Genomic DNA, 70,459 nt, shown 5'->3' with positions numbered 1-70,459 from the left:
GATGCTGATTCTGCGGTAGAACATAACATGAATCCTGGCTACGAAAGGGAGGGTTGGAGACGGTTTTATTTTTTATTGATATAGCCTTTTTTGTTTTTCCTGTTTAAAAGTGCTTTCAGTATCACATGGTTTTTATAAGATGCTACTCATTTGCTTGTTTGGGGAGAAACTGTACAGCTTCTATTGAAGGGACAGAGCCACAGTTCCCTTATAAGAATTTGGGTCTCTCTTGATTGTATGACTGCTTCCTGTATCCTTCACGGGCCAAGATCATCTTCCTGCAAATTGCTGGGGAGGGTGTTTACAGATTCCTTGCCTCCTGCTGGTTTAACGCTTTTATTCTGCAATACTAACTAATGTTGTGAAAATAACCCTTGGGTTTTATGCTTATTTTTTATTTTGTACAGTTTTGAATTCTGTAGAATGCCTATGGATGATGTACAAGGCCCGAAGTAACCAGACTCTTGTGTGTATGTAACTGCATGTTATATCAAGACAGTGAGAGTGGTTTTTTCAAATATCATTTACTATTTTCCCCAACTTCTCTTCCCCCCCCCCCGCCCCACTAGTGTTTAATTAAGAAAAAGGGGTGAAGAGGAAGGGCCTGGATTTCTCTCTTGTACCCACCCTCTTTCTCTAGCCCTGCTGTAAAGCTATTAAATATGTTGAACATTCCACATTCTGTTTCAGTATCTTGTGGGGAAAAACGTGGGGGAGACCAAAAAGAGCTCAGTTGTCAATTTTTATTTTTTAGCTTTTCCTTCACCATAAAATGGCTTTGATTCCCTCAACCATGCTATTATGGCACATGCATTCATCTTCATGAGCATTCTTCTGCTTCTTTTAGAAGAGCAACATTGCTATGGTACGAAATTAGCAGCCCTTTGGCTTCATGTAGCTTCTCAACGTTCAGTTTGAGCCCCTACCACTCTGAGACATGCTTCTCCAAATTCATAAGCCAAGTAATTTAAGATGAGCTTTGCCCAAATTAAAGGTGGGAACGAATGGAAACGTGAAGCATGACAACCCTAATTCTTACCTTTCCATCGTCAACACATACATGATTTGGGGAGATACTGTAATGTAGGGCCTTGGATGTATTGAGTGCAAGAATAGGAGTCTTCTCCTGTTCTTATTTCCACAGGTCAAAACTCCTGACCCTGTTCCTTTCCGGGAGAAAAATATTGTTCCTACAGCCCTCCAGAAGATTGGGAAGTTGAGTTTTGGCCCAGAGCCTTCAAATATTGCTGTCCTAGAGGATTAAATCTTCCCCTATGGAAAAGTGTTTTTTGTTTATCATACAAACAAACAAACAACATGTTGGTGGCTTCAGGCCAAAGGATTATCCTTTTCAGGGGCTTCCTTTCCTTCAGGAGAAATGGAAAATTTATTCTCTTCATTTGAGAGCTGGCATCATAGTATAGAAGGAAGAGGCAAAGAATATGATCCAGAGTCTCTTAATCATTTGGCTGCTCTCTTGCTTGAATCTTACATGGTTTATAAGACTGGCATAGAGATGCTGCTTATGGGTTTGTTATTTTACCTTGGTTAAATTGGCAACATTTGGGCACGGAGGAGAATTTAATGAGAAAAGTGAATGTTCTGGGTGATTGCTGACAGGTAAGCTTTTATAGGGAGGTCAGAAAGGTCTTTTGCAGATTGTGTTGTGGTTTTAGCTTTATTTTTTTTTAAATTTATTCCTGATTTCTATGTGAAGTGAAAAGTGAGGTGTTAAAAACTTTTTCACATAAGATCGAGGACTTAAAAAGGGGTTCTGGGGAAGAGGACTTTAGGCCTGTTTTGCTAGAGAGAAATTAAAAGGTATAAGCTAGCTTAGATGGTTTTGCACCTCTCCAGAAGTTAAAATGTAAAAGAAATGAAGTGTGCTAAATTAATAATGACAGCATGTCTTCCAGTTTTGGGTTGTTGTTTATAGCAGTATTTGAAAATGTCATCAGTGAAGGGAATGTTGAATTCGATAGGATTAAATTAGCTATGCGATGACAGATTTTGAGTATCAATGCATATTCTGTGAGAAAAAAAATTAGAAAAATATAGAAATTCTCTTGGAGATTCTCTTCTTAAAGTTTATACACCTATGTTAACCGTGGCACGACAAAACCGTGGTCCACTAAAGTGCGCCCGATTAAAGCGCGTACCTGATGTCAGCAGCGCGACAAATACGACCGCGGAGATTTTAAAAAGCGATTTTAAAGCAAGCCAATTCACGTAAAGGTAAGGGTTAGGGTTAGGTTTAGGTTTAGGTTTAGGGTTAGGTTAAGGGTTAGGGTTAGGGTTACGTTAAGCGTTAGGTTAAGGGTTAGGTTTAGGGTTAGGTTTGGGGGGGGTTAGGATAAGGTTTTCGCTTTAATTTTAAGTTTACCGCTCAGCGTGATGTTTTCGTCGCGCTGTGATGACGTCAGGTACGCGCTTTTGTCAAGCGCGCTTGAGTCTACCGCGGTTTTGTGGTGGAACCATCTTAACATTTACAGTATTATACAACACTTTTACTAAACAGGATACTGCAGTAGAAAAAAACCACAAAGTTGTTGTTGCTCAAAACAAAGAACTTAGGCTGGTGCATTTTTTTAAAGAAGAAATTGCTGATAGATTTGAATTTGACAAGTGAGTCCTATTGGAAATTCAGAGGGAGCTGTTAGGTTTACCCATGAAGAGAATTTGTAAGGTCTTCTATATACCTAATTATGTATACCAGATCAATGGCAATGCTAAAATCCATGCTATAGAAAAATGGTGCTTTTTTCCACCTAATGCAGCTGAATAGGCAGCAATTCAAGGCAGAAAATACCATGACCTTGGGCCTAAAACAGTATTATCAGCACTGTCACTCTTATTCATAGACTCCATTAAATTCTTAAATTCTTCATCTATAACACGGGAAACAGCAGAGAGTGGTTTCAGTCGGAGTCTTTCAAGTGTTCCGGCTGAAATTTCATAAACATTGGGTGCCATTTTTCAGATATTGAATTATGTGCCTCGTTGTGTGGCAAACTTCATTTGCTTTCATATATACAAAAATAGGCATTTGATTTAAAATCAGCCACTTTATTAGTAGTGGCTCTGGGCTCTGAGCTCTTTACGTATCCCAGTAGGATGAGAACAGTTTGAGGGAAGGAAGCCTTGCTGGTTTTGATTTATTGTGTGTACCATTAAACCATTTGGGGGGGTGGGATGAGGGAGGAGACATAAGTTTTTAATTTTTTTAAAATTGTATTTGGAATTAACTGTTGCTGTGTACTAAACCCTCTTGTTACAAGTCCTAATAAATAAATCCCCCCCCCCAAACTTGCACTGCCCTCTTGACAGTTGTCTTGAACTTTTTCGTGATTAATTTTTTTTTTGCTGTGGACTTAAGTTATTGCTAGATCTAAACCTCTTGGTTTCTGGCTTTTTATATATGCATCTCTTTTTAGTAGTATAAGAATTAAAATGAAGGCTCTCATAAATATTTTAAGTCTAAAAATTGTATGGTGTGTGTGCTTGTTAACGTTTATGTCCTTAAAGAGAGATTGGAAGAGGAAAAAAGTAGATGTATTGAACGGCCAACCTAGGGTGTGGTCAGTGTCCTTCTTTGAACATGGACAGGTTGATCAATTTGGTTCCACCACAAATGCGCGAACGACAAAAGCGCGCCTGACTAAACCGCGGTGACTAAACCGCGCCGATGAATGAGCGCAGAAGCGCGCCGACAATAGCGCGCTGACAGAAGCGCACTGTAACCCTAACCCTAAACCAAACCCTAAACCTAACCCTAAACCTTACCTTAAATCGTGCTTCTGTCGGCGCGCTTTTGTCGGCGCGCTGTTGTCGGCACGCTTTTGACATTGCGGTTTTAGCGCCGCGGTTTTGTCGGCGCGCTTTTGACGTTCGCGCATTTGTCGGGTCACGGATCAATTTGAATATCTGCATCAACAGTCCAATAACCTGAATCTCATCAGCTAAACTAGTTTTCCCATGCAATGTTGTACTAGCACAGTGTTTCCCAAACTTTTGACATATGTGTACCCCTTCTATAATTTTCGTAACGCTGAGTACCCCTCATAAAAAACGCCGAGTACCCCTCATAACTACATAAAAGAATGGTAGTTAATGATTTTCACGCTTTCATCCAGAACTTTCTGTAGACCAGCGGGCATCTTACGTGTTGCCAAAGCCTCTCTGTGTATGCAACAATGTGTGGATATGACATTTGGAGCAACATTTTGAATTCTTGCAACGAGTCCTTTATTAATTCCGGCCATACTTTTTGCTCCATCTGTGCTTATTCCAACACATCTATTCCCATCAATTTTGTTCTCTTGCATAAATGTATTCATAACATTAAAGATATCTTCTCCTGTTGTGATATTCCCACGTGATCCCCACCAAACTCCGGTGCAACGCGTACCCCCACCAAACTCTTCCCGTACCCCTGGGGGTACGCGTACCACACTTTGGGAAACACTGTACTAGCATATCGCCTCTACCTCTAATAGTTATACCCGTGACATTACTAGCCAAGGTGGCGCAGTGGTTAAATGCAGCACTGCAGGCTACTGCTAGATCAGCAGGTCAGCGGTTCAAATCTCACCGGCTCAGGGTTGACTCAGCCTTCCATCCTTCCGAGGTGGGTAAAATGAGGACCCAGATTGTTGGGGGCAATATGCTGACTCTCTGTAAACCGCTTAGAGAGGCCTGAAAGGCCTATGAAGCGGTATATAAGTCTACTGCTATTGCTATTACTGCTATTTAAAACTAGCCAATTCTCCAAATTGTGTTTTATTTTGATATCAGTTGTTTCTTTAGTATTCACAAGAAATGAACAGTGACAAATAGAATTTTATGCTCAAGAAGTAAAAGAACTTGGTGAAGTTTCATTGCCCCTATCTTGGGTAACTTTGTTTTGGAAATATTTAAATATAGGTGTATAAATATCAGGGTGTTACTAAAAGACCCCATTTACAAGACAGTGAAAACACATTTTGTCAAAATAGTTGCTTTCGCATTTTCGGTATGCTATATGTCCCTTATAAGGAGAGCTGAAAAAAAAACCGATAGTTTTGGCAAGGCTTTAAAACGTCTTGATAACTGTTTCAAGGCTTTTGAAAAAAGCCAAGATTTGGTGTGCTTAATCATCTGTGTAGTTTCCATGCCGCATTCTTTCACTGAGTTCTATTTTTCTAGTTTAATAACTATTGGGCAAACCAGAAATAGCAAAGGCAGGCAAAATATTAAAACACGATAGTCTCCCTCATGCGATTAGAAAGACGATGATAGTATTCCATTTTTAGAAATATATAATTAGAAATTCTAATTCAACACTGGTGAGAATCATAGATCCCTTGTCAAATAGAACATTGGAGGTAATTTAAGGTATTATCCTGGATAAAATGATTGAATGGAATACAGTTCAGGTGTGTAGTGATTGATGGCTAGAACCTGTAGAAATGCATTCCTTGCATTAAAAGGTTTCTATATAGCATTAACAAGTTACCTTAATGATGAAAGGGGTTAGATTATGTATTTCGCTATGTCTACATACAGAGAAAGCCCTTGAGTCTTCTGATTCAAAGTTCTAAATTGGGGTAACTGTTCCCATAAATTTTTTAAAAGAAAGATTACATTAAAATCCAGTGGAAACTGTAATGTATGAGCTTTATAATGATGTGTTTTATTACATATGGAGCAGTGGTGGGATTCAGCCGGCTCGCACCTATTCGGGAGAACCGGTTGGTAACTTTCTAAGCAGTTCGGAGAACCGATTGTTGGAAGAAATCTCATTTTGTTTTTTCCCACTTTACAGGGCTAATCCTGTAAGGAAGGCAGGAAGGGAACATTCTGGTGTTGTTTCTAGCCTCATCTTTATTGCCCTGCTTACAGAAACTGCCTCTCCGGTTAACCCTTATTACCATTGTAACAACTAAGGTGACGTGCCCATCAACCTGAGTGACATTGACTTGGCCACATCCACATGATCACATGACCACTGAGCCCCACCTACCCAGATGGTCATTAGGGCAGAGAACTGGTTGGTAAATTATTTGAATCCCACCACTGATATGGAGGTGGGAGGGTAAAATAAAATATATTTAACCTCTGATGTCCTTAAAGAACCCCTTTTCTCAAAAAAGAATAAGTACATGCCCATCCCCTCCCAAAATGCTGAAGGTTGGAAAAGAGATGTCCCTCCCTCTGCTGCAATCTTGGTGGTTATGTACACTTCATGGTGCTTTAGAGCCGAGGTGGCGCAGTGGTTAGGGTGCAGTACTGCAGGCCACTTCAGCTGACTGTTATCTGCAGTTCAGCGGTTCTAATCTCACCGGCTCAAGGTTGACTCAGCCTTCCATCCTTTCCGAGGTGGGTGAAATGAGGACCCAGACTGTGGGGGCGATATGCTGACTCTGTAAACCGCTTAGAGAGGGCTGAAAGCCCTATGAAGCGGTATATAAGTCTAACTGCTATTGCTACTTTAATTTAATTTACATACTGCCTTCATTAAACCCAGAACACTGTTCCGAGAACAGAACTGGAGCACTGCTTACAAGAAACTGAAGTCTGCACACATTTTAAGAAACATTCTGGGTCCTGGGTGTGTTGATCTCAACCTTGCTGAACTTCTATGAGAAGATCCAGTTGAACAGCCACAAGTAGGAGGGCAAAACTAGTTCAACAATTTCCTAAAAGTTGACTGCTGATATCCATGCACAAATTAGCCAATATAGTAGCAGCAGTGATGCTTTGCTTGTTGAAAAAGCCAAGGTGGCGCAGTGGTTAGAGTGCAGTACTGCAGGCCACTTCAGCTGACTGCTAACTGCAGTTCGGCGGTTCAAATCTCACCGGCTCATGGTTGACTCAGCCTTCCATCCTTCCGAGGTGGGTGAAATGAGGACCCGGACTGTGGGGGCAATAATGCTGACTTTATAAACCGCTTAGAGAGGGCTGAGCTGCGCTGGCTACCTGTTGATCTCCGGGTGCGCTTCAAGGTGCTACTTACCATTCACAAAGCCCTCCATGGTAGTGGATCTGACTATCTGAGACCGCCTTCTGCCAATTGCCTCCCTCCGTCCCATCAGATCGCATAGAGTAGGCCTCCTCCGAATTCCATCCGCCAGTCAGTGCCGACTGGCGACTACGCGGAGGAGAGCCTTCTCAGTTGCAGCTCCGACGCTTTGGAACGATCTCCCCGTGGAGATTCATACCCTCACCACCGTCCAGACCTTCCACACAGCCCTCAAGATCTGGCTATCCCGTCAGGCCTGGGGATAAGACCCGAACCTCGCCCCACCCGAATGCTGAATGAATGTTGTGTTTTATCGGTTTATTTTTTTATTCACATTTTTTCTTTCTTTCTTGTGTTTTGTCTTACACTCCCTTCCCATTGATTGTAAGCCGCCCTGAGTCCCCTCAGGGAAAAGGGCGGCCTATAAATGTCAATAAAACTACAAAACTACAAGAAAAAACTACAAAACTGAAAGCCCTATGAAGCGGTATATAAGTCTAACTGCTATTGCTATTGCTGGATACTTACGGCAAATAATGCTACGACCTCTGACTGTTCAGCTTTCTGTCCCGACCTCCTTCTCTGTTATAGAAACGTTAAATTTGGATATGGTAGAACACATTACTAATTTCCCATCTATCTGATGAACAAATCTTAACATTTTTTATTTAGAGTTTTTATCTTCATATAAAAGAATGTGAATTTCTTGAATACTGGTGGGCAGTTTTGCCAGGTAGATAGATGCCTTTTAGAGCAGAGGCAAATTATCCCTTGAAACAACCTCAGACAAATTTAACTATATCTTTATTGACTTGTGCATATTCCATTGTATAATGATTTCTTAGTACTTTCCATGAATGCATTTTTTTTATTTCTTTACCCATGCTTTAAAAAAGTATATTTATACATATTTATAGAATATTTATATAGAAAGAACTCTTTCTCAACCGTAAGTTCTTGCTTGCAATGAGCTTTCATTCTTAAAACGAAACGATATGGGGAGGCAGTCTCATTCAGAAAGAATGTGCAATTTTTTTTTTCCTGTAAAGCGGTAAACATACGAATATATTTACAGCACATAGCACACATGGGCTACACAGACAAAATCATTGATTTAACGTTGGTGGTTTACATGTGCATAATCAAGATACAAGAACCGCCACCATTGACTCCGTCCAACGGCTGCAAAACAAACCAAATGTTCTGTCCCACAATTTACAATCCTAAAATTTACAATTACAAAATAGGAAAAGCAGGGATAAGCAGACAAGTATTGACCTCACCCATTTTCTGATGACAAAATACAAATATTTGGGAAGGGGGGGGGGACTATGTTGCAACAGTCACAAATAGGTACCTTAGAATGATGCACCCACGTTGAAGCATGGCACGACAAAACCGCGCCCGACTAAAGCGCGCCCGATTAAACCGCGTCGCTGACGTCATCAACAGGGCGACAACAGCGAGCGCGGAGAAAGAAGGGCGCTTTAAATAGCGCTTTGAAAGCAAGCCGATTCAACTTAAGGTAAGGGTTAGGTTTAGGGTTAGGTTAAGGATTAGGGTTAGGTTAAGGTTTAGGGTTAGGTTAAGGGTTAGGATTAGGTTTAGGGTTAGGCTAAGGGTTAGGATTGGGGGGGTTAGGTTCAGGTGTTAATTTTAGGTTTAGCGTTTACAGCGTGCTTCTGTCTCCGCGCTGTTGTCGCCCTGTTGATGACGTCAGCTACACGGTTTCGTTGAGCGCGGTTTAGTCGAACACGGTTTTGTGGTGGAACCCGTTGAAATAAAGGCAATGCCCATTTGGATCAGAAACCTTGTTTACCAAAACATCTATATTATGGCCTGCGTTCGTGAAGATGTAAACAGTCCTTGAGAGAACAGCCGGGGACTATCCTAATTTTCTTTGGTAGACAAGGTCTTCCCCAATTTTGCGGGGCAGTCCTATTCATTGCGGAGAGCATTGAATACCATACAGAGATTCTCTTAACTCTCCAATCTACACATTCTAATTTCCACCAGGCAGAGTAGGCCAGTCATTATAACAATGCAAGAAAGTTATAACTACGCAAGCCGAATGCTCCTTCCTGTTACATTTGGGGAAGCTTCTGTAAGCTTCAAATGTATGAACTAGGGGAGAACGCAGTATAATTAGTTGAAGGAAATCCAGGAGCCAAATTTTAACAATCCTACACTGAAGCAGCAGATACCGAGTAACATTTTGTACATCACATAAAACTGTAGATATGATTGAAATAGTTTGCTATCTAATGATAAGTTCCATAACCACAAATGCCAAGCATTTTATGCTTTTTAACAAAATGAGAGATATAGTTTTAGATGACAATCGGTTCAATTATAATGCATCATAGGACCAACCACTCATTCATGTAAGGTTAGAGGTATACATGTATAACATATGCAGCACACACACAAGAGAAATAATTAATAGTAGGAGAGATAATTGTGATGCACAATTTTCCTGCCCAGGGATCTCAACCCAACTGTGGGCAGCCGTAGGGATTGATGGAAATTCCCTTTGGTCTTAACACATTCCTCTCAATAAAGATACAGTTTCATCGTATTTTAAAAATATGTTTAGCTTTTATATATTTTCAAGAATTATTCAAAAGAATAATTTATTAATAGGTTTAGAGGGCATATAGAAGTCACTTAAAAATATTGTGAAGAATCATTTCATCCTATTATTAGACAGTATCTATGTATTTTAGACATATCTGCTTGCAGAATAATTCTAAGAAGAAATTTGCTTTTAGTTCTAACCCTGTTTTTTTTAAATCTAAAACCCAATTTATATCTTAAGAATTAAATATTTAAGGCTAAAAAGCTGTTCAAATTTATATTTTACTGATCAATGTATGAACCAAAAAAAATAAAATAAATGCCAGTGGAAATGAGATGTTTATTCATCGAAAGCTGAATTGAGCCATAATTCAGACATTCTCTCTCCATGATATTTAGGTATTTAACCATCTCTGGGTTAAAAATATTTGCACCAGTTTCAAAGTTGATATACCATAATTTCCCAGATTAGAGCCTTTCGGGATTATAGACATTAAACGTATTTAAAATCCTAATTCAAAAAGAAAATATGAATGCTTGAACAATCTGATACAGAACTCAGGCCTTTGGAAAGGAATGACAGATTTAATATATCTGTAATGATTCTAACGGAAAATGCAGCCTATCTATTTGGTTCAAAACCAATCAAATTGACACGGCTCTCTGATGCTTCATCACTTCTCAGATACTTAACCAAAGGCCCTTGAGAACGTGGCACGACAAAACCGCGCTCGACTAAGCCGCGCCCGATTAAACCGCGTCGCTGACAGGGCGACAACAGCGAGCGCGGAGAAAGAAGGGCGCTTTAAATAGCGCTTTGAAAGCAAGCCGATTCAACTTAAGGTAAGGGTTAGGTTTAGGGTTAGCTTTAGGGTTAGGTTAAGGGTTAGGTTAAGGATTAGGTTTAGGTTAAGGGTTAGGGTTAGGTTAAGGGTTAGGTTTAGGTTAAGGGTTAGGTTTAGGATTAGGTTTAGGGGGGTTAGGTTTAGGGGTTAATTTTAGGTTTAGCGTTTACAGCGTGCTTCTGTCTCCGCGCTGTTGTCGCCCTGTTGATGACGTCAGCTACGCAGTTTAGTTGAGCGCGCTTTAGTCGAACGTGGTTTTGTGGTGGAACCCTTGAGAAAGGTTGAAAAAGGAAGAGCCACGAGGGCGGAAACAGCAATGGACTATTTAGCCAGAGGATTATGTTGGTAATAGATACATACCTCCTTAGAGGTATGTATAGAAACCTACATGCCAAACGGGAGTAATCAGGAAAGAAAGTTCTATATTAATATTCTTTTTAAAAGTCTGGAAAACGGCATCGCTGTACTCCTGCTGCTGCTGTTGCCCAGGTCAAATTCTGTATCAAAAAACCTTCCTTAGAGCACATAGTTTAATTTGATGGCCTCAGATATTTTACTAGTACAATTTTTTTGTACTGCTGATTATTTGCATATGACAATGTTTTGCTACAATTGGTGAATTCAGGCGGTACTTTCAACACTGCCTGTCTCCAAAGGAACGGGAAGGTTCAAAGGAACAAGGTGGACAAACTCCGCCCCACAACTAAGTTCTACCAATCAGAGCAGGCGTGGTCAGTTTTTTTTTTCATAACTCAGTCTCTAGGCTAATGGACAAAGTTAACCCATGCTTGGATTCTCCAAGCAGCGCACAGGAGAATGAGACCTTCTCTCCTAAGAGCCAACAAGCGGCGGCAGCATCATCAGCAGCCAACAGGAATAAAAAGGCAGAGCACCAACGCATTCTCAAAGCAAAATTAAAAAAAAAATAAAAGACCAATACTACAAGACATAAATATGTGTTAAAAGTACACTAATGCAAATGTGGTTAATAGCTTAAGGACACTTTGTAATCCCAAACACTTTGAAAGATACAAAAAAAAAAGTGCCTTTCTAAAAGCCGTACTTTAAAAATGCACAAAATGGTATATTATTGCTCAGGTAAAATATTGTTCAAATAGGAAAAAAAATATGCCCAGCATAAAACTGGGGCAGAGCAAATCATCTTATTATGATTTCAGCATCCGATGACATAGCACCACTTTTTTCTGTTAGAGAGTTATTTTTGAAAACCCAGTTCTACAAAGGAAAAAAAAAAAGTCACATTTTCTTACTTCTAGGACAAATACTCTGTAATGAATCGTTTTGTAATAATTCTAACAGAAGTCCCGGTGTGTGTGGTATGTGTGTTTTAGTCATTTTAAATGTCGAATCTTCAGATGTAACTTCTGGTTACTACATCCATACCTGGATGAGACTGTGTGAACGTTTGAGGGTTCAAACTCTAATCCAGACTAGTAACTCTGGATCTTTTTTTAAACCAGTGACAATGTCTTCATGAACTCTGAGTTACAACTGCCAATTTAAAAACACATTTTTCCAATCCCCTGTATTGCACAGCACATGAACAGTAGTTATTTTAAGTTGTTTTTATATAGCCTAGGATATTTCTGGTTAAAATAGTGGTTCTTTAATTTAGCATTTGACTTACCCACAAACTTTAGTGGAAGAAGAGCCATTTCACTTAAAAACCAAAAGTTGTGAGATGGCTGAAACCAATGCTTCTCTTAGTTTTTATGCCAAAATGCTCATCACTCCTGTCCTTTCAACACAATTTTGTTGCTGCTTCCTTTGATACTTTTGATTTAAGCTGTGTTACCACACGGTGTTCATCTGCCATGTTCTTTTGAGGCAAGCTAGAGCAGCCTCACTATTTACTTGGTTTTGAATGTTCATAAAGAAATTTCTTTTTAAGAGTTTGTAATATTTGTATGTCTGATTAAGTTTTATTCTGAAGAGAAAGAGAGGGAGGGAGGGAGGGAGGGAGGGAGGGAGGGAGGGAAAGAGGAGGGAGGGAGGGAGAGATATGCATGCACGCACCTGTAAACTTGTACACAGGCAATTTGATGAGCAGCACCAGTTAAGAGAGATGGTTGATCAGACATGACAGCAGCATACCTCGAAATGCCTTCTGGTACACCATTTTCACTTAACCAAAACAGACATGTACGTGACAGTGAATTAAATGTTGTTAATTTAAATCGAGCATCATCAGTCCAAATAATCCCACTGAGGGTTTGGCTGAATGATGATCCGGTTTCCAATGCACAACATTCTGGTATGTCCCATTCCTTACACATTCCACTTTATAAGGTGTGACTGGAACATTTTAAGTTTAAGCCCAATCCTACCGGTGTTTCTTTGGGAGAAAGTTCCGATAATACTTTTAAGGGGCCTTTTCCACCTTAAAAAATTCTAGAACAGAATGCCTTTATTACCCAGCATCTTAAACTGCAGCCCCACTGCACAACATTTTTCTTTTTCTCTATATGGATTTCTATTCAGTAGTATTACAACCAGAATGTTTTGGTAGACTGTGCCCGCGTTTTTCAATCAATTGATTCTGCGCAGAGGCCGAACAGCCCTGCATACCCGTCACCAACTCCCCAAAGAGGTTTCCAATAATCTAAGGTGCCCCGACATTTTTGTTTTCAAAAGCAAATGACTTTTCCAATAATACATCACCCCAATTTCTGATAAAACCCTCCGTTGACTGAAACAATAAATACAGATGTACAAAAACATTCTGGTGAGCCTCTACAATCCCAACAAAATATTTCACAATATATTATATACCTACATTTATAATACATGCACCCACATGTCCCACACTGACAGACAACAGTTATTTCCTGAACAGCAGGAAAAATAGTGTTAAAAGATTTTGGTCCAATCCTTATGTAGTATTTGAGCTTTGAAGTAGTACTCATCCCATCCTTCAACCTAATACACAGAACACAAATAAGCAAAGCTTTAGGGGCTGTTTCTGGAAGTGAACGTAGTCACTACCCACAGCCACTGTTAAAAACAGACTTCTTCAGCAGTTCACGGCTATTAAGATGAGGAAATCTCAGTACCAGATGTGTCCCGGTTAGGGTTTGCTGGCAATGCAAAGAGGGTCTTCCCAAACATCACCAGTCCCTAGATAGTTTGGTGTTTTGATCCCTCTTTGGAGGCGCTGGAGGTGGCCCCCTCCGTAAGGTTGCATAGCCTAATATATGACTACCTCCAAAGTTGCTGGTCTTCTGCTTGTCTGTCAGAAGTTCTGGTGGGGGTGGGGGCAAGGCCATGTCATCCATTGTAGCAGTAGGCTCAGCTCTGGATATCCGGGCAGAGGAGAGGGAGCTATGTCGAGTGATGGACTTACGCTGCAGAGTCCTATTCAAATCAGCCAGAAAACCAGGCTGAACGCTAAGGCCGGACTTGGGCGAGGTGGGCACTTGTGCGCTGACAACCACCTGCGACTCCGCCATTTCTGCTTGCGTGAGACGGGTGCTGTCGTTGCGTTTGGGGCGTGTTGGAGGGGGAGCTTTCTTCCCGGATGACTTAGACCACGGCTGAGGTTGGGGATTGACGACAGCAACCTTTGGCGAGGTATTGCCTGAAAAGACAGCGGGAATTTCTACGGGAGGTAAAGGAAGATCGATTTCAGGCGGCGGAGGGGGAAAGTCTGAATCTGAGGGAGGAGAAGGAAATTCCTCGGCAGCACCCTTGCCTAGGGCTCCTGTGGCAGGTGCTTTTGTTGAAATACCTGCCTGCTGAAGGACGATTGGCAGGCAGAGCTTCCCCGGCTTTGGAGGAGCGGCAGGTGGAGTTGGGGATTCCTTGCCAGGAGATCCGGAGGGCTCCGGGGGATGTGCAAATTTGCTAACTAAGACATCCACTGAAGGTCTCTTAGGTTCACTGGACTCAATTGAACTGTTTGATTTTATACTGGAATTTCGCTGAGGCGTAGGAGGCGGCTTTTTCGCTCCTGGACTGGAAGTCTTACTACCTTTTTTGACTGGAGAACCTCCTGACTTATCTGGTGTAGGGGACACTATCAATGGAGAAGAAGAAGGAGAAGGCGGAGGAGGAAACGCTAGGCTACTTTCAGGGGGTGGCGGAGGAAAATCAGGGGATGGAGCAGAGGTTGGCTGCCATTTTGGCTTGGCTTTTACGGCTGGAGGAGACGGAGGTGGTACACTCAGAGGGACAGGTTTTAAAGGCTGGGGCTCTGAAGCTGGCATGGGAGGAGGGGGAAACTGGCTGGCTATTTGCTTCACAACGGATGGCACAGGAGACTGTGGAGAGGGAGGAAGCTTACTAGCGTGATTCTGCTGCTTGGGCAGAGTAGGTGGAGGAGATGGACCTAGTGAAGCGGGAGATAACGGGATTTGTGGGGCGGTGAAATTTGGCTGCTTCTTTACCGCTGAAGGAACAGGAAGTGGCGGCACTGGATGTGTCACCACTGCCGATATAGATTTTGCGTTGTTTTGGGTAGGGAGAGTCATAGTAGGCTTAGGAGGAGCCAGTGGAGGGGGAGGTGCTGGCCCCGAAGGTGGCGGAGGCGGCAAAGTTGAAGACTGAAGAATGTTCTGGTGAACTTGATGAATTTTGAGAGGGGGAGCAGGAGGAGGTGGCGGTGTGAAATGTGGTACTGATGGATTGGAAGGCACAGGTTTCATGAGCTGTGCCATTGCTGATCCTGGGGTAGGGGGAGGAGGCGGAGGAGGCGGGGGTGGGACTATACCATTTGGCGGTACTAAAATCTGAGGTTTTCCTGGAGGCGGGAGTGGGGATGGTGGCTGCTGCATTGTGATAGGTGACTTGTAGAGAAGCCCACCATGCTGAGAGGCATTCTGTAGTCTTGTTATAGTGCTATATTTCACAAAGACCGTTGCCGAGCTGGTTCCAGAGGGCACGGACTGACCAGGAAGAGGTGGAGGAGGTGGGGGTGGAGGAGGCGGCGGTGGAGGTGGGGGAGGTGGAGGAGGTGGAAGCGGAGGTGATGGTTGTGATGCTGAATATGGAGTAGCTGTTTTAGTTTGTGGCGATAAAGGCGATACAAGTGAAGTGAAAGGTCGGTTTATTGAGTCCATTCGAGCCTAAAGGAGAAATGAAAGCAAAATGTTCAAAAAACAAATTCATGCAAACATCATTTATACTGGCAATTATGATCCTGTGTGATCAATATACCTAATTAAGCTGAACTATGAAACACTGAAGAAAAAGTGTCATTTAACTGACAAATAAGGGAAACAGACAAAAAACTACACAGCAGTGGGATCGCAATTCCACTGACGGATGTGGACATCGCCAAAAAAATCTCACTTTGGGATATTTCAAAGTGCAATTCCTTCACAAATCTAGAAAAACATATATATATATGAAAAAATACGTGAACAAGCAATCGTGATCAAATAGAGTGAGCGCAGAGTGAAAACTATCAAAACCTCCATAGGATAGCATAAAGAAAGGCATGCATAAATATTTTGGGGGAGGAAACAAGTCGTTAAGGAGAGAAACGGAACAGAAGGTATTGATGAGTTCTGGTCAAGGTGTTAATTTGCTTCGTAGCATATTTGTATTAATGTATGAAGCCGAAATAAGCAAATCCACATGAAGGAATGCCTCGCCCTCCTGAGCACGCAATGTTTTCAGTTGAATAATTATAAAGCCAAGAATTCCATTGCAAAAAAAGGATTTATTTATTAGACTTCTTATACTGCTTAATAGGGCTTTCAGCCCTCTCTAAGCGGTTTACAATTTTTTTATTTTTATTTTTTATTTTTTAGCAAATTGAGTCAGCAATTTGCCCCCAACAGTCTGGGTCCTCATTTCACCCACCTCGGAAGGATGGAAGGCTGAGTCGACCTTGAGCCGGTGAGATTAGAACCGCTGAACTGCAGATCACAGTCAGCTGAAGTGGCCTGCAGTACTGCACCCCTAACCACTGCGCCACCTTGGCTCGATCCAGACTTTGGCAAGCAATGTAGCATATACTGGAGATCTTTCATTCTGGGCCATGTTTCTCAGTAACCCAGGCTAAACCAGAACTGCACGGATTAATGCGGGCGGCATAACAAGAGTCGAATTAAGCCAGGACGGGTTCAAGCACTTGTGAACTGATCAAGACATCTAAAGATTGAAAGTTAGTCTGCATGATTTGGGTTGCATCATTCCCCCGGGTTAATAGTTGAAACAAAGCCCCTGACCTTAACTCTACCCCTGCTTTAAGCCATCACTGCAGTGGAGCTGAGAGATGTTCCAGGTTTTGCTTTTGCCACATGAGACTGCAGGGCAACAGGAAAAACAAGAACAAAAACATAGCATGAAACACGGAGGATCAGCGGGACGGGGAAACCAACGGGGGGCTTCAAGCAACTTTCCCCCGCCATGACACGTTTTCAGAAGTCAGGAGGCTTTGCTGGTTTACACTTTGGCATTCTGCATTAGAAGCAACATCACCACCACCACCGCCGCCACTGGACCTTCGAGCAAGGCCAGATTTTGTAAGGGGGGGGACAATTCCCTTGCAACCATGATTATACTTACGTTAATCTTGCTCGACTCTTCCAACTGAGTTCCCCTCTTCCAAGCTTCTGAAAAGATGGAGCTAACGATACTTTGGGAACGGACATGTCCTGTTTGGGTGTCTGAAACTCCACTGTCAGATTGATTTGAGTGGTTGGACTGAGATTCTGTCAAAAGAAACATTGAAAAATATTTGCAGTTTTTGTCCTTGTTAAAAAAAAACTCACAAGAACACTGGCTTAGATGGAGTACTATCACACTACATTAGTGAACTGGATGTATAAAACCTTATAATTTTTTTGGGGGGGGGCAAGAGCAAGACTAAGTGCTAGTCGTCACTTTTAAAACCCTACATGGTATTGGACCTGGCTACCTGAGAGACCGCCTCCTGCCATTTACCTCCCAACGACCAATAAGATCACACAGGTTGGGCCTCCTCCGGGTGCCGTCGACCGGACAATGCCGTCTGGCGGCTCCCCGAGGGAGGGCCTTCTCTGTAGCTGCACCGGCCTTATGGAACGAGCTACCCGCAGAGATCCTTACCACTCTCCCGGCCTTCCGTAAAGCGACCAAGACCTGGCTGTTCTGGCAGACCTGGGGCTGTTGATTAAAATCCAGCCCCACGTGATTGAATGGATGATTTTATTTTAAATAATTGTACTTTTAATATTCTATGTTTTTACTTTTGTTGTGTTATTTTAGAACATCTTTGTTAAAGATTTATACCCTCTATTGGTTCTGGGAAGTTGGGGGGGGGGAAGGTTGGGGGGGGAGGGTTTGGGTGGGGAGGGGAAGGTAAACATTTGTAAAAAAAAAAAATTCCTAAAATTTTCAATAAAAAGAAACAAATAGAAACAGCTATTTGCACTGATTGGTCTATTGGAATTTACCTGGTAAACTAGATGAGCTGGATCCAGACTTAATACTTGAACTGGAGAGGGATGTCCAATCATATGCTGATTCTGTCCTTTTCAGAGCTTCTTGATAATTTATATATAATTGCTTCCCATACTGTACAAAACACAAAATATGAATGCTGCTTGTTATACCATTTCCTACTGTAAGACTCAAGGCCAAGACAATCCCACTGCACACCCTAACTCTATGAAAGCAAATATTGGAACGTTTCTTTTTAACTTTGATATGTCAAAAAAGAGGGTCAGAATTACTGTTGAATTGATTAGCATCACTAAGAAACAATAAAATAAAAATGTTAAAACCTGAATGTATTTGTGACCAGTAAAGGGGTTCCATTCATTGGTTTGCACAAGCAGAAGACAATCTGAGCAACCCATTTATCTGAAAGAGATGGTTCACCGACGAAAGGGCGACTGACAAAAGCGCGCCCGACTAAACCGCGGTGATAAAACCGTGAGTTCTAAACCACGCTGACGAATAAGCGCTGAAGCGCGCCAACAACAGCGCGCTCTAAACCTAACCCTAACTCTAACCCTTACCTTAACTTAAATCACGCTTCTGTCGCCACGCTGTTGTCGCCGCGCTGTTGTCGGCGCGTTGACGTCACGGTTTTGTCACCGCGGTTTTGTCCGCATGCTTTTGTCGTGCGCGCATTTGTTGGGTCACAAAAGAGATTGGTATACTTAGAAAATAGCCAGATATGTTGCCCTTAGTTTCAGTATGATGGGGTGAGGAAATTACCTCAAATTTGCAACAGGAAGTTTTCCCCAACTCCTTTGTTTTTAGAAGATGCTGGCACTGCCTTCACATCATTTTGCCTATCTATAAGCTGAGTCAAACAGCCTTCCCTAATTTTACAATGGCACTGTTAAGAAAAAAATAGTTATTTAAAGAGAAAAAGTATATGGGTAATGGGATTGTGTTTCAGGTTTTGCTCAGAAATACACTTCACCATCCTGGTAAATTATCATTCACTCTTCAGAAAATGCATTAATTGTAAAGTTACAGTTACTACTTAAGTTATCTCTTTCGTGTCCCTTGGGATGTTAGGGGTTGCGTGCGAGATGCTTTTAGCATCAAAGGGTAAGGAGAAAGATACTCGAAGGCTGCAGCCTGGCTGCTTCAGGGAAATGATGGGTGCTGATGGCCTTCCTCTCTCTCTTCCTCCATCCCTCTCAGACATCAGGGCCATCAAGGTAGTCTAGACGTCAATAATAGATTAATTGAATTTTTTTTGGGCTCTTTTTTATGTTCAAGTCACTTGCTGGTAAAACATCTATCGTCAATTTTGATTTTTATTGTATTAATTTCATTTTGCTTTACACTCCATATTCTTTGTTATTGTGCATTGCCTTGCTATGGGTGATAGGTGAGAACATTGGTAAATTGATGCTCACTGCTATCCATACCTCCCAATGGCCAACAAGATCTCACAGGTTGGGCCTCCTCCGGGTGCCGGCGGCCGGACAATGCCGGCCGGCGGCCCTCCAGGGGAAGGCCTTCTCTGTAGCTGCACCGGCCCTGTGGAACGATCTACCCGTAGAGATCCGGACCCTTACCACTCTCCCAGCCTTCCCTAAAGCCGTCAAGACCTGGCTGTTCCGGCAGGCCTGGAGCTGTTGATCAATATCCAGCCCCACTTAGACAGAATGGATGGTGTGCAATTTTTTAACAATTGTTTTTTTAACCTTAATTTTTAAATGCTTTTTATCTTGTCTGTAAGCCGCCCAGAGTCCCGCGGGAGTGGGCGGCATACAAATCTTATTAAATTTCAAATTTATCCAGAGTACATAAAAAACACCCTTAAAAGGGTTAATTACTGGCAAGGTTGCACCAGTTAGCTTTTATCTGTCACTTCATTCAAGGGGAATAAAACACCAGTATATTTATTGCTTGTTTGAGCCAAGGTGGCGCAGTGGTTAAATGCAGCACTGCAGGCTACTGCTAGATCAGCAGGTCAGCGGTTCAAATCTCACCGGCTCAGGGTTGACTCAGCCTTCCATCCTTCCGAGGTGGGTAAAATGAGGACCCAGATTGTTGGGGGCAATATGCTGACTCTCTGTAAACCGCTTAGAGAGGGCTGAAAGCCCTATGAAGCGGTATATAAGTCTACTGCTATAAGTCTACTGCTATTGTTTATTTTTTGTTTTTCAGTTATTCATATTTCAGAGAAAACTATATTCTGTCATGATATCGGCTTGATTTAATTAGCGTTTATCAGTTCTTATTAAGAGTGGCAGAACAGGGCAATAATTAAAGTAGAAGAAGATAACAAATTTGGTTCAAGTGTTTCCCAAAATTGCAGTTGATAAAATTAAGAGCTATTCTAATATATAGAATTAGTGCTAAAGAAAAACATGGACAGAGGAGGTAATACCTTAGCAATACGGATGCCATTTATCCACTGATGAAGGGTTCTGATATCATCACAACATAAATACTTAATATATTGGGATTTCTTCTGAATTTGGGGATGCTGAAAGAGAAAGATTTAATCTATTTTGGTCGGATGAAAAATAATTACAGGATTAACATTAATCATAATGGAGACCAACTGAAGCATATTCAAAACTGATACTATCGTCTGTATGCTGTGTTTTCATAAAAAGATTAGAATAAACCTTCCAAATAAAATGAAGATATTGTGATTTTTTTAAAAAAAAATAGGGAAATAAAACCTGCACTTCGATTAATTTTAAAGAAACATTAAAACCTCTTAAACAAAACAGCACAAGGATGATATAGCTTTCATGCCATGAAATCCATGGATGAAATTATAATATAATTTGCATGAAATTATAGACAATGTTCTTCTATGTTTATTCACTTGTCACATCCGAAGTATTGATTACCTTTAGCACCAGGCAATAATCTGTAGGAGCTTTGTACTTGTTGCGATAATCTTGTCCATAGTAAACATTAACATGATCCAATTGGAGAAAGCACACGAGATCTCGTGAGACCTATCAACAATGACATACTTGGTCATGTACATACTACGTACAAATCATACTAACACAATTATGTCAAGGCTACTGTCTATATATAGCAGTATACAAAATTACAATACATTTGGTTGGGCACACCAATTATTGATTTGACTTGGATTTCCCTTCTGTTCATTTTCTTTCCATTTTGTTGTTTTACTCCCCCCCCCCAAGGTTTCCTCTTCTATACGTTTATTTCCATTTCATTCCATACAATCACATGTATACTGTGCATAACCGGGGCATATAACATTGAATAATAAACACAACCCTCGCTTTTATAGACAATACCCCCCACAATACAAACCCAATATACCACCTTGACCCACCATACACCCTCTTTCACCCCCCTCCAACTTTCATTCTTCCTTCCAACATACCCCTCTACTTCCTACTTCCCCTCCCCCTCTATCACTCCTCTCTCCCAATACATTCCCTCCCTTCCTTCTCCTCCTGCCTCCAATCCTCTCTCCCACCCTCTCCACCCCTCCTTCTTCTTTCGCTCTACTCCTCCCTTCGGTGTACCTCTATTGTCTACCAATATGTTCAGCTTGTCTTATTTTTACACTAACATTAAAAAGCCACAGTATACGTGCAATCATGTGCTTTAAGATCTAACACATATTATATTTTCCCCCTCCCCCCTCCCCCTAGAACCCCACCTCCCTTCCCTCCCCCCGACTTCCCAGAGCCCGTACACGGTATAACTTTTTAGCAAACACAGTCTAAAATGTCTTAAAACAAAGCAGAAAAAAAAAGGTCAATAAGATCTCTACGTTGAACTCAGCTTCTTACTGTTACCCAAACTTTAAACAGTTTAAGTTATTGCTTTGACTTTGAAAGTTTTAAACTTAGCCGAAATGGCAAAAATTTCAGCATATCTTAAAAAAACATTCAAACGAGAGATATAAACGAGACTGGAAAAAATGGATTGATTATACACAAAGCAAATATGGGACTAAGAAACTCCAGATAGCCTATGCTTAAGATTAGCAATAACTTAAACTGTTTCTTTCCATTTTGTTAATTGATAAAAAAAATAATCTATTAACACTTCTATTTCTGAAAGCATTCTTAATTTACACCACTTTTGCACAGTACTTGTACATGCTCAACTAAATGAATAGTGCAAACTTTATGTAACAGAAACATTATTTGTGTCTGTTTATTGATGAGGTTGAGGTTTGAGGTTTATTTGATTTATATGCCGCCCTTCTCCCAAGGACTCAGGGCGGCGTACAACATTAAAAGAAACGCATACTACAAAAGTTAAAAAGAAATTAAATAGGATATCCCCAAACCCAATTAAAATTAACAATGACACATTTTTTTAAAAGAATTCAAATTAAAATTAACAATGACCAATAATTTATTTTGTTTTGTTCAGGCCAGGCTGGCTTGCTGGAAAAGCGCGTCAGAAGGACCGGAGGTCGGGGATTATATGAAGCTCTGGGGGCAGCTCATTCCAGAGGGAAGGCGCTCCCACAGAGAAGGCTCCCCCCCTGGGGGTCACCAGTCGACACTGTCTGGCCGACGGCACCCTGAAGAGGCCAACTCTGTGGGATCGCACTGGACGGTGGGAGGCTACCGGTGGCAGTAGGTGGTCTCGCAGGTACCCTGGACCTAAGCTATGGAGCGCTTTAAAGGTCATAATTAGTACCTTGAATCGCATCCGGAAGACAACTGGCAACCAGTGCATTAATGAAATTTATATTTTGTCTTTTTGTTCAAGAGCGCATAAAGCATTGCTTCCTTTTTCTCCAGCACGTCTCTATGAAGCAGGTTGGGCCAAGAACGAATGCTGGTGCGAAGTCACCAGTTCAATGAACTTTTGTGATTGATGGTGGAGCAAAACCTAACTCTTCTCAGGGCCAGTCCAACCTCTTAACCACTCTTTCAACCTCTTGTTCCAAAATATGGATGAAGGGGGTGGCTCGTCTGTTATTCCCAAATGTCCATTGAATTGCATATTGCATCATTTGCAAACATTTGTGTTATTTCTGTAGTACGCCATTTGCAAATGATACAAATCACAATCCTCTTCAGAGATCTGCATCATAGTATCATTACATAAACGTAATATATTATTAATATAAATGTAAATGCCTTGTTTGTACTACTATATTTTGTGACTATTATTTTGGGAGGAAGTCTGCACTTGGTTAGATGCATCTGAAGTTTCCTAAACAGTAATTACCAATCACTACCATCATGATACCCTCTGAAGAGTAGGGAAATTTTTAACTGATAGATCCAGCTTTGGAAGAAATCATCAATATTGTGTACACTCCTCCAATGGAGTTTTGGGGGTTCTATTTTTTAAAATATACATACAGCTTCTATTATGATTGCTGGGGTAGTCTTGTTTCATCTAGGTTCAGCACAAAATTTTGAAACATTGTCAATGGAATCCTGAAATCCATTGTTTCAAACTCAGAATCTTTTTCAGACCACTAGTCAATTTGAAAGTGAAGGCTCCGGCTATGAACATCCCCAATGCAATGTGATCTTTTGATGCCAGCTTCATAAATAAATCATAAAAGTGCATTTTACAGTATGTTTTGTCTAATGAAAGTCGCAATCATGCCCATTTGAAAAGATGAAGACCAAATGAGACTCAAAAAAGGGATTTCACCTTTGCTTTTCCTTTTGGAACATAGTAGATTCCAGAAGCTCGCAGAAGAAAGTAACGTTTCTTCCAAGATTTTTTACCATCATCTTTCAGCCACAGGACTCCCTCGATTTCTGGCACTGTTACTGAGCTTCCACAAAAACACTCCTAGAACATACGGGTAAAAGAATTGTGAAAAACAAACTTTAGGTATTCAGAAGAAAATGTTTTGCATTAGTTGTCTCTAATCGGTCTAGTTGTCTCCACTAGACCGATTAGATCCCACAGATTAGGCCTCCTCCGAATTCCATCCGCCGGCCAGTGTCGACTGGCGACTACCCGGAGGAGAGCCTTCTCTGTGGCTGCTCCGACCCTTTGGAACGAACTCCCCGTGGAGATTCGAATCCTCACCACCCTCCAGGCCTTCCGCAAAGCCCTTAAAACCTGGCTGTTCCGACAGGCCTGGGGCTAAAGAGCTGTTGCCCCCTGCCTCGAATGGTATGACTGTTGTGTGTTTTTAAATTATGTATTGTTATGTTTCGTTTTTTATTTTTTGTCTGTACCCCCCCTTCCCTGATTTGTTTGCCGCCCTGAGTCCCCTTCGGGGGAAAAGGGCGGCATATAAATATAATAAATGAAATGAATGAATGAATGAATGGTATTTCCTTTTCTGTCTCTTAAAGCAAGGATGGGGAACTTCGGCCCAAAAGGATAGCTATTCTGGTCTGTGTTTGTTTGTTTGTTTGAAGTTTATTTATATGCCGCCCTTTTCCCTGGGGGGACTCAGGGCGGCTTACAACTCGAAAAGGGGGGGGGGAAACAAACATTTAACACATAGGACAATACATCATTAAAAAACACAACATTCGTACCATTCAGGTGGGTTACAGTCTTTAGCCCCAGGCCTGATGGGATAGCCAGATTTTGAGGGCTGTGCGGAAGGTCTGGAGGGTGGTGAGGGTACGAATCTCCACGGGGAGATCGTTCCATCTGTGGAGACTTGGATTACTTAAGCAGGCAAACAGGTTTAGCTCCCTAACTTTGAGAGTATTTAGTATTCCAAGTTTCTGTTAGGTCCTATTTCTAAGTAACTGAACACTCACCAAACACCTCATTCATGGCACATGAATATTATAATACTAAATTTTTCACCTGGCAGATAGATTTTAATGTTGAATTCTATGGCTGAGTTCTGGACTGTTTCAAGATATTCATATAGCAGATTTCCCTTTTGTAGCCCTTAGTGAAGTGGTTAAACTACAATCAACTTACCTCCAGTAGTACTTCCTTGTTCCTGTCTGCCATTTCAGAGGTTTCTCTTTTCCCAAGAAGATAATTCTGCAATAGAGAAATAGAAGCTACGGTTTGATGGATGTAAAACAATAGAAATGAAATAGTTACTGTATCTTTAGTCTCATCTTTTCTTGATGCTAACAAAGAGTGCTGTTTGTGAACAAATCTTTTCTATATGGAAACATAAATTTATGGGAATAATCTGAAGTCTAAAGGCAGGTTAAGGCAGGCCTGTTTATGCTGAGAAACAAAAACCCGAAATTTAAATGCAAATATATTTTTAATGTTTCTCAGAATTTTATTAGGAGGCGGAATAGAAACATCAAAATAAATTTAAGAAATACTCCCTTTCAGATCACAGTTAGGGTTTCAATAAATTCATGACCCGTCAAAACCGCGCTCGACTAAACCGCGCCCGATTAAACTGCGTCGCTGACGTCATCAACAGGGCAACAACAGCCAGCGCAGAGAAAGAAGGGTGCTTTAAATAGCGCTTTGAAAGCAAGCCGATTCAACTTAAGGTAAGAGTTAGGTGTAGGGTTAGGTTTAGGGTTAGGTTAAGGGTTAGGTTAAGGGTTAGGTTTAGGGTTAGGTTAAGGGTTAGGTTTAGGGTTAGGTTAAGGGTTAGGTTTAGGGTTAGGTTAAGGGTTAGGATTAGGTTTAGGGTTAGGTTAAGGGTTAGGTTAAGGGTTAGGTTTAGGGGTTAATTTTAGGTTTAGGGTTTACAGTGTGATTCTGTCTCCGCGCTGTTGTTGCCCTGTTGATGACGTCAGCAGCGCGGTTTAGTCGAGCGTGGTTTTGTGGGTGAACCCAATAAATTATAAATCTTAGTGTATTGAGCATGTAAAAACAACCACCATAAAGGATGTTTAAGCCACAATGGATGTTCAAATATAGAAAAAAAAAAGCTCTATTTCCACCCATTGATGATCTCACCATTAATTTTAATACAACATTATTTCTTGTTTTGTTTTATTTTAGTATTTTAATTTTCATTCTGCTCTGTGACAATAATGCAAGATTGATGGAAAAGCATTATACTTACTTGGGGATTTTTAAAAAGGGCATATTTTTCTATACGTTCAACAAACATGAGCTTGTTTTGACTATCCCTTGTCCAGTTCAGGAGGTTTTCAACTAAATTTTCATGGTCTTCAAAAATCCTCTCTGCATAATTACAGAAATATAACAACCATTTTAAATTGAAAATCAAGTCATCTAATTTTATAGTCTAAAGTCATTTCCCTAATATGTCATATGACAATGCATATTAAGAAAAAAGTAAAATTGAAGAACATGTATCTTTCATATTTAGCAAAGACAAATAAAAGTCTATTTCCCAATTACATGATTTCTATAATGCATAAATAAATATATGTACTTTTTTACTTGCGAGAACATATTCTACAAATATATTTTGCATACAAATGCATCTATATTCATTGTAATTATTTCACTGAATTAGGAGGCTACAATTTCAATCATGCAGTCCAATTCCATGGTTCTGATTTTGCTTACTTTTATCTTTTATCCTGTAATCTAAAATCAACACAGATTCGTTTTTATGTACCAATGGAATCACTCCATTGTTGTGTATAATATAAAGAAACATTTTTCAAAAGGGGAAAAACTACTCAGATATAAGAGTACAGAAAAAGGAATCTTACAGGCATTATTCTTATTGCAAATAATGTACTTTTAATGTATTTAATTCAATTCTATGAAAGGAAATGAACTATAATTAAAAAAAAAACCAACAGACTGCACCAGTGTTTCTATTAAAAATGCATCCCAATATTTAAGTAGAATGCTAAAAATCCTTCTGTACAAAAAGATAAAAACAAATTATATACTGAAGCTATAATGCAAAGGCTCTATCCATATAAAGGTATTTTTTAACAGGCTCAAAGTAAAGAACACCAACCATTTGTAATAAATATGTTGTTGACTTTTAAATAACAATGTGGATAAAACATGTATAGGTAAAAGCAGTATGGTATATGAAGCATGTAAATATATCTGTATCAGAGGTGGGTTCCTACCAGTTCGCACCTATTCGGTAGAACCGGTTCGTCAAATCTACCGAACCGGTTAGAAGGGGTTCCACCAGTGGACCCGGAAAGCAGGCCACACCTACAGAAGAGGTTCCGAAATTTTTTGAAACCCACCACTGATCTGTATCCAATTTAATATCTTTCCCAAGGAAAACCAAGCCTTGACTATTATGTATTGTATATTGAAAGCTTGTGGTTAAGTAATCAAAGTGGTAACACCAAAACATAGACGTTTTAGCAAACCCAGGACTTCCAGAATTATTAAAGGATCTTTACAAAAAGTTCCAAGCAAAATCTGCCACAAATCAACCCAGAAAACTAGAGCATATGCACACAGGTGCACACACATATATACACATTGCCCTGAAATCTAAATAAGATCAAGGTAATTTCCCCCCTACCCACCCCACTCCATATTGATAAGACAAAATAAGCCACCTTTTAAAATGTGGCGTATCCACCTCAGGAATAAGAGTGAACCAGGAAACAAGATCGTACATTATAAAAATTCCATAACAATTTGGTACGGTCAAGAAATCTGAATTACTAACCCATTTGTAATTCAGAGATTGTTTCTACCAAGGACCAGTCTAAGCTAAATCCACAATGCGATTTGTCCATCAAGTTGTCCAACACTTGTCTTACTGTCTGTCGTTCATCTACCATCATTGTCTTCGAGCTGTCATCAGACATGTGCACTCTTATCACAAGCTGTAGCAGAAAGAAAGGAAAAGGTATTAATTAAATGTTGATGGAACTTAGACACAAATTTACTAGTAGTCCTCACTGAATGGCCACTCATTCATAAAGCCCTTCATGGTATTGGACCTGGGTACTTGAGAGACCGCCTGCTGCCAATTACCTCCAATAGACCGATTAGATCCCACAGATTAGGCCTCCTCCGAATTCCATCCGCCGGCCAGTGTCGACTGGCGACTACCCGGAGGAGAGCCTTCTCTGTGGCTGCTCCGACCCTTTGGAACGAACTCCCCGTGGAGATTCGAACCCTCACCACCCTCTAGGCCTTCCGCAAAGCCCTTAAAACCTGGCTGTTCCGACAGGCCTGGGGCTAATTTGTCCCCCCGCGAATGGTATGGTTGTTGTGTGTTTTAAATTGTGGTATTGTTTTGTTCGTGTTCTTTTTTTCCCTTATTTGTACCCCCCCACCTTGACTTGGGTTGTGAGCTTCCCTGAGTCCCCTTCGGGGAAAAGGGCGGCATAGAAATATAATCAATTCAATTCAATTCAATTCAAGTGTTCAAAGTTACAATGGCACTGAATGAGGGAGACTTATGATGGGTCCTTATATTTGAGGCTGTCACAGCATTCATAGGAACGTGTTTTGGGAACTTGGCGACCACTTCATAATTATCATCCCAGGGTCATGTGATCACAATGACCTTTAACTGCAAAGACGATGAGGAAGCTGGCAGAAGGTTGCAAATGGCGATCACGTGAGCACAATCTGCAACAATGTGAAATTTGTCTAATGAAGGCAATTGGGACTCCTGCAGCTGCTGTTGTAAATCAGTGTGGTCATGTGACATCATGCATTCCTTAATGACGGAGTCGCCAGTCCCAATTACTACTGTTAAGCAAGGAGCACCTATACTAGATTCTAAGAATTTTCAACGATATGATTTTTACATGGGTAGTAAGTTGTTGTGGCCCGGCAGGTGCCATTGGAGCTGCCGCCAAACTCCGACAGCGAGGGGTCTTATGAGTCGGCCCTGGAGGAGGTGGAGGACCCTGGACAGGGTGCCGACTCCGAGCAGGGCGCAGAGAGACTGGTTGGCCACCAGGTGGCGCCTGAGCCTTGGATCAGTGGGAGTGATCAGGAAAACACTTGTGAGTTGTTTCGGGATGCACGCCGTCGAAGGGCTACTCGGTGGCAGGAACAACTGCATAATTATAGGAGATGATTACGCTCAGCTGATGCTTATTAAGATCCTCTCCTGATTATAAAAGAGACTGCTTGTGCCACGCCCTTTTGCAGAAGTCGACGTTCACGTTAAGGACTAACCAGAAACAAACTGGGCAGGCTGGATTGCTGCCAGAGTTTGTGGGCATTGCTGCCAAGCTTTGTAGGACTTGCTGCCAGAGTGCTTATCTCTTTGTTTATGTGGCTTGCAGCCAACGAGAGTCTGGACTGATTAAAAGAAACCTTTTTATTTACGTGGGTTTTGGCTTTCGTTCCTGGACGGAGGAGGGGGGGGCGGTCAGAACAGTAAGTATAATTTAACATTGCTAACTCTTTGGTAGTTTGAGATGATTCTACACTTAACTAGCTCCTATCTTTCTGTATCCCTTAGATGCCCTTCCCAGATACCCTGAGGCCCGTGACCCGTCAAAACCGCGTTCCACAAAAGCGCGGTCGACGAAAGTGCGTATGTGACGTCATCACAGCGCGACGAAAAAGATCAAAAAATTGAAATAAAAATTAAATTACAGCAAGCCGATTCACATAAAGGTAAGGGTTAGGGTTAGGTTAAGGGTTAGGTTTAGAGCGTTAGCGTTACGTTTAGCGTTAGGTTAAGGGTTAGCGTTAGGTTTTTCGTTAGGTTAAGGGTTAGGTTTAGGGTTAGGGTTAGGTTAAGGGTTAGGTTTAGGGTTAGGTTTGGGGGGGTTAGGGTAAGGTTTTCGCTTTATTTTTACATTTTTCTATCTTTTTCGTCGCGCTGCGATGACGTCACATACGCGCTTTCATCGACCGCGCTTTTGTCTACCGCGGTTTTGTGGTGGAACCCCTGAGGCCTATGTAGCAGATCAGGAGCCATGCAGGAGTTAAACAGGAACGGAGATAGCGTGAATGGATATAACTGGATACAACCCACATCCTGGAATCATTAAAAGGGAATTTTCTGTTGCTGTAGTCCAAGTTGAATAGGTTAACATTGCTTGATAACTAGAATCGCAATGCAAAATAAACTGTAGAACTAGACACATAACCCAAGAAACAAGAGTTCTAATGCCACATATTTTCCTCAAGTGGAACTAAATGTTCGTATTGACTTTAAAATATTTTAAGGCAGAACAACTTACCTTTTTAACTTGTGCTTCTTTTATCTTCTCTAAAGCAACCCTGATCTTTTCAGCCTTCAGTTTGGCAGCTTGTTCCTCCTAGGGAAAATAATTTTTGGTTTAACACCCAGCGATATATGGACTGGACTTGACACATATATATAAATATCAATATATCAATGTTTTTCCCTCTTCCCAATTATATTCTCCAACAGAATATTCCCCAAAAAGAAAGTAAAGACAAAAACAGCATTCTATGAAGTGGATTTCTACTGTATAAAAGTACTTTCAAAAGGACTTTTGACCTACACAAAAAGATACCACATGGTAATCTAATGTTTAAACTTCCCATAAGGAAACTTCCCATCTGTTTAGAAAATTATATTTCAAAAGTATAGCAATAGCAATAGCAGTTAGACTTATATACCGCTTCATAGGCTTTCAACCCTCTCTAAGCGGCTTACAGAGTCAGCATATTGCCCCCAACAACAATCCGGGTCCTCATTTCACCCACCTCGGAAGGATGGAAGGCTGAGTCAACCTTGAGCCGGTGAGATTTGAACCGCCAAACTGCAGCTAACAGTCAGCTGAAGTGGCTGTAGTACTGCACTCTAACCACTGCGCCACCTCAGCTCCTATTGGTACCTACCTACCTACCTACCTACTCTCTCTCTCCCTACCTATTGTATCTCTCTCTCTCTCCCTCTACCTACCAACCTACCTACTCTCTCTCTCTCCCTACATACTGTATTTCTCTATCTTTCTATTTCTCTCTCTCTATCCCTCTCCCTACCTACCCTCTCTCTTTCTCCCTACCTACTGTATTTCTCTCTCTATTTCTCTCTCTATTCCTTTACCTACCTACCTACCTACCTACCTACCTACCTACCTACCTACCTACCTACCTACCTACTCTCTCTTTCTCTCTCCCTGCCTACCTACTGTATTTCTCTCTCTTTCTCTCCCTACCTACTTTTTTTTTTTAAATTGCCTTTTCAAAACCTTGGTGCGTCTTATACTCCGGTGTGTCTTATTTTCCAAAAATATAGTAGTTTTTATCTATTAAATTCCCAACCTAGTGATTTCATAACTGTCCAGAAATTTTAACACATTTTAAATCACAACCACAAATATTCTAAAATATCCTAATATAATTTAAAATGATAAAATCATAGCATCTACTGGTTACATCCTTTCCACCTTAGATATATTTTTCAAATTAAAAGTTTATCATTTTATAATATATCCAATCTTTGTGTTTCATATTCTCATGTTTGCAATGACTACATGACTGAATATACAATCTTCAATGACCTCATCTGTTTACACATTTTGACCAGGATAAAGTTAATCAGAGTAGAAATTACAGATAAATATTTGGATAAAGCATGTAAAGAATACACAGAGCAGTAGATAAATAATTTTGGCATTTTGGCAGGTAGAACAATATCCTCAATTATTTATATATATTAAGTCACAGAGTCACATCCTTTTATCAACTTGTCCTTCTTACTGAAACAAATTATAAATCAGGAAATGCACAAATATTAAGCAACAGCAGGAAAAAATGATAAAGAAAATGATAAAGAACTATGAAAATAATTTCAAATCTATAGTATGGATCTTCATCATGGATAATATTGTATGGTTGTTTAAGATAAGAAATAAATTCAGAAAATAGTAGAGATTCGTAAATTTAAAAATTGTAAAGAAAAACACAAAAGTGTCAGTGTCAATGTCTCAACATGGAGACATGTTGATGAATATTATTAGATAACTCCCCTAAAGCCTATTTGTGTGACAATGAACAAAATGCAGAGAAAGTTTTAGTTGGAAAGAAAGGAACAGTCCATCTCAGTGATGGGATTCAGCCAGTTCGCACCTATTCGGGAAAACCGGTTGGTAACTTCTAAGTAGTTCAGAGAACCAGTTGTTGGAAGAAATCTCCTTTTGTTTTTTTTTTCCACTTTACAGGGCTAATCCTGTAAGGAAGGCAGGAAGGAAACATTCTAGTGTTGTTTCTAGCCTCATCTTTATTGACCTGCTTACAGAAACTGCCTCTCCGGTTAACCCTTAGTACATTGTAACAGCTAAGGAGAAGTGTCCATCAACCTGAGGAATGTTGAGTTGGCCACGCCCACCGTCACATGACCACTGAGCCCCACCTACTCAGATGGTCATTAGGGCAGAGAACCAGTTGTTAAATTATTTGAATCCCACCACTGGTCCATCTTTGCTAATTTTACCCCCAATTCTTTAATAGTCAGCATTCAATCCAATCCTTAATTGTTGCATAGTTTGATTTAGTGGTTAAGGCACAAGGCTATAAAGTGGGAGAGTGTGAATTCAAGTCCCACTTTAGCCTTGAAAGCCAGCTGGGAACTTTGGGTCAGTCTCTTTCTCTCAACTCAATCAACCTCACAAGGTTGATTGAGAGAGCCAAGGTGGCGCAGTGGTTAGAGTGCAGCACTGCAGGCTACTTCAGCTGACTGCAGTTCTGTAGTTCGGCTGTTCAAATCTCACCGGCTCAAGGTTGACTCAGCCTTCCATCCTTCCGAGGTGGGTAAAATGAGGACCCGGATTGTTGTTGGGGACAATATGCTGACTCTGAAACCGCTTAGAGAGGGCTGAAAGCCCTATGAAGCGGTATATAAGTCGAACTGCTATTGCTATTGCTAGGTAGTTGTTGTGGGGAAACTAGGAAGAGGAAAGTATCTTGGATATGTTTGCTACCTTGAGTTATTTGTAATAAAAATAAAGGTAGGATGCAAATAAATAAGTAAAATAAAAATAAATTGGATGTGAAATAATACTAGCCATCATTTCTTCATCAGTATCTACTATAATTCATTTTAACACCATTCAAGTAATACACGTTCACTGATGACATTTCAAAGTCCTAGCAATGAATCATTGGAATCCATTTAAATATTTACATTCAGACTTTAGTGAAGTAACAATATTTTGATAAGAATAGCCTCTTCTGGTGAACACTCTCCACTCCTCCTTTCACTTTGCAATGATTTCTTCAAAATGTAAAAATAATTTAGAATGAAAAATGAGGAACAATTGTGGTGTTTTTCTGGCGATTGAATTGCAAATAAAAGAGAAGCCATGTTTGCAAAGTGAATTTACCACCTTCCCAATATTTTAAGTTTCTTCTGCTGATTTTAGACCATTTTTTATTTTTTACACATTAAAGAACCAAACATTCAACTGAAAAAACCTGTTCTATTTTATCTTAAAATAATATTGATTAATAAAACTAGCTAGCCAGCACGAGACTATTAGCCCAATTTAAAAGTTATTCTTCAAACATTCATAATAATTTAATTTGAGGTCAATCAGTTCATAATGACGTAATAAGTCCATGCCTTTGCTTGATACTACAATCATTACTATATTTTTGATGGGAATTAGTCTAAAAAAACCTGGCTACATAATTCCTTTAAATTCTATGTACTTCTAAAAAAGGCAATAATCTCTTCTCGCCATTAAAAGAATTTATTTTTCAGACTGTCTTTATTCTATAATTAAATGCTCTATAATCCAAAGCAACTCAAGGCAACATACAAAAAAGAATATAAAAAAACCCCTCTGTCAATAAAACAAGCTTTTTACATTTCCCCTTTTTAATTGACAATAGCCCCATAAGCCACCTTTTAACACATATACACATTTTACAAGCTATAAAGCATGAGAAGGGGAAAAAAAACCACAGGCAGTCTGTTTTCTGAATGAACTGAATTTGTCCTTCAGAATGAGACAAGGTTATTTGCACAATAAAATCACATGTGCACACACTTATTCCCCACCCCAACATAATTTGATAAAGTAGGACCAACATAGTTGCAAGAAATGAAAATAAAAAATGTAAATGAAATATTGCTCTTCCTATTCAAGCTCTGCTTAAATCTGAGCACCATAATGGTAAGCAATATAAGCACATTTTTTTATTGTTCTGGATCTTTTACTGGATTGATTGATTGATTGATTTAGTTTATTTGTATGCCGCCCTTCTCCGGGAGGGACTCAGGGCGGCGAACAACTCAGGGGGGGAAAGGGGACATAAAACACAATACACGTAATTAAAATACACGAGAATCACACAGCCATACAAGTCGAGAGGGGAGGGGAACTCATCAACCGCAGGCCTGCCTGCACAGCCAGGTTTTGACGGCTTTCCGGAAGGCCTGGAGAGAGGTGAGGGTCCGGATCTACGCGGGGAGTTCATTCCAAAGGGCCGGAGCTGCTACAGAGAAGGCCCTCCCCTGGGTGGTAGCCAGGTGGCATTGGCTGGTGGACGGAACCCGGAGGAGGCCGACCCTCTGTGATCTAACGGGTCTGTGGGAGGTAATTGGCAGCAGGCGGTCTCTCAAGTACCCAGGTCCAATACCATGAAGGGCTTTATAAGTTACGACTAGCACTTTGTTCAGAGAAAATTAAAATGGAAGGTAGGAGTGAGTAAAGCATCTCTAAAAACTTTTTTCCTATTCCACCCTATAAGAAAGAAAGCGGTGGCGGTTAGATTATCAGCAATTTAGCAGATAAAAATGAGATCATCTTCAAAAATGATGCTACTTGTTCAAATAAGTCATTCTGAATAAACTGGTCCCAGTTCTTTAATAATTTGGTATGATATATGGCTTTTTCTTATGTATAGTCTTTATAGCACTTAAAGGGGTATGAAAAATGCATACTTTTCAGTAATAAAAATATATCTTTGAGAATAATTCAGAAACTCAAAATAATTCTTCATTCTAAACAATGATCCTTATTCTTTTGATTCTTTGAAAGCGTTATTTAAATAGCAGTTCTCTTATTTATTATTTAACCAACTAAATGCATTTCAAACTTCAGTAAAAATATTATAAAGTTAAAAAGCTTTATATTTCGTAAAGAGTTATGGTTATTAATTATGAAATTCATTCCTTTGGAAACAGGTTTGCAAGAATACTGGAATGAAAACTATTTTGAATTTTAAAAGTTGTTTTTAAAAATGTATTAAAAAGTGCATATAAATATTTGGTATATATTGAAAACTAAATAATTAAAAACAATGCCGGTTATTAGCATACTAGTTTGTTCTTCTGTATGCATTTTTCATTACCAATATCTTTATTATAAACACTGGACAGTATTAAATGATGCAATTATATTAATTGGTTTTATAGTTCACTTTCACAATCTTCTCATTTCAAATTCAAGCTTATTTCAAAATTGGAAGTTTCATATTTATCATGTGCTGTGGCATAGGGCTAATGAACTTTTTTGAATCCTAGCAATTACTTTCACAAGATTTTTTGAGAATTACTAAATTTCAAAAATATCAACAACAGTGGGTTGATATTTCAGTTATTTTTCAAACACTAGCTGTTGGGTATTATATACCATTCTTTAGATTTTGTTGTTTTTCCCATTTGATTTTTAGTATTAATTAAATGTGCAAGAATTTATAAGCAAAATTTTAAAAAACACAGCAAGTTTTAACAAATTATCTAACAATTACTGAAAACAAAATTAAAACCATAATTTTTATTTCTATGGCATGCAACTAATACAGCCAAGAGAGGCGTGGTTATGAAGTTTAAAATGACTCAACTTTATGCTTTATTCTCTGCTCAGCACACTGAAGATGCTATTTAAATTGCACAAATGATGAATTATATTTAAACCAGAGATTGTGAAATAGCAGAAATTGACTTTTGTTCTGGAATATTAGCTTTACTTGCTACAAATCATCAATGATGAGATAAATAATATTTTAGTAAGTGTTATATTATATGGTAAAACATCACAGAATCATCCAAATAAAAAGAATTTATTGTGAATTTCAAGGTTACCTATTAAACGGCAACACAATTTGATGAACTTGTTGAAAATCCAATTCATTTTTAAACATACTATGTTAGCCTATATTAGCCTATTAAAATTGTGACTACATAAGTCTTAAAACTGCCTTAATACTTTCTTTCTGAAGTGCAAATCTGATCAATTACGCCCTTAAAAATGCTGTCACTCACTTTATAATGATGACTCCGTCTATAAGGAATCTGGAACTTTTCATATGACTGGAAAGCATAGCTTCCCCCTTATGTTTGAAGGAGGCTTTTGGGCAGTTTCAGTGAAGTATTTGCCATGTGTGGAGAGAATAGTGCAAAGGGCATATACAGTACTTTTACTCATGTTTGTTCAATTTGGGAACATAACTGGCAATTTGGGAATGCTACAGATGGCTCTGACATTTGTCTTCATATTCACGGTTCACCGACAAATGCATGCTCGACAAAACCGCGCCAACAAAACCGCGAGGTCGAAATCGTGCCCACAGAAGCGCGCCGACAAAAGCACACCGTCAACAAACAATGCGAAAACAACGTAATAACCCTAACCCTTACCTTAACCCTAATCGCGGTTTTGTCGGCACTCTTTTGTGGGAGCGCTTTCGATGTCGCGGTTTTCCCGCCACGGTTTTGTCGGCACGCTTTTGTCGAGCGCGCATTTGACGGGTCATGCATATTCATGCACACCCAAAGAGATTCCTCTTAAGATTCTTGAATATTCAAAAGGGAAAAAGAAGCAGGGGTGGGACATCTATGCGCCACACTCTCTTCCCACCTAATGCAAATGCCTACGGGGCTTTTTATGGTAGACACAACACACACACACACCTACCTTATTTATTGGCTTCATTATTTCAATTTATTTTTAACGAATTCTTGCCAATCAGCAATTTTCAAACAAATGCCAGCTTCTCTTTAGAATAGAAAGCTATTTTTACAAGTTAAACGAATATTTTAATTTTCTGAGGGAGGGAGCAATTAACTTAATCTGTTGTGACAAATGCCACGCAGAAACTTGTTTCAACAGTAACATTCATTGCAGCATAAGCTTTTGCGGATTATAAATTCATATTTACAGGAATATGTAAATATTCCTTAAGTTGAAGGTAAGTTAAAGCTATGATACTCCCTTTCACGATCACGGGGAACACCTGTTTATGACAATAGATACTATGATACAGCCGTGAGGTAAACCTTGTCATAGACTGAGAAGCTCATTTTGTTCCGGTATCAACTCTGACAACTGAAGACTTAATGTTATTATGGCAAGAATTCACAAATCTGATCATTATCTATTTCAATGTACCATTAATACCGTTTTCCCCCAAAACAAGACATGTCCTGAAAATAAGGCCATGCCAGATTTTCTGGGTGGGCAAAAATATAAGCCCTTCCCCCCAAAAATAAGCCCCAGCGAAGGGTTGAGTTTAGCCAGAACAGGGGGGGCAGCCCTTCCCTTCCCCGGTCACCTCAGGGCTTCCACCACAAAAGCGCGTAGGACAAAATCGCGCTCGACAAAAGCGCGCTGTGACGTCATCACAGCGCGACGGAAAAGTTCGAAAAAATGTAAAAATAAAACGAAAACCTTACCCTAAGCCCCCCAAACCTAACCCTAAACCTAACCCTAACCCTTAACCTAACCCTAAACCTAACCGTTAAAGTAACGAAAAACGTAACGCTAACCCTTAACCTAACCCTAACGCTAACGCTCTAAAGCTAACCCTAACCCTTAACCTAACCCTAACCCTAACCCTAACCTTTATGTGAATCGGCTTGCTTTAATTGAATTTTTATTAATTTTTATTTGAATTTTTCGATCTTTTTCGTCGCGCTGTGATGACGTCAAAGGCGCGATTTTGTCGATCGCGCTTTTGTTGTCCGCGCTTTTGACGGGTCACGCTTCTCTGCCCCTTAATCGGATCAGCTGAGCCGCTCCATTCACAAAACAGCTGATTCGCGGGTGCCACTCAGGCCTCTGCCTCCAGCAAACACTGGTTGATTTTGCAGCCAATTGCGGCTGCAAAAGAAGCCGGAAGCCAAGCAACACAACCCACATGCCTCATGCCTGCCTTACCTAACGGTGACAGTCACAGCAGGCGATTCCCTCCACGGAACAGGAAAAGAAGGCATAGAAAATGGGGAGGGGGGGGGGATTTTGTCTCTTATCCTGTTCTCAGTCTGTGCTGACCTTCAGAACAGGGTGAAAGGCAGGAATATCCCCCTCCACATTTTCAAGCCGTTTGCAAAAACGCCCCATTTCGAGCCTTTAATGTGAATATACAGGTGAGAAGCAACTTCCTGTAGGCATGGAAATCCATACCCTTGGGACATCGGAAGAAGCCCTGCGAGGAGATGCCGCTGCCAAAGTGCAGGAAATCTCCCCCTCCTGCAGATCGTCCTTTCAAAGAGGAGTTTCACCAGGATGAAGGAGACACAAATGCCGCTTTCAGCCGCCTCTTCAGCATATTCCAGGATTGTAGCATTGGAGGCTCGGAATGGGGCATTTTTGCAAACGGCTTGAAAATGGGGAGGGGGGGGTTGTCTCTTATCCTGTTCTCAGTCTGTGCTGACCTTCAGAGCAGGGTGAGAGGCAGGAATATCCCCCTCCTCATTTTCAAGCCGTTTGCAAAAATGCCCCATTCCAGGATTGCAGCATTGAAGGCTCAGAAATGGGGCATTTTTGCAAATGGCTTGAAAAGGGGGGGGGGATTTTCCTTCATCTTACCCTATTCTGAACCTCAGCACAGACTCAGAACAGGATAAGAAGCACAGTTCCCCCCCCCTTTTCCTGGCAACTGTTCTTTCCTTGGGATCTCAGCACAGACGCTCATCTCTCTCTCTCTCCCCCTATCTACTGTATTTCTCCCTCTTTCTCTCTATTTCTCTCTCTCTCTATCCCTCTACCTACCAACCTACTCTCTCTCTCTCCCTACCTACCTACTGTATTTCTCTCTCTCTCTCCCTTTATCTACCTATCTACCTACTCTCTCTCTCCCCCTACCTACCTACTGTATTTCTCTTTCTCTATCCCTTTATCTACCTATCTACCTACTCTCTCTCCCCCTACCTACCTACTGTATTTCTCTTTCTCTATCCCTTTATCTACCTATCTACCTACTCTCTCTCTCCCCCTACCTACCTACTGTATTTCTCTCTCTTTCTCTCCCTCTCTATCCCTCTATCTATCTACCTACTTTTTTTTAAAAAAATGCCTCTTCAAAACCTTGGTGCGTCTTATACTCCGGTGCGTCTTATACTCCGAAAAATACGGTAAGTTCCTTCCATATAAATTACTTGTCTGCTTGTTCTTCTTGCTGGCCTTTAGCCATAATAATGTTTTGATTTGATCTGATCTATGGTTGGCTTCATTTATCTACTGGAAATCAATGACTTTATTATTTGCGGTCGCAATCTATTTCTTTGTTAACTGACAGCAGTTTATGGATTATGATTTTAAAGAATGATAACTTCACAAAGATATAAAATGAGAGAATTGTTTGGAACATTAACATTTATTTACAAACACATTTTCTTAAATGATTTCAGGACCATTTTGACATTCATTAAAGCTATGCGATTTCTGTATTTGTTTTATGAAACCTGGCAACAACAAATGCATTTAGATTCTAGGCAATATAACATTTTTATTTAACAAGGGAAATAAACCATGCAAATATATTTCATGTCACCTTGCTCATCTTTGACCAGAGGAAAAATCATTTTCAAAAACAAAAGCTACTAGAAATAAAGTCCAAATTTACATATATACACACTACACAAATTCCACTTCTATCTAGGGTTAAATGGTCACATGCACGTGGGAAGTAAGTAGCATATCACCTTGGTCAGCAAATGAGAAGGCTTTCCTGCAATGTTTCTCAGAAGGAGGGAGGTTTCCCTGTCCAAATAGGAGTGCTTGTGCAGAAAAGAGAAGAAAAGAGAAGAAATTAAGTCACAAGAAAGCCAGTGCAATCATTTTATAGTGTATGATCAGCAATAGATAAGAGTTAACTTCTCTTCTTCATCTGAAGCACAAATAGGTATATTTCAAGCGAAGTATTAAGCAAGCCGACAGAATGGTGCCGTAGTTTTAAAAACTACAATTTTATAGAAATATTCTAGAACCTATGACCATGCCAACATACAATTTTAGCCAGAATTTCACCCACATAATATAATGAAAAAATGGTATTTCAACCATTGAAAAACAATATATAATCTAATAACTATAGCCCTGTTATCATTTTTGTGGATAAACCTCTTCTTACAGGATGGAATGTAAAGTCTTCTATTAGCAACGGTTCACTGACAAAAGTGTGCTCGACAAAAGCGCGCCGATGAAACCACGGCGAGAAAACCGCGAGGTCTAAAGCGCGCCGAAAATTAGTGCAGAAGCGCGCCGACAACAGCGCGCCTTCAACAAACAAGTAATAACAACCTAATATCCCTAACCCTAACCCTGAACCTAACCCTTACCTTAACTTAAATCACGCTTTTGTGGGCGCGGTTTTGTCGGCGCGTTTATGACGTCACAGTTTTCTCGCTGAGGTTTTGTCAGCACGCTTTTGTCGGGTCATGCTTAGCAACTATTCAGACAAACCCTCTAAACCAGGGGTGACCAAACTTTTTGCAAGGAGGGCCAGATTTGGTGAGGTGAAAATGTGTGGGGGATGACCATTCAGCCTGATATTCTTTGAACCATTAACATTAAATGCAAATGAACTATTTTATGAGACTAAATAAATAACTCTGGCGGGGAGAAGAGGCTGCGGGCCACCTGGAATTTGAAAAGGGGCTGCAATTGGCCCCCGGGCCAGACTTTGGACATCCTTGCGCTAAACAAAGGCTTCTAGTGGTGTTTTGCTTTCTCAATGCAGCACTGGAGGTAGGTCTAAGAAAGGCTGAAACGAGGATATTTAACTTTTGGTTAAAACTGATTTTTTTCTTCAGCTAGCTTAGCTGACTGTTTCTATGTATCCCAGAAACTAAAAGAGCCGAGGTGGTGCAGTGGGTAGAGTGCAGTACTGCAGGCCACTTCAGCTGACTGCTATCTGCAGTTCGGCAGTTCTAATCTCACCGGCTCAAGGTTGACTCAGCCTTCCATCCTTCCGAGGTGGGTGAAATAACGACCCAGACTGTGGGGGCGATATGCTGACTCTGTAAACCGCTTAGAGAGGGCTGAAAGCCCTTTTAAGCGGTATATATGTCTAACTGCTATAAAATCGCCTTTTTCTTAGATGTTGATGGAAATGGGCAATGGCCAAAGGAGAGACTTGAGAGATATGGTCATAAACGAAGACTGAGGTAGGATTTTTGAAAGCATGGTAGTTAAGAATCTGGTTGACTAATCTCCAGGTAGCACCATTATCTTAAGGAGTTTATTCTTCCATGTCACTGCGCCCTTGGATTTTTTTTAACAAAGCAGCAATTCTTCAGCAATTCTTAAGGGAAGATAAACACTCTGTTCAGAGGAAAAAAAACTGCAAAAAAAACACCTTGTGAATAATTATCTAATACCTCTTCTATAGGGATAATTCTGTCATCACTATAGCATTTTTAACACAAAAATTTCCAGATGTTCTTGTTGACTTTTAGATAAATTTTCAAACATTCCAAAATAACATGGTCAGCCTCATAGTTCTGTTTGGCAGTATAGTGAGCAGAGCAACATTGAAAGGAGGAGCAGAAAGTGCAGAAAAACAGAAAAAAGTGATCTTCCTTTTGCATTATTGCATATTACTGTATTTTATGTTACTTACTCTTTAAAATATTTGCTTTCATTATTCTTGTTACTACCATTTTAAACCTACATTTTGCTTTCTTCTTAGGCAATGAACTAACGAAAAACACTGTGTTAAATAACCAGACTTAGTTGCAAAATTAGGCAAATCAAAACAAGTGAGGGCAAGCAAATATTTTAAGAGGAAGTGATAAAAATAAAAAGCAAAGTAAAGAGGTTCTATAACCATTATCATGTTCTTCTGGAAATGTAGTTTAAAAGCATACTTAGGTAATTTATTACTTTTGCCTGGGATCACCTTAAGATTTTAATTTTGTAAAAAAATATCCTTCATCTTTTAATGTTTTGGATGATATTTAGTGGTTAAGACAACAGGCTAAGTGTGTGTGTGTGTGTGTGTGTGTGTGTGTGTGTGTATGTATGTATGTATGTATGTATCAGAGGTGGGTTCCTACCAGTTCGCACCTATTCGGTAGAACCGGTTTGTCAAATCTACCGAACCAGTTAGAAGAGGTTCCACCAGTGGACCCGGAAAGCAGGCCACACCTACAGAAGAGGCTCCAAAATTTTTTGAAACCCACCACTGGTTCTTGGATATGATTATTCTACACTATCATGCTCCTATTTATAAAACTCAGTGCCTCTGTGAAAGGTAAGGATGACTACTGCGTTTGTGGTGCAATCAGAACATTGTGTGTGTTGAAGTTGTTTTAACGCAAACCAAAGATGCCTTTTAAAAAACAAGTTGACATCCTATTCTTATGCATGCCGGTGCTGTGTGTGAGGTAATTTAAGGTGGTTCTGACAAGTGTCGTCGGCATCTTCATATCCGGTCACGTGGGCAGCAAGCCACTCCCATCCGGTCACATGGGCAGCAAGCCACTCCCACAAAGGAGGCCACACCCACAGAGTAGGTTCGAACAATTTTTGAAACCCACCACTGGTATGTATTTATTTTATTTATTTATTTTATTAATTAGACTTATATACCACTTCATAGGGCTTTCAGACCTCTCTAAGTGGTTTACAAATTTTTTAGCAAATTGAGTCAGCAACTTGCCCCCACAGTCCGGGTCCTCATTTCACCCACCTCGGAAGGATGGAAGGCTGAGTCGACCTTGAGCCGGTAAGATTTGAACCGCTGAACTGCAGATCACAGTCAGCCGAAGTGGCCTGCAGTACTGCACCCTAACCACTGCGCCACCTCGGCTCTTGTATGTATGAATAAATAAATACATTGCCCTGTATATAGCAATGAAACACAGCTGATATGTGCTAAAGGTCACTTTAATAACTGAAAATAAAATTTTAAAAGTGAAAAACTATTAAGCACTTTAATATGCAGCTAGCTACATCTGTAATATGCTTAGTTATAAATACACAATAAATAAGTGGACAATTGCTACCAACACTAACACCATCACTACTACATAAATATTATTTTAAAACATTAAACTAGCCAATTTTAGGTAACAACAACAAAAAAAGTCAGATAATTTTCTAGTCAGGAGGTGGCAGTAATGCGCCTTGGTTAATTAATAAGCCCGACACAATTGCTTAATCTAATCCTACACTGCAAAACATTCACAAGTCTCAGAATGAACAATCTATACTTGTTTCATATTGTGACAAAGTCAGCTGCAACTTTTCAAGATCTGAATAAAGTGCTTATTTCTGAACTTGATCTTATTTTCACTGAAACTGAAAAGACCTCCCTGTCAAAACTACTCTTTGAAGCATGTAAAGTTAAAAGGGGCGCTAAAATCAACCTCAACTCTTAGGAATTGGGCCTAAGCTACATTCTTAATGGCATTACAAAATTACCTTCTGCAGCTAAAAAAAACCCCCAAACTTCGCAGGTATTCCCCATGCAAAAATAAGGCAGGTCTGAGCACATTTAATTTTGGGATTGGCACTGGAAAGTAGGTGCTGTTTTATTTTGAGAGATCGATAAGGAGGGAATACTAAGCCGAGGTGGCGCAGTGGTTAAATGCAGCACTGCAGGCTACTTCAGCTGACTGCAGTTCTGCAGTTCGGCTGTTCAAATCTCAGCGGCTCAGGGTTGACTCAGCCTTCCATCCTTCCGAGGTGGGTAAAATGAGGACCCGGATTGTTGTTGGGGGCAATATGCTGACTCTGTAAACCGCTTAGAGAGGGCTGAAAGCCCTATGAAGCGGTATATAAGTCTAACTGCTATTGCTATTGCTAATTTTCTTGGCCGCACTACAGAATTCTTTTGCTACGGGTTTCTTTCGGGATGCGTTTTTGATTCCCTGGTTGATTTTTACAAGCCAAGCAACGCGTGGCCACATGCTATTGGCCAGAAATGCTGCTTGGGCTGAAAATGGCAATGCTGCTAAATTACAATTCAACACATGTCTTAAAAGACTGCCAGATTTTACCATTTTATTTATCACCCACGGAACTTGCCAAGCAAGATTTCCGTATTTCATTATTTAATTCTTTTGAGATGAGCTGTACTGAAGAGACTTGAACCTTCATTTATGCAGGTTATGGATTTTAATTCGGTTACCGTAATTTTATTCAACATAGCAGTTTAAGGTGATTCAAAAGGATGAGAATTCTGTACTTGGCTTAGGAGCTGGCTATCTGAGAAACCGCCTCCTGCCACATACCTCCCCACGACCAATAAGATCTCACAGGTTGGGCCTCTTCCGGGTGCCATCGGCCGGACAATGCCGGCTGGTGGCCCCTCAGGGGAGGGCCTTCTCTGTAGCTGCTCCGGCCTTGTGGAACGATCTACCCATAGAGATCTGGACCCTTTCCACTCTCTCGGCCTTTCGAAAAGCCACTGAAACCTGGCTGTTCCGGCAGGCCTGGAGCTGTTGAACAATGTGCAGCCCCATCTAGACAGAATGGATGGTGTGTTATTTTTAAAAAATGTATCTTTTTATTCCTAATTTTTAACTTTTTTTTATCTTGTCTCTGTAAGCCGCCCAGAGTCCTACGGGATTGGGCGGCATACAAATTTATTAAATTTCAATTTCAATTTTACTGCTAAACCAATTAAGAGTTTATAGCAGAAGTGGTCAGCACGGAGCCACATACTCCTACATACATCTGACCACAATTGACAACAAAATACAAGAATAAACTACTGGTTGGGAAATAGGCAAAACCTGTATGAAGCCTAACTGAAATAAATAACATTACTTTAAAAAAAAGGAAGAAAACAACATTGTATTATCTATCAAACCAGGCGCATGTCGGGTAACCAGAAAATCCTTGTATCATGTGCTGTCCAACTACCCTGAATTATTATTCCATCCTTCTGTCCCTCAACAGGCAAGCCCAGCCACCAAGGAATTGCTCAACCTGCTTTAGGATCTTTTCCCGTGTAAGGTTGAGAGTATCTTGGTGATGTTTCGACGAGGTCCCACTCGCCATCTTCAGGCTGATTAGTTGATGGAGTTGATCAAGATGTTACAACATAGCCAACCAATCTGCTTGCAGCAACAGAGCCAGCACTCCACACACCCCCACCAGTATTTATAGAGGGACAGCAGCTCCGATTACGCTTTGCTCGCGCAGGCACGAGGCCGAAGACACCAGCCTGAAGATGACGAGTGGGATCTTGTCGAAACGTTGCCAAGATACTCTCAATCTTACACAGGAAAAGATCCGAATACACCAAAATCTGCATACCTGCACCCGTGAAAATCTCAAAAACATCTATCTATCTATCTATCTATCTATCTATCTATCTATCTATCTATCTATCTATCTATCTATCTATCTACCTACCTACCTACCTACCTACCTACCTACCTACCTACCTACCTACCTATCATCCATCCATCCATCCATCCATCCATCCATCTATCATCTATCTATCTATCTATCTATCTATCTATCTATCTATCTATCTATCTATCTATCTATCTATCATCTATCTATCTATCTATCTATCTATCTATCTATCTATCTATCTATCTATCTATCTATCTATCTATCTATCTATCTATCTATCTATCTTATCGATAAAACACCAGGAAAAAATAAATACTGTATCCAAACTGGTCTTTTAAATCAATTTTCTGGTTTACATGTTAGCAACTTTTCTAATTTAATTATAGTGCCCACTGCTGACAATGGATTTGGGTTTTTGTTTCTATTAACTTTTTAACTCATTGCTTTGATACGTTTACTGTTTATTTCATTACTTCAAAAAGAGTTCTGGGAAAGGAAGTACGACTTGCCCTCTTCTGAGTTATCACTTTAATAAATGTACCCTGTAATAGTGATGACACATATTTTAAAACAAGGGCTGAATCAGTTATACTGAGATTGCTAGAAAGATTGGGAAACTGCTGACTTGTTTTCTGCAGAACATGCTTTGCTAAGAAATGCTGTGACTCAAAATTTATGACTTAATGGAAAATAGTATGTCGGTGTATTAAAAAAATATTCCCCTAGCATTTTTCTTCAGTTTCCCAATATTGCATGCACGTCAGACAGTGATATGTTAACATGTGACCACAAAACACTATGAGTGAGTTTCCTTGGATATTATTTAAAAACAAAAATAAATACTGGATTAAAGTCAAAAGCTGAATAAAAAGCGAAAAATTATACAGCTGTATTATTTTGATTATTTGTAACTACAATCAAAGCTTTTAAGTTTGGAAGTTTATTGACATTTGTATGCCGCCCACTCCCTAGGGACTCAGGGCGGCTTACAGACAAACAAGGGAATATATAAAAATAAAAATACAATTATTTAAAATTACACAACATGCATACAACTTGAGTGGGGCTGGATGCTAATCAACAGCCCCAGGCCTGCCGGAACAGCCAGGTCTTAGTAGCTTTACGGAAGGCTGGAAGAGTAGTGAGGGTCCGGATCTCTACGGGAAGATCGTTCCATAGGGCCGGGGCAGCAACAGAGAAGGCCCTCCCCCCGGGGGACGCCAGCCGACATTGACTGGCCGATGGTACCCAGAGGAGGCCCAATCTGTGTGATCTTATCGGTCTTTGGGAGGTAAAATGTTTGTTTATAACTGATTGAATAAATAGAATATAAAGATTACCAATGTTATTACTATAATTTGGATTAATATGAATGGTATCCAGAATCAACACTGTCTACAAACAATATGGATGTATATTTTAAATAAATAAATAGGACATAAAATATAAACACTAAAGAGCTTGTTATCTGCCAACCATCACCAATAAATATGAAATTTTTAAGATTTATGATTTCATATAGGTTGAACTCTTTGCTCCATAGAGACTGTTTTAATGAAGGCTTAAAAAACTATTGACAAAATGTACTCATTGGGTGTCTTATTAGAGAGTCTCTGCTCATTAGGATTCGAAAATGACAGAAATGCTCTCAAGTAGCACTTCTGGGACACTGACCTTCTGACCAATTTAAGGTTACCATATTTTTCGGAGTATAAGACGCACCTTCCCCCACCCTAAAAGAGGGTGAAAATTTGGGTGCATCTTATACATCCACCGGTGGGCCCACTCACCAGCCCCCACCCTTTGTCCTCTGCCTCCCAGCAATTTACCCTCCTTGTAGCAAATGGGGAAAATGGGGCTTGCAGAGCCGGCAATAGGCTATGGCAATCCCTGCACCCTGAAACAGCTGATCATCGGGAGGCTGCTGCTGCTGAAATTGAAAGTGAAAGTTGCTGTTTGCTGCAAGGAGGCAAATTCTGGGAGGCAGAGGCCAAAGGGTGGGGGCCGGTGGGTGGGTGGGGCTACATTCGGTGTATAAGACGCACCCAAAGAAGCTTTTTAAAATAAATACTTGATCTGAAGAGGCCCAGCGCTATTGTATCTTCTTTTAAATAGCAGAGAATAACGTATACTTCCAGAAAGCCACATCAATTTAAATAGCATCTGTACAAGCCTGAAATGTAACACCACAAACAGTGTATATCTTCTGTACTGTTTGCTGTGTGGTGCAAGGAGGCAAATTGCTGGGAGGCAGAGGCAGATTTCCTCCCCCCGCCCCTGTTTTCCTCCCAAAAGCTAGGTGCGTCTTATACTCTGAAAAATACAGTAAGTTTTAGGTCTATAGTTTGGGAGATTCTTCCAAAAGGATTTGTGCCAACTTACCTATCATCCATTACAATATAGTAGTGACATTTCACAGGGCATTTTACCTTAGCCAGGCCGAAGGCAATGCGCTCACCAGTCCTCCTTGGATACTATATCTCTGTATGAGAGCCCATAGGCCACTATAAGGATGGCTCAATAGCATTTGAGTTTCCAGGCATTTTTCTATTAACTTTATTTGTAGGTAAAGTAAATTCTTCCATTTGCTTGAATTTTGTTTATTTTCCTTCATTTTTCTCTGCTACTTTACCACCTTTTTATGTTATATTTTTTATACTTTAGACTTTATTATATATCTTATATTTATACCACACACACACACACACATACAAACACACATACATACAGGTAATCCTCAACTTACAACCATTCTTTTAATGACTGCTCAAAGTTGTAATGAAATGGAAAAAATGTGATTTATACGTGACCCGTCAAATGCACGCTTGACAAAACCGTGGCGAGAAAACCACGACGTCGAAAGCACTCCCGCAACAGCGCCAACAAAACCGTGCCAACAAAAGCGCGATTAGGGTTAAGATAAGGGTTAGGGTTAGGTTTAGGGTTATTATATTGTTTTCGCGTTGTTTGTTGATGGCACGCTTTTGTCAGCGCACATGTCGGTGCGCTTCTGTGGGTGCGATTTCGACCTCGCGGTTTTCTTGGCGCGCTTTTGTCGAGCGCGGATTTGTCGGTGAACCAGTTCTTCCATTTACAACTGTTGCAGCATGCATTTACAATGGATGCAGCATCCCAGAGCTATATGATCACCATTTATAACTTTTCCAGCTAACTTCCAACAAGCAAAGGCAAGGGGGAAGCTGGATTCATTTAATGACCTTGTGATTCACTTAACATCTGCAGTGATTTGGCTTAACAATTATGGCCAAAAAGATTATAAAATGTGAAATCATTTACAACCAACTTCCTTAGCATAGGAAATTCAAGTCCCAATTGAGGACTGCTGAGGACTACCCCTGTACAAGATTTATCTTGCTGTTTTTTTGGTGGTAGTAAGTGGAAGAGTCTCAAGGTTTTTAAAATTACCTTAGTTTTTATGAGCTCTAAATTATTTATTTTGTTTTAGTGATAATACTGCCTTGTTCCCAGATCCTTTACAATTAAAAAATAACTAACATAATAGTAAATATGGATTACATTTCGGACCCTCTCGTATTATTATTTAAGACTATGCTTAATGATGAACCTTTAAAGAAAATGAAATTGTGAATCACATCTTCTCTCATTAACATATTTTAAAGTGAAGGAGAGCAAATTCTGATCAGGAACCAACAACATTAAACAGTAATGTAGGAGTAAAATCAGAGGTTTAAAACATATTAGGCAATATTCATCTCAAAGTAAGTGGCTTGCCACTTAGAATATTCTTTATCCTTTCTTTCTTCCTTCTTTCTGAGTTTCATTTGTCATGCTGACATTTATGTTGCTCACAATGCTGTAGGCCAAAATAATATTAATAACCATATCCCTAACATTAATACAAATTTGAATTGCAAGTAAGAAAAATTTTCTCCATTTTATTTCTGAACAAACAAAATTACTGCAAATGGATATTCATTTTTTTAAAAAAATAAATGCACATATAAATCTTACAATTCTTATACCTTCTTCTAGCCTAGATTTTGAGACAAAGGAAATTTAATAATTTAGGAATGATGGATTTTGAACACATTACAAAATAAACAAGGATCTGGAATGACATCTTCCTGACAAACAAGATCATATGATTCTATGTATTTTTCGGAGTATAAGATGCACCGTTGTCCCTCAAAAAAGAGGGTGAAAATCTGGGTGCGTTCTATACACTGAATACAGCATTTTTTGCCTTCCAAAACATCACCCCCTTTGCAAAAATGGCCTTGCATAGCCTTTAGGAGGCTTCCAGAGTGCTCCTGGGAGCTGGGGAGGACACAATTGAGCAAAAAATGGGCCGTTTTTTTAATCCTTTTTGCTGCCACCCAGCCCTCAGAAGCACTCTATAAGCCACCTAAAGGCTATGCATGCCCTTTTTTTGACAAAATGGGCCCATTTTTGCAAAAAACGGGCCATTGTTTGCTCATTTTTGCGCCCCCCCCCAGCCCTCAGAAGTACTCTACAAGCTTCCTAAAGGCTACGCATGCCCCTTTTTTGAATAAAAAAAGAGCTCATTTTCGCAAAACAAACGGGCCGTTTTTGGGTGATCTGCAGAGTGCAAAACCTTTTTTTAATTTGCCTCTTCAAAATCTTGGTGCATCTTATACTCTGAAAAATAGAGTAAATCACAGAGTAATCACTGAGCTCTATGGAGTATTGATAGCACATAAAGATGAGGGGAGGATCATGAATTAGGGCTGTTGCTTAATTCAAGCTTTTTGATTCCCCATCACAATATTTTTCCAGATTCCCCCAAAATGTGGAACAGGAAATGGAGAAAGTGGGGAATGGAGAATTGCCCATTCATTTATTACGTCCATAGGACATTATTCAAATTCAAATTCACAGTAGCTTACTAAGGAAAATTAAAACAAAATAAAACACCAGTAGAAACAATAAAACATGCATTATCCAACTCATCCATCAGGTCAGCTGGAAAAAGCCATGTCTGTGGGTTCATCTTATAATGCAATGATTAGGATTAGCCCTGCAATCACTTTTTATAATTAGATGAAGGCATTTGATGAACTTAGCGTTAATAATTCATGTTATCCCTGATATAACAGGCTTGTCCTGTTCTTGTAAGAGTATTTGTTTTCTTTGATCTTAAAATGACATCAGCAAAATTTAAAATCTTTTTTGCATAATAGATTAGGACAATTCAGAGACTGTTTAATAGGGATTGTCCACCATTTTTGTCCTATCAGAAATGCAAATCGGAAATTGTCATTAACTCATGCATAGTGTCCTAAGATTATCCATTTGGAGTAGAAATCCATAGGATTAACAACATGATTATAGACCAGTGTTTCTCAACCTTGGGAACTTGAAGATGTCCGGACTTCAACTCCCAGAATTCCCCAGCCAAATACGGGACTAAGAAATTCCAGATAGTCTACGCTTAAGATCAGGAATGAGTTAAACTGTTCAAAGTTAGTGTAACAGGAAGAAGCTAAGATCAATGTAGAGATGTTATTAACCTCTTTTTTAATTTCTTTTGTCTCAATATATTTTAGACTGTGTTTGTTAAAAATCTATACTATGTACGGGCTCTGGGAAGTCAGGGGGGGGGAGGGAGGTGGGGTGTTAGGGGGGAGGGGGGACATATACTATGTGTTAGATTTCAACGCAATGCGATTTCACATGTATACTGTTTCTCTTTAATTTCTCCGTAAAAATAGGACAAGCTGAATACATTGACATATAGTAGAAATACACCAAGGGGAGGAGGAGTGGAATAGAAGGAAGAGGGGTAGAGAGGGCGGGAGAGAGGATGGGAGGGAGGGTGAGAAGGAAGGGAGGGAGTGGACTGGGAGAGAAGAGTGGTAGAGGGGAAGGGGAAGTAGGGTAGAGGGGAATGATGGAGGGAAGATAGTAAGTTGGAGGGGGGCGGAAGAAAGAGGTGTATGGAGAGTGGAAGAGATATATTGGGTTTCTATTTGAGTTTGAGTTTTATTTTATTTATATTTCTGGGGGTATTGTTGACAAGAGGAATTGCTGTGATTATTGTTTAATGTTGTATGGTCCCAGTTATGCACAGTATATATGTGACTGTATGAAAATGAAAAATAAAAACATTTTAACCATAAAAAAAAGAACACTGTGCAATGCAGACTGCATTAGTTAATACCAAATTATTGTTGTTGTTGTTGTTTGTTTCAGATAATACCACAGAGCATCCATAACATGAAAGTTAGGATAAACAACCGGGCCATAGAAATGCTAATGTATATTTTTGGTGATTGTTAAGTAGAAATGTTAACATCTCTTAGATTGTCTTAGATGTCTAATGTCTATTTTCTTAGCACGTAATTAACTAATTTGGGATTGAGGGAAAAGTCCTATAAATCTTATTAATAAATCATTGTCTAAAGACGGCTATAAAGGTATTATATTGTGTGGGCCTGGAGCAGTGGTGGGTTGCTAATCCCGTTCCAATCGTGCACCATGCGTCTTAGCGCCTGCGCGATGCTCCAGCTGCTCGCGGAGAATCGCGCAGGCGCTGTATGTGCCATGCGCCTGCGTGGAAACGCAGAAGCCTTTAAAGACCGGTAAGGAGCAAGGGTGGGCGGGTGGGCCTTTCGGCGTTCCCGGAAGTTACTTACTTCTGGGTTCACCGACTAACCGGTCCGCGCGGACCGCCACGGTCCGGTTGAAACCCACCCCTGGCCTGGAGAGGAGAGGTGAGATAAACAGTAAATAACTCTTAGTCAACTACAATAATAACAAGGAAATGTTAATGGACAATATTTAATGATACATACAGATGTGTTACCGGGGGGGGGGGGGGATGCTTAGATATCTTATTTAACTGAATTAGCTTTAGAATCTCTCATAAAGGTGTAATGTTATTGGAGATCTATTGAAACTGCAAATGAATGCCAGTAGGTGGTTGTGTATTTAAATATAAATGATTCTAGACAAAAACATGTTCAAACAATGGTAACTAAATGAGAATTATGGTACAGGGATAGTAAAATACATAACTTTTCTTTCTTGATTTAAAACGTACAACTTGATTTGAATGAAGTATATGTAAGGATTGTGGAAGAAACGCATGGAATATATTTGCAACCAATCGATACGCTTTCTACAAGATGTAACGAAAGATAATTTTTTGTTTTGTGTTTTTGTTTAACTAAAACAATTTTAAAAAATTATCAAAAAAAAGAAAAAGAAAATGGATGCTTATATATCTTAGGGAAGCTCATGTTTAAATCCTTAGCTGTGCAAACCAACAAGCCATGTTATTAAAAAAAGTACTGTTTAAGATTAAATATCACTTTGTTCTTGTAACTAAGCACGTATTATCATAATCATTAATAAAATTTGGTATGGATGTCCTCTCTAGAAGACTCCTATGCAGCAACACGATAAGAGGGAAAGCTGTCTCTTTATTTTGTGAAGGGCCCAAAATGAACCCATGAATGATATTTCGAAACTTAATTGCTATGAATAAATCAATCATAGCTTACCTCACTGATAGGCTGCCCGTGGGAAGTCAACTCCAAATCTTGAGGTCTTGTCACCTTGTCAATGTCCAGGGAGTCCATACTGGATGCTGCAGATGTGATACTAGATCGGGAGGAATTACTGATAGAGCGGACTTCAGCATCACTCACAGTACCAGCTGATGCTGTCCTCCTATGCTGAATAGCAACTACAGGCTTGCTATCTTCAATGATCGATTGCTGAGCCGCTTCATCCATACTTAGAGATGCTTTCTCTAGTTGCGCGGTGATGTCATCCAGAGAGAAGACAGCGTGGGAAGGCTTTGTTACGTGACTAGTTGAAGATAATCCTTTCATGCTACTGTGCTTGGAAGGCAGTCGGCTACCGCTTGATAGTTTCTGGGTCATTTTCCCTTCTACGGGAAAACATTTCATGGATGCGCTGTTGGCGGACTGGGACCCAATGCTACTGAGCTCCTGCTCTATGGAACAAAGATCTGCCATAAGGGCATCAAGATCCACAGTCTCACCTTGGTTCAAGGCTTCTGCAGTGAATGACAAGAACATAAAACAATATTCCAATTTCAATTATTGGATTCCACTATATCAAACATATTTTAGTTTAATGTTATAGGAACGGTTCCACCACAAAACCGCGGTTGACTAAAGCGCATGTCATTAAAGTGCGGTGACAAAACTGCGCTGTCAAAACTGCGCCGACAGAAGCGTGCTGTAACATAACTCTAAAAATAACCCTAAACCTAACCCTAAACCTAACTAAACCTAACCCTAAACCTAACCCTAAACCTTGCCTTAAGTTAAATCGCGCTTCTGTCGGCACGCTGTTGTCGGCGTATAAATAAATAAATAAATAATAAGTAATGAATTTCTCATGCCCTAATTTGTTTTTTCCCCCATATCTTCCACTTTCCAGAGGAAATGGGCAGAGAACAAATTAACTAATTATTCTGGATTCAAATATAAATCAAGCCATAGTTAGAACAAGTCAGAATTCACAGGCTAATAAACAATACTTATGGAGAATATTTTACTGACAAAGAATAAACAATAAATTTCTTTACGAGCTGCATTCATATATCATGCTGGGCCAAAACCAAATCAATCACATTATGGCTTAGCATTAATGTGTAAGTCAAACTACTGATGTGGGTTTAAATTATTTCTGCTCCATGAAATTTTATCAAAATTTCAACAGGAAAAAAATTATATGTACTGCATACATCTAGACAAAGTAATAGGTTTCAATAGGATTTTTTGTTCATTTTGTACTCAAATATATAACTTTATTTTTTCCCCCTAGTTGAAATAATTTATCAATCTTACCATTCAGGTTGTACATGGAAAAGCGATAAGAGAAGTTGGCAATATTAGCATCCTGGCGAAGAGGGGATCTTTTAACTGGCTCCATAGGCTTGTCTGTATCCAAACTCTAAATAAATAAATTTGAGAAAAATAATCAAGAACTATATCATATATAAATGAACATAAGGCAATAAATACACCTCAACAGATATATTTTTTCTTAGAAACAAATGTGTGTACAAAATGTTTAAAGGCTACCAATAATAAATCTATGTCAAAATTAAATACTTTTACGAACCTTTATATAGACGAGGAAAATATATATTCAGTTATCTATGATATAGCGTGACCCGACAATTGCGCGATAGACATATGCGCACCGACAAAACCGCGACGTCAAAATCGCGCCCACAAATTCGCGACGTCAAAATCACACCAACAAAACCGCGATGACAAGCACAAAATCGAAAAAAAATTAGGGTTAGGGATATAACGTACGTATGCGCGATTTTGTCATCGCGCATTTGTCATCGCGCTATTGTCGAAAATCAATTAGTGATTTTGATGTCGTGGTTTTGTCGGCGCGCATATGTCTACCGCGCATTTGTCGGTGAACCATGATATAGGGCCATAGTTACTGCTGATTTAGTATCAGGGACTGTCTTGATCAAGCAAAGTTGGGAAGTATTGGTGGTAACTTTAAGCACTGAAATGAGCACTGGAACAGGACGGGTGTCCACAGACAGGGAATGAGGAAGAGGAGGGAGTGAAGAGTGTGGCTCTGATACTGCCCTAGTGATTGGAATTTTTTCATTGGGGGAAAAGGAAATAGGGAATCTGTTGTCCACCTCCTCTTCTGCCTTGTTGCCTAGTGATAGGGGATTATTGGAGATTCAGGAATTATATAATAAGCCAGAAATCCAGAAACTCTTGACATATTTTTAAGGGCTAGAGTTTTTTTTTAACCTGGTGAGCTGCTTTCAATGATAAAAAGAACAACATAAGAGCAATCAAATATTCTGTGTAAAAATATTGCTTGTAAATTATAATCTCTCTTGCTGATATAACCTATATTATCAAGAGCAATACCCTAAATCAATCTGCTAGTGCAGTGTTTCTCAACCTTAGCAACTTGAAGATGTCTGGACTTCAACTCTCAGAATTCCCCAGCCAGCGAATGCTGGCTGGGGAATTCTGGGAGTTGAAGTCCGGACATCTTCAAGTTGCCAAGGTTGAGAAACACTGTGCTAGTGAATTACAGCAGTCATATTGGCTGGAACGAAGGAATTTTTTACTATACACACACTCTGAGGATGCAAGTTATAGAAAGCTGTTATGGCAAGTAAGAGTGATCTCTTTTATTGTTTGTATCTCATAGAATTATAAACAAGCTTCAACCTGTGTGAGTTTATCCAACTCTCCAAGCCAAGCCCCAAACATCTTATCGAGATCCTGATCTTCTTTATCGCTGTCTTCTTCCGCACCATGATCAAGTTCTTCATCTGAGAGCTGCTCCATCTAAGAGAGAAAGTGATTTTTAGAAATGCAAAGGCTTTGGCTGTTATCTGCCATATCATTTGTTCCCACCAACGTTAGCAAGGGTGGATAATAGTGAAGTTGAAATATGAAGGTCCCAGGATAATCTTGCAGGATCCAATCTGGGTCGGTCCACAGAGAATGAAATGTCACTGAGTTAAAATATCTTAGGAGTTGTTCTATCCAGGCCTGATCTTTGCTCCCGACAAAATGCACATTCAATGAGCCAATAGGTCTATAATTGGCATATATTTCAGTTTTGTCATAGCAGCATGCCAAAACTATCATTGCTCTTTTCTTTGTAATCCTTTTTTTGGCATAGTTGCATGTTCTCTGCTCTTTAGGGAATTACTGTTCTGTTTCCTATTCTTCCATAATCTCCTCTTCTTCTCTAAATGCTTAAAGTATGTTTCCTCTTCAAGGAGCCGAGGTGGCGCAGTGGTTAAATGCAGCACTGCAGGCTACTTCAGCTGACTGCAGTTCAGCAGTTCGGCTGTTCAAATCCCACTAGGCTCAAGGTTGACTCAGCCTTCCATCCTTCCGAGGTGGGTAAAATGAGGACCCGGATTGTTGTTGGGGGCAATATGCTGACTCTGTAAACCGCTTAGAGAGGGCTGAAAGCCCTATGAAGCGGTATATAAGTCTAACTATTGCTCTTTAAGGGACTAAAAATTTCCCAAATTCCAATGATGCAGTAAATGTTCCTGAAAGGCCAAAAGGGACCAAGAAGGGTCCCATTTCTCAACAAAGATTATCCAACTACAGCAATCAACGGTGACTCAATCCCATACCCACTTTAGAAACCAGATTGTAAGGCAACTGGGTGATCCACTTCCTCTAAGATAGTTTTTAGGTGAATTGCTATGTTAGTTCAAATCTTCTTTTGTGATGGTTGATACATCAGTACCAATTCCTACTTTCCTGTAGTGATGTTCTCTCCAATAAAACTTTTCAGATGCATACGACAATTAACACAAAGGTTTGCAATTTCAAATATCTTTTCCTTTACCCACATAAGCTGCTATTTTACTAAAAAGTAGCTTCCTTATCTAGCAAAATGCCCTTGTGCTTTATTGTTTCCTTGTTATTCTCTGACTATCCTGGCTGATTTATTTGCTTAACTAAAGTCAATATTCATGAAAAAGGAATTTAGTGAGTAATCCTACTTGGTTAGCAGACTTTCCTACACTAGGAAAGTTAGAGGAATGTTTGGATACAGAGTTCACTTACCATCAGCTCTTAAAACCTTATGTAAAAGCTAAACTAGTTTTGATGTCTATATACATTTAAATAAATACATATTGCTTTCTAAAGATTAAACTACCTTTCAGAGAAATATTTCTTACTGTATGTGTTTAGTATTAAAGACAACGTGACACTGGAATCTAAGCTATCAGTGTAACATTGCTACTCACTGTCAAGCAAATAATCTTGATATATAATATAAGTTTGAAAACTTTTATGCCATTTTAGTTTGGAAGAAAGAGGAAGGCATTGGCAAAAAATGTATTGTATTTTTCAACATGGCACTGGAACATCTGATGCTGGTCTTAATAAATCTAGAGATCTGGAGATCTTAAGCTTAAAACAATAATAATTTTTTTTTACATTCTTCTTCTTGCTTAGTAGACACCTTTCTAAGTATATTTTGAGAAATTCCGAAGGGCTAATGCTAACGTATTTGTGTTGTAACAGCATTCAGTGTTTAAATGACGCCACCATCCCATCACAGCAAAGGTGAGTTCCTACCAGTTAGCACCTATTCGGTAGAACCGGTTCGTCAAATCTACCGAACCGGTTAGAAGAGGTTCCACCAGTGGACCCGGAAAGCAGGCCACACCTACAGAAGAGGTTCCAAAATGTTTTGAAACCCACCACTGGTCCTTGGATAGGATTATTCTACACTATCATGCTCCTATTTATAAAACTCAGTGCCTCTGTGAAAGGTAAGGATGACTACTGCGTTTGTGGTGCAATCAGAACATTGCGTGTGTTGAAGTTGTTTGAACACAAACCAAAGATGCCTTTTAAAAAACAAGTTTGCATCCTATTCTTATGCATGCCAGTGCTGTGTGTGAGGTAATTTAAGGTGGTTCTGACAAGTGTCGTCGGCATCTTCATATCCGGTCACATGGGCGGCAAGCCACTCCCATCCGGTCACATGGGCAGCAAGCCACTCCCACAAAGGAGGCCACACCCACAGAGTAGGTTCAAACAATTTTTGAAACCCACCACTGCATCACAGATGCTGCTGCCCTGTTCTACTGCCATCCGCTGCCATTGCCCAGACTGTGTAGGGAGCTGGGAGCAGTAAATAGCAATTTTGCATTCCGAATGCCAACATTTCTGGACAGCAAAAATAATTGTCTCAGTATTGCTCTATAGCTGTAGAACTCACGTTGTATGTTACTATGAGCTGACCCTATAGAATAGAATTTCAAATATACATCAGATAATCATCAATGTTAATCTGTTGTTTTTTTTATTATATGCAGTAACATGGATTCTTTCTCCGTGCTTTGTCAGAGGTTTCTAATGTAATATCTTAGCAGTTAGCAATAGCAGTTAGACTTATATACCGCTTCATAGGGCTTTCAGTCCTCTCTAAGCGGTTTACAGAGTCAGCATATTGCCTCCAACAACAATCCGGGTCCTCATTTTACCCACCTCGGAAGGATGGAAGGCTGAGTCAACCCTGAGCCGGTGAGATTTGAACAGCCGAACTGCGGAACTGCAGTCAGCTGAAGTAGCCTGCAGTGCTGCATTTAACCCCTGCGCCACCTCGGATATCTTCTTTATCATATATTTCATCTCATTGTTATATACTGCTATCATGAGCTTTGCCTTAAAACCCAGCCACGTAAACATGCTGGATTGTAAAGATTCAAAGTTGCTTTAAGGTGTTCCATGTTATTCATAAAAATATAAAATATAAATTTGCAAGCAAACTTTAATCATATGTTAGATCTTGACAACTATGAATATATAATATCCAAGGAACAAGAGATAGACATGTCCATCCTTGTTGATGGACTGAGTCGAAAAGCTGGATGTTCCTAGCAACAAGGGTGTGTCTTAACAACTTTGACAGACTCAGTCAATCAGCGAGCAGACGGTGTCGGCCCATGCCTAGATGCCATCTCCACCGCAATAGTTATTTTCTAACAAAACCAAATGCCCAATTTGAGAGAATAGCCGATATATTTTTGCCAGCTCCGTTTAAAAATTATTTTAATTATATAATTAAAAACAAAAAAGTGGTAGAGACAAAATAAATCAACACAAACAGATAACACACAAACCCAAATAAAATTAAAGCTTTTATGAAAACATTTAGATAGGCCTATAATATATCCTTACACACTGGTGCTTCTTTCAAATCCAAAATGTTGTTCTAGATTTCTTGAAGCCACAGATTCCAAGGGTCTGTTATTCTAATAATATGCTGGATTTTTATTTTATATTATTTTAATTTGTTTGCTTTAAAAATTGTCTCGACTTCTGGCAACTGGTCTGGAGAAGTTCATGCAGTTTTCTTGGCAAGATTTTCGGAAGTAGATTTAAGAGCCGAGATGGTGCAGTGGTTAAATGCAGCACTGCAGGCTACTTCAGCTGACTGCAGTTCTGCAGTTCGGCTGTTCAAATCTCACCGGCTCAAGGTTGACTCAGCCTTCCATCCTTCCGAGGTGGGTAAAATGAGAACCCGGATTGTTGTTGTTGGGGGCAATATGCTGACTCTGTAAACCGCTTAGAGAGTGCTATTGCTATTGCTATAGATTGCCACTGCCTTCTTCCTTGGTCTGAAAATAAGGGAGTGGCCAAAAGTGACCCAGCTGGCTTTGTGCTTAATAACAGTTAGACTTATATACCGCTTCATAGGGCTCTCAGCCCTCTCTAAGCGGTTTACAGAGTCAGCATATCGCCCCCAACAACAATCCGGGTCCTCATTTCACCCACCTCGGAAGGATGGAAGGATGAGTCAACCTTGAGCCGGTGAGATTAGAACCGCTGAACTGCAGATAACAGTCAGCTGAAGTGGCCTGCAGTACTGCACCCCTAACCACTGCGCCACCTCAGCTCATTAAGACAGGACTAGAAAGCCATGGTCTTCCTGTTACCAGTCTTAATCACCAAACCAAACTGGATCTCTGCTGGCATTAGTACATAAGAATTGATGCTTTCCCAAGGACAACATCCCACTATACATTAATTTAAAAAAAGCCACAAGAGCTGCTCCTTACAGAAATATATCAACAATATTATTTCCGGTGCCGGACAAAAAATTCTCAGGCAAGATATGTATTTAAGAAAGCCCTTTGCTTTGTTTCAAGTAGAAGACAGATATATTATCTTGTCAGGACCTTATGATTATTGTCTCAAGGAATACATGTTTAAAACCAAATGAATAGTTTTTCCTCAATAATTTCCGTTAGGGTAATGAAAGGGAACAATGGGAAGCACTCAAAATGCAGGGAGTAACCAAGTTAACAATGACAAAGCAGTTTAATACAACTTGCAAGGATGTCACTGTCCTAGATTTCTTCCACAGAAAGGTATGTAAATAAAACCTTTTCTTTGGCTTTTTAATATATCTATCTATATCTCTATATCTCTATCTCTATCTATCTATCTATCTATCTATCTATCTATCTATCTATCTATCTATCTATCTATCTATCTATCTATCTATCTATCTATCCTCTATATCTATCTATCTATCTATCTATCTATCTATCTATCTATCTATCTATCTATATCTATCTATCTATCTATCTATCATCTATCTATCTATCTATCTATCTATCTATCTATCTATCTATCTATCTCTATCTATCTAATCTATATATCTATCTAATCTATATATCTCTATATCTATCTATGTCTGTCTGTCTGTCTGTCTGTCTGTCTGTCTGTCTGTCTATCTATCTATCTATCTATCTATCTATCTATCTATCTATCTATCTATCTATCTATCTATCTATCTAGGCAGGTTTAAAATCTGAAGAAGACCTGCATCTTGCCAATACTGACTGTTGAAAAACTAATAATATTTGGCCATGTCCATAATCTGTTTCTCTAAAGGTCAGAGGATTTGCAATTATATTTATCCAGGGGAAAGCATAAATTTAATTTTGGTTACAGATTATGAAAGGTTTTAGCAGGCCTAAAAGTTTATTTATTTATTTCCCCCCAAATCGTACCAAATTGGATCTTGTACTAAGAAGAACCAGCAGCTGCCTTGAAATTGGAGGTGGGGGACGGGGGACGAGCAGAGATCCTCCTCATCTCCACCCGCAAGAGCCGAGATGGCACAGTGGTTAAATGCAGCACTGCAGGCTACTTCAGCTGACTGCAGGTCTGCAGTTCGGCTGTTCAAATCTCAGCGGCTCAGGGTTGACTCAGCCTTCCATCCTTCCGAGGTGGGTAAAATGAGGACCCGGATTGTTGTTGGGGACGATATGCTGACTCTGTAAACCGCTTAGAGAGGGCCGAAAGCCCTATGAAGCGGTATATAAGTCTTAACTGCTATTGCTATTGCTATCCCATCACTTTACTCAGACCTGTAAAAACTTCACCAAGCAGCCAACCTAACACCAATATTATGTCAAGGAAAAAGAAACAAACTCCAGTCTCATTGAGTATAAGAAAACTGAGACTTGAATCCTGTTACCTTCCTTTGAAAGCTACTAAAAGCATGCTGAATTGGTATCTGTTTCCCTTGTTTTCAACAAGTCAGGGTTGAAATAAAAAGGGAAACAAAGGAGAAAGGAGAGAGAGATTGAAGTAGAGAAGGGATTATACATGTAAAATGACAGCTATTCCATTGCTTTGTTTCCTAAAGGTTAATTAGTACTTTATTACTGATAATCTATTGTCTTTATTTAGATAAAGTTAAAACTAATATCTATATATCAAGCAACATGTTTATTTACCTATTGTGTTAATATTCTGGTGAAAAAAAGGCCACACCGCAGAAGTCAAAAGCAACTGTACGAAGAAGTGGTGGTGGTGCAGCGGTGTCCTTGTGCATGCGCGCAGTTCATGCATGTGTCGTAGCGCCTGCGCAATGCTTCAGCTGCTCGCGGAGAATCGTGCAGGCGCTGTATGTGCCATCCAGCTGCTTGCAGAGAATCGCGCAGGCGCTGTATGTGCCATGCGCCTGCGTGGAAGCGCAGAAGCCTTCAAAGACCGGTAAGGAGCGCGGGCGGGCGGGTGGGCCCTTTGCCATTCCCGGAAGTTACTTACTTCCGGGTTCGCCGACCAACCGGTTCGCGGGGACTGCCGCGAACCGGTTGAAACCCACCCCTGTGGTGGTGTCAAATTTGTGCCATGGACCCTTTGCCCCCTTTGTTCTTGCTTTAAAGCACTGCATACCAGCACACCTGCCCATGGTATCAGCATTTACAGAGGAGTGATCAAAATGGGTAGGGGAGCAACCCTACCCCTCAATAGATATAGAATACAGGTAGTCCTCAACTTACTACCACAATTGAGCTCAACACTTCTGCTGCTAAGCAAGCCAGTTAAGTGAATTTTGTCCCATTTTACAATCTTTCTTGCCACAATTGTTAAGTGAATCACTGCAGTTGCTAAACTTAATGTTAAGTGAACCTGGCTCTTCCCCATTGATTTTGCTTGTCAGAAAGTCAAAAACTTGGAAAAGCAACTAATTGTCTCCACTTCCTCTCTCTAGCATTCTACTGGAATCCAGTTGGGTGCCAATGCATAAATAGGGGGGAATTTCTCACAATGAGAGTTTCTCAGGAGGGCCAAAAGGCTAAAGTGGACTCTTTTTGCAGTTGTCCCTGCTCTGGTAAGTTTGGGTATAAGCCAGTGGTGGGTTTTAAAACAAATTTGGAACCTCTTCTGTAGGTGTGGCCTGCTTTCCGGGTCCACTGATGGAACCTCTTCTAGCCAATTCAGTAGATTTGACGAACCGGTTCTACCAAACCGGTGCGAACCAGTAGGAACCCACCTCTGGTATAAGCACTGAGGTGAGAATATGGGCAGGGATATGGAACAAGAGATGGAAATGAGAATTCAAAGGAATTAACTTGCTATTTAGGTCTCAAACCATTTTTACCAGGCTTTGCTGAACAAGGCATTTATCTTCTCCCCTCATCAGTCTTCCATTTACGTCATATTTTTCTGGTGGCCTGGCAAAACTAAATTCTGGACCTGAGGCACAAATACTCTAGGGACATTGCTCGCGGGAAATAAGACAGTAGCAGCTAAGTTTAATTTGACTGCTATTAAACACTACAGCATGGATGTTAAGCAGAAATAAAACCAGACACACTCATAATCTTGCTATCTAAAGACACAGCATGCTGGGGGAAATTAAACTGAAATTACCAGATGCCAGTCTACAGAATACAAATATTACTCGGTCTCAGAAGGTTAAATATATGAGTGCAAAATTATTAATGGACTGACTACGTTTTATATTAATACAAGGAAAACCTTTAAAAGAAATGCTCACTTACGAAAACAACACAGTAGCATTGAGATGCTGCAATTTTTAGGTTATTTTTTTATTTTCTTTTTAGTTTTTTCCTAAAAGCTGTTCAGTAAGTTAGAAAAATGAAAATAGTGGTATAGCTAGACTATCCACATAAAAGGAAAATATTCCTGGAGGTGTTTTAAGTGAGCGCATTGATCATGCTGAAATAAAACAAACACACCGAACAGCAGGGCTATTTAGCAGCTGCTCAAAGTTGGCTTTATTGAGATAAACAATGCCTTGTGCTACCAGAATTTCAAGGATCTTCCTCAAATTATCAGAATAGGCCTTCTGACAAACTGAAAGAACAGCCTAAAATAGGAGGGGCTGAGGACTCAATTCACTCCTGTCATCCAAGTCACAGAACTGCTTTAATGAGAATACTTAAAAGACTCTGATTAATGTGATAGCAATAGCAATAGCAGTAGACTTATATACCGCTTCATAGGGCTTTCAGGCCTCTCTAAGCAGTTTACAGAGAGTCAGCATATTGCCCCCAACAATCCGGGTCCTCATTTTACCCACCTCGGAAGGATGGAAGGCTGAGTCAACCCTGAGCCGGTGAGATTTGAACCGCTGAACTGCTGATCTAGCAGTAGCCTGCAGTGCTGCATTTAACCACTGTGCCACCTCGGCTCAATAATGATAGAGATAATCAATAATGTTAATGTGAATTGGATCAACATTAATGATATCACTAAATTCGTTCATACTGTTATTGTGAATTGGTTTACAGTGAAAAAAAATGGATAAGAATTAAAATACTAAAGAGGAGATGTATAAATAATATAATGAGGATTATATAAACTTGATAAATGTGAGAGATTATTAAGAATGTTAGCGTGAATTGGATCAAAATAAATGAAACTTAGTTAAATTTGTTCACATATAATAGAGAAATGTTTAGATAGAACAAGAAAGATATAGATGAAGGTAGAGATAAAAATGAGGAATTAGGCATTTTTTGAATATACTGTATACCGTATATACTCAAGTATAAGCCGAGTTTTTCAGCCCACTTTTTGGGCTGAAAAAAGCCGCCTCGGCTTATACTCGAGTCAGTGAAAAATTTGCCCGAAATGGAGGAGAAAAAGGGGCGGGGCCATGCCGCTGGGTGACGCTCGTGAATGGCCCAGCGCCCCTGAGTTTCCCCTCCCTCTGTGTCAGTTTGCCGTGCAGTGCGCACCGCACCATCCCCCCTCCTCACGTTCTAATGTAATGCAGGGCTGTCTTACAATTCCCCTTCCTCCCCCTCCTGCCGCTCTGCAACAATGTCCCACCTCCTCCTTGTTATGGCAAGCAGCCACATAGCGATGTCCCACCTTCTCTGGTACAGTGATCCAATGATAGGAATCACTATGCCGTGTGTCATAGGAGGCGGGACATCATCATCACAGCGGGACATCAGCATCATGAGGTGAGTTAAGTATTTCATTGAATACACCGGTATTGTGTGATAATAATTTGTTATGCAGAGCAAATTTTTACAATGGCTTTGAAAAACATTATTGGTATCTATTTTTATTTTTGAAATTTACCGGTAGCTGCTGCATTTCCCACCCTAGGCTTATACTCGAGTCAATAACTTTTCCAGTTTTTTGTGGTAAAATTAGGTGCCTCGGCTTATATTCAGATTGGCCTATACTCGAGTATATACGGGTATGTTTATATAGAATATAATAAGGATTACTTAGATTTGAGAAATGTGATAGATTTTACTAATATTGTTATTGTGAATTGGATTAATTTGAATGATACCCAGCACCAACTTTATTCACACACAATATAAATGAATAATTTAAAAAAATAATAAAATATTACAAAAAAAGAGAGAATACTTAAAAGACTCTGATTTATAACTAAACTTCTTACAAAATAACCCTCCGCTTTAAGTACAACTTTGATATTCAAAGTGTATTAAACAATCTAAAGTAGAAAATATACTTTTACAGTTATATATTACTCTCACGGAATCAATCACCAAGTTTCTGGATTTTTTTTTTCCGTTTTCTAATTCAAGCTTCAAATTAGTCTATACAGCTTTAACATTTGGTCCAACTTAAAATTCAGGAGCTGTTGCTCTGAATACTGACGTTAAAAAACATCGGCTGCCAAATAAAACACTGCTTGCCAAATAAAACGGACGACGCTAGATTTACAAGTTTCTGTCCAAAGGTTGAAACTGCACAATTTTAAGAGTGGAACAAAAATTATTACAGATTGCTTATATTCGTCTTGTCTTAAAATCCGACGTTATAGGACATTAAGATTGTATTCATATTTGTTTATAAAAATTTGTAAACAATATTGTACATTGATCATATAATTTCATTTCATTTCATTTTATTTGTCTTGTATGCCACCCACTCCCGGAGGACTCCGGGCGGCTCACAACAGACAAGGGAAAGGGGATAAATAGACAAGACAACACTTTTAAAAAGGCGCAACATTCACAATTTCCGTGGGGCTGGGTGTTTCAACAGGCCCCCGGCCTGCTGGAGCAGCCAGGACTTGGTGGCTTTACGGACGGCCGGGAGGGTAGTAAGGGTCCGGATCTCCACGGGGAGATCGTTCCAGAGGGCTGGCGCTGCAACAGAGAAGGCTCTCCCCCGGGGAGTCGCCAGCCGACATTGGCTGGCAGATGGAATCCGGAACACAGGACCAAACATTTCAAAGAATTGTTATTTTGCACAACTAAATTTAAAATAAAGGTTAAAGTGGCATAAGCAGACTTTTGAGACCAAAGTCTTTCTATAAAATTGGAAAAGTCTTTCTATAAAATTTTAGGAGTATGTTTTAGGAGGTAAAAAGTACTCTTAGTATCACCACAGGCATTCTTATTGCCCATCAGGATCATGAAGAAGCAATGACTATTTCTTTCTTCCAACTATGAATTAATACATGAACAATCCTAATACAGATGCTCTCTGTTATGGTCCTGACACGACTTAGCCTAAAAACAGTGTGCAAGGAATTGGAAAACCGTACAATCCACAGTCTAAGAAAAAAAAAAAAAAAAGGAAAAACGCTAAAACCTAAATTCATAAGTTTAAAGGAATGGGTGATTGTTACTCCCAAACTGCATCATTCAGAGTGATTTGCATAATTTGTGTGATGACATCATTAAATGAATGACATAACCCAGCGGTAGTCAACCTTTTTCTACCTACCGCCCACTTTTGTATCTCTGTTAGTAGTAAAATTTTCTAACCGCTCACCGGTTCCACAGTAATGGTGATTTATAAAGTAGGGAAGTAACTTTACTTTATAAAACTTACAAAGCAGAGTTACAGCAAATCCCTACCGCCCACCATGAAAGCTGGAACACCCGCTAGTGGGCGGTAGGGACCAGGTTGACTACCACTGACATAACCTGATGGAAACGATAATGTATATTTATTGCGTCAATACTACTTCAGGTGCAACCAACTTGTCCTTTATTTTAATTTCAAAACAGAAATTTTGTCTGTTGTATCTGAAGTCTACTGAATGGAGTTTGTTAAATCCAGCGTTCACGTTATCTGTACACCCTGAAATAAAGTAGTGAGTTGCCACACCGGGGAAAGGCATCCTTTGTTCAATTGTTGGAATAGTCTTGCCTCCCATTTACCAAGTTTAGTTTAGTTTAGTTTAGTTTAGTTTTAATAGATTTGTATGCTGCCCACTCCCTTGGGACTCTGAGTGATAGGCAAGTGATAACCACTAATACAGGTAGTTCTCGACGTACAACGACAACTGGGCCCGACATTTTTGGTGCTGAGACATTTGTTAAGTGAGTTTTGCAACATTTTACGACTTTGCTTGCTACAGTTGCTAACTGAATCGCTGCAATTGCTAAATTAGTAACGTTGTTAAGTGAATCTGGTTTTCCCTTCGACTTTGTTTGTCGGGTCACAAAAGATAATCACATGAACCCAGGACACTACAACAGTCATAAATACGAGTCAGTTCCCAAGGGTCTGAATTTTGATGATATAGCCGTGGGGACACTGCAACGGTCTTAACTGTGAAAAAATGGTCATAAGTCACTTTTTTCAGTGCCATTGTAAATTTGAATGGTCTCTAAATGAACCGAGGACTACCTGTATTAGTAACTTGCATTAGTAACTGGCAGCCTGCGGGCTGGATACATCACGTGCAGGCCACACCCACCCCAGCTCCAGGAATGAGAAAAACATCACGAAATGTCACGTGACACCCTGAGTTTGACGCCCGTGTTGTAGTGGACAGCAAAATATATCGGCAATTCTGCTGATGTTACAGTCATCTCACTGACTATAAGCATAATGTCAGTTCTTGCTTAATGGTTACCTTACACAGCGACCATTCACAATCACGACAGTGATGAAAAAAGTAACGTTATGGCCAATTCTCACATTTATAACCTTTGCAGGTCTGTAAAACAAAGGAAAGCTGAAGTAAGGTTATAAGCACACCCTGAGTTTCATTTAGCAATTGCTTTGCTTAATGACTGTTGTCCCAGTTGTGGTCACTAAGCAAGGACCTCTTGTAGTCACAATTACCTTTGTCTAACATACAAGCAGGTTTATTTTTGACTTTTTAAAAAAGTTCTTTGTGCTGAGACATTTAATTGTCCTGGGGACAAATATTTAGGTCAATCTGAGAAGAACAGGTGATCTTGAAGCTGGGCATAATTGTTCCCCAAAATAGATTGTTATTCTTGTAATCCATTTTGAGGACAAATTAAATTGGATGCAATGCCTATTAGATGTATCTAAATTTGTAGGGTCTCAGAATATAGATATGATACTTGAATTGGTTTGACTGGCTTCTCTTTTTGGTTAATAGTTGTTTATTGGATTGTTAATATTAACTTATTGGAGTGTGTGAAACTCGTACTTACTCAGCAGTATAAATGCAGAATAAGCAGTATCAGCAACCATAATGTATGAAGGATGGGTCAGTGACTGAATCCAAGCATTTCTTAGCTTCTCTTCAAAAGAATATGGCCCTAAATTTGAAGGCAAGAAGTGTGACAACTCCCGAAAAACATTTACTGGATTAGAAAAAAATGTTACCAATAGACTGGTGCCAAATATGTTCTTCTTAAGATGTTGAGGACAAAGAGGGATCCAGATTTTTTTAATGGTACTGATTTTCTGAGGCCAGCTGAAATAGGGGCTAATTTGGAGTTGGCCACAACAGCTCTGTCCAAAATGTTAAGATGGTCTCATCAAAACAGGAGTGATAATTCTGAATGACTAAGTTGCATTCAATACCACACACCTTAACAGTCTTATGAAGAACTTAAGAATGAATGCGAGTTGTTGTGGCTCCGTAGGAGCCTTTGGAGCTGCTATCAGACTGACACAGAAATCTACTGTGAGTGGTTTCAGGATGCTCACAGAAGATAACAAGCAGCTGGGGCTCGTTAAGGATCTCCTCCTGTGGATAAAAGACTGATGGTGCCACGCCCTAGTTGCAGAAGTCAACGTTGTTCATTCGTTGTTAGTTCCGTTCTACATGGGGCAGTCCTTGAAGAGCATTCAGAGACTTCAGCTCATCCAGAATGCAGCCGCGTGAGCGATTGTGGGTGCACCTCGGTACACCCACGTTACACCTATCCTCCGCGAGCTGCACTGGTTACCGATTGGTCTCCGGATACGCTTCAAGGTGCTAGTCGTCACTTATAAAGCCCTTTATAGTATTGGACCTGGGTATTTGAGAGACCGCCTGCTGCCAATTACCTCCCAAAGACCCATTAGATCACACAGATTAGGCCTCCTCCGGGTTCCGTCTACTAGCCAATGTCATCTGGCCACTACCCGGGGGAGGGCCTTCTCTGTGGCGGCTCGGGCCCTTTGGAACAAGCTCCCCGCAGAGATTCAGACCCTCACCTCTCTCTAGGCCTTCCGAAAAGCCGTTAAAACCTGGCTATGTCGGCAGGCCTGGGGTCGATGAGTTCCCTTCCCCTCTCAAATTGTGTGGCTGTTGGTTGTTTTAAATGCCCTGTATTTTTTGTGTTTCCCTTCCCCTCCTTGGGTTTGTGCGCCGCCCTGAGTCCCGCTGGGAATAGGGAGGCATATAAATAAAATGAACCTGGAACCTTGTTCCGTTCCTGTTCTAGTTCGTGTTCATGATTCAAAGCAGCACTTGGATAAGTGATTTGCTTTATGTAAACCTGGTTTCCTGTGAGAGTTTGTTTTTGCATTTGCTGTTTAACTTTTTGCCAGAGAATTTATCTATGTTTATTTTGGGCTCGCAGCCAGCAAAAGCTGGGACTGATAAAGACATTCCTTTGCAAGCTGTGTGTGGCTGTCGTTTCTGAACGAACAAGGGGTGAGTGGGTCAGAACAGGGAGTTATTAGAAGTAACGCTGTTATCAGCCTTTTGTGTCCAAGCAAAGTGCCACTGAACTAAACCCTACTTTTTAATGCCTTGCTACTCAGTGTACGTAGCAAATGTGGAAAATTCCACCTGAAGAGGTTCAGATACTGAAAGGATTAATGAAAAGCTAGTTTAATCTGTCCATCTTAGGAAAATCCAATGCTGAGGAACAAATAAAAAAGATGAATTTTCCTTTCTCCGCGGGCTTTCAGGATCAGAAAGAAGTGCCCATTTTATCCAAGAATCACTGAAAGGAAAAGTTCTCCAGGCAGAAACAACGGAGCTGAATCCAATGAATTAAGAGTAGCAAGGTCAGATCAGGGAAGCCTTGAAAAAAAGCATTGTCCTCAAGCTGATAGTTATTCAGAAGGCATTCGTTCTCGTTCTTCCTTTTTCTCTGAATTTTCTTCCACGTCTCTGACACACTGATATAGGCATAGTGCAGACGGATTCTAAATGAACGGATCTAATAATAAATAAACAAACCAGTTTTGCTCATCCTGGGAAAGGAATTTAGCCTTTAGTCTTGCTGCCAATCCAGCTAATGAGGGAAGCAAGTATTTAATGGCTTCCTCCCTGAAAAATCAGCACCAGAGAGGGTTTATCTGGACCAAGTGGCTGGTAGCAAGCATCTCTATTTGGCCTTCCCCCAGGAACCCTGCAGCAGAATTTAGAGAAGGGATGTGTGTTATATTCGTAATAGCAATAGCAATAGCAGTTAGACTTATATACCGCTTCATAGGGCTTTCAGCCCTCTCTAAGCGGTTTACAGAGTCAGCATATATTGCCCCCACAGTCTGGGTCCTCATTTCACCCACCTCGGAAGGATGGAAGGCTGCGTCAACCTTGAGCCGGTGAGATTAGAACCGCCGAACTGCAGATAACAGTCAGCTGAAGTGGCCTGCAGTACTGCACCCTAACCACTGCGCCACCTCAGTGACCACAGTCACTGCATACTACCCTGTTTCCCTGAAAACAAGGCCTCCCCAGATAATAAGCCCAATAGGGCTTTTGAGCGCATGCGCTAAAATAAGCCCTCTCTCGAAAACAAGCCCTTCCTGAAAATATTGCAACACAGCCGCAGCCATGAGGTGACCACGCTTACCGCCTCCTGCACCTCAAAAATAATAAGACCTCCCTGAAAATACAGC

General features: G+C 40.2%; 1 protein-coding gene across 2 annotated transcripts; it reads right to left on the bottom strand.

Moving 5' to 3' along the window:
* Positions 1 to 12,580: 12,580 nt before the first annotated feature.
* On the bottom strand, positions 12,581 to 55,483 carry RAPH1 (Ras association (RalGDS/AF-6) and pleckstrin homology domains 1). Of its 2 annotated transcripts, XM_087706911.1 has the most exons (14): positions 55,319 to 55,481; positions 53,942 to 54,047; positions 52,622 to 53,142; positions 39,503 to 39,577; positions 29,841 to 29,918; positions 27,350 to 27,509; positions 25,790 to 25,911; positions 24,724 to 24,789; positions 23,476 to 23,619; positions 20,706 to 20,816; positions 20,231 to 20,329; positions 17,826 to 17,946; positions 16,957 to 17,102; positions 12,581 to 15,506 (listed from the first exon to the last, which is right to left on the bottom strand). In XM_087706911.1, the coding sequence occupies exons 1-14, from the start codon at positions 55,436 to 55,438 to the stop codon at positions 13,551 to 13,553; spliced, it is 3,825 nt and encodes a 1,274-aa protein (XP_087563037.1). In that variant the 5' UTR covers positions 55,439 to 55,481; the 3' UTR covers positions 12,581 to 13,550. The 2 variants fall into 2 exon arrangements, with proteins under 2 accessions (XP_087563037.1, XP_087563038.1); XM_087706912.1 differs by lacking the exon at positions 39,503 to 39,577 and having other exon boundaries at positions 55,319 to 55,483.
* Positions 55,484 to 70,459: the final 14,976 nt, after the last annotated feature.

This window comes from Thamnophis sirtalis, unplaced genomic scaffold (genome assembly GCF_051295495.1).
Source record: "Thamnophis sirtalis isolate CommonGarterSnake01/CBP01778 unplaced genomic scaffold, rThaSir2_p1.2 scaffold_1, whole genome shotgun sequence".
Classification (NCBI taxonomy): domain Eukaryota; kingdom Metazoa; phylum Chordata; class Lepidosauria; order Squamata; family Natricidae; genus Thamnophis; species Thamnophis sirtalis.
Note: the sequence above shows the minus strand (reverse complement) of the source record. Positions and strands in the feature narration are given on the sequence as shown.

What these genes read in the sequence shown, in the direction of transcription:
- RAPH1 (XM_087706911.1), bottom strand. Translation starts at nt 55,438, where the DNA reads ATGGAGCAGCTCTCAGATGAAGAACTTGATCATGGTGCGGAAGAAGAC. An exon ending in AAGAAGCACAAGTTAAAAAG is followed by an intron (nt 27,510 to 29,840) that starts GTAAGTTGTTCT and finishes TTTCTGCTACAG; the next exon opens with CTTGTGATAAGAGTGCACAT. An exon ending in TTCCAAAAGGAAAAGCAAAG is followed by an intron (nt 20,817 to 23,475) that starts GTGAAATCCCTT and finishes CATTGTTGATAG; the next exon opens with GTCTCACGAGATCTCGTGTG.